At 45.8% G+C, this 65,108-nt stretch overlaps 2 protein-coding genes and 1 long non-coding RNA gene across 3 annotated transcripts; all 3 read left to right on the top strand.

Annotated features, from left to right (window-relative positions):
• The first annotated feature begins 12,201 nt into the window (after positions 1-12,201).
• On the top strand, positions 12,202-15,919 carry LOC140726851 (uncharacterized). The gene is made up of 4 exons (XM_073043807.1): positions 12,202-12,329; positions 14,066-14,142; positions 14,568-14,825; positions 15,731-15,919. Exons 1-4 carry the CDS (start codon positions 12,202-12,204, stop codon positions 15,907-15,909), a joined length of 642 nt encoding a protein of 213 aa, XP_072899908.1. The 3' UTR covers positions 15,910-15,919.
• A 5,197-nt stretch (positions 15,920-21,116) lies between these two features.
• Positions 21,117-33,952, top strand: LOC140726793 (uncharacterized). The gene is made up of 6 exons (XM_073043670.1): positions 21,117-21,128; positions 26,539-26,743; positions 30,650-30,898; positions 31,073-31,216; positions 32,114-32,159; positions 32,343-33,952. The coding sequence occupies exons 1-6, from the start codon at positions 21,117-21,119 to the stop codon at positions 32,362-32,364; spliced, it is 678 nt and encodes a 225-aa protein (XP_072899771.1). The 3' UTR covers positions 32,365-33,952.
• A 22,066-nt stretch (positions 33,953-56,018) lies between these two features.
• On the top strand, positions 56,019-57,155 carry LOC140737520 (uncharacterized). The gene is made up of 2 exons (XR_012101192.1): positions 56,019-56,083; positions 56,334-57,155. It is a non-coding gene; the product is annotated as an uncharacterized lncRNA (long non-coding RNA).
• Positions 57,156-65,108: the final 7,953 nt, after the last annotated feature.

The raw sequence follows: 65,108 nt of genomic DNA, 5'->3' as shown, positions 1-65,108 counted from the left end.
CAAGGATGTTGCATAAAGGGAGCATAATGGTGAGGTAGTGTTCATGGGTTCACAGAATGTTCAAAAATCTCTTTTTCAATGTTTTATTGAATTTTTCAAAGACAAATACATAGTAGTCATAATAGTACAAAGGGAGTGGGATCACATTGATGGCAATTAACACTTGTGAGTAGAAACTATAGGTATCGCCAATATAATTGACCTCCCAAACTCTTAATATAGACAAGATAAAAGGAAATAAAAAGATGGAAAAAAATCCAAATTGAAAAATCAAAACCAAAGTAAACTAAACTGAACAAAGCTGGGCTATTCTATTATATCGGATAAAATTATCGATGTCGTCAACTCTGCTCCTCTACTCAAATTAATAAATAATACAAAGGAATCAGAAAAGGTCAAATTACATTCTGTGAAAGTATTGAATAAATGGCCTCCAAGTTTCTTCAAATTTAACCGAGGGATCAAAGGTACCACTTCTAAGTTTTTCTAAGTTTAAACAGGATATGGTTTGGGAAAACAATTGAGATGTAGTTGGGGGATTTATCTCTTTCCAATTCAATCAAATAGATCTCCTCGCCATTAAAGTAGCAAATGCAATCGTCCGCTGAGCTGAAGAGGGCAGATCAATCATTGGTAAACCAAAAATTGCAGTGATAGGGTGAGGTTGTAAATCAATGTGCAAAACTCTTTCCTATACTTTTCCAAAAGAGGGCAAGACCAAATCATATGAGTCAGAGAGGCTACCTCAGAATGACATCTATCACAGATCGGATTTATATGAGTGAAAACGAGCTAATTGATCTTTAGACATATGATCCCTATGCACCACATTAAATTGAACCAACGTATGTTTAGCACAAATAGAAGTTAACCAATTGAAAAATTTTCTCCCATTTCTCTATAGGTAAAGAAAGTTGAAGTTCCTTCTCCAATTCATTTTTAATTTTATCGGATATATCTGACTGTATTTTCATAATCATATCATAAATGATTGCTATTAAACCCTTTTGATAAGGGTTTAAGCCTAAAATTTTTTCCTTGATATCAGTTGGATATGAAATCAGAAAAGTAGGTAACATCAGGGGCACATGGTCAGAGATGGCAATGGAATCATAATTGCAGTCAGTAACAGAGGGAATTAAATGAGAGTCAATAAAAAAGTAGTAAATTCTATAATAACTGTGGTATACATGGGAAAAGAATGAAAACTCTTTATCCTGTGGATGTAAAAACCTCCAAATTTCTGAAATTTCCAAAATCAAGCATAAAGGAATTAATAAAGGTAGCCGATTTATTCAGAAGTGCCTGATTAGACTTAGATCTATCCATTGAAGGATTTAAACAGTAATTAAAATCTCCACCCATTATCAACATATAGTCATTTCAATTGGGAAGGGATATAAATAAGTGTTTAAAAATTCAGGGTGGTCAACATTTGGAGCACAAACATTAACCATGACCACTTTGTTGTTACAGAGTAGGCCAGTAATTAACAAAAATCTACCATTCAAATCCAAAATTGTTTCATAGCGAACAAATGAAATTGAAGAATCTATAAAAATAGAAACTCCTTTCCCTATAACCTGAGAATTCAAATGGTATTGTTGGTTTTCCAAAACCTAAAAAAATGCTGATTATCCTCTTTCCTCACATGAGTTGCTTGTGCAAAGATAATATGGGCATAAAAACAACAGCAATTTTTAAACAACAACACACACACAAAATGAAATATTAAAAATACCTACAGTACAAACCAAAAAAGAGAACCCTTGCATTCTAACTGACCAGATCAGTAAGCTGGTAAATAGCTTATAAATTTAAGTAGAAGCCAAAAACAAAAGCGGAACCTTAATTAGGCCGTAGCAGAAGAAGTTTGTTGGTTGAAAATTTTTTGAGCTTCATTTAATGACAAAGAGACAATTGGAAGTATCAGAGAGGTCAATTCTCAATTGGGCAGGAAACAACAGGAATGGTCTGAGACCCATTCGAAAGAATTCTGACATCAGTGGCTGAAACACCATTCGTTCCTTCAGAACCTCAGGGCTGAAATCTTCAACGAAGCGGAATTTGAAACCTTTAAATTCAAACATGCCATTCCGCTGAGCAAAGCGTATGAAACGATCCTTAATATGAACATTATGGAGACGAACAATAACTGGTCTTGGTTTAGAAGATTTTGGACGTGGTGTGCGATGAACGCGGTCGATTAATGGAGGGGCGTCCAGAACTTCTGTGCCAAACACATCGAATAAAAATTGAGAAAAGAACTTGATAGGATCAGCCTCCTCAACATCTTCAGGGAGACCAATTATCCATAGATTCTATCTTCGAGATCGATTTTCAAGGTCGGTAACTTTGAATTTATAATGATCCAGCTGTTGAGACATGGAAGCTAAATTTTGTTCCAGAGTTGTAATCCTTCAATCTCTCTGCCAAGCTCTTTCATCAAGTTCTGAAATTGTTGCTTGCTGTAGTTCAAATTCACGTTTAAGGGATCTAAAATTGTCCTCAACTGTCTTTAAAACTCCTTCGAACATGGCAAATTTTTGAGGAAGTTTATCATCTAGAAGTTTCCACATCGTTTCAAAAGTTAAAGGAGGTTGCTTAGATGGTTTCGGATCACTATCTTTTTTTCCATTAGGATTAGAATCTTTCCCGTTTTTAGCTTCTCGTATCTGGTATTCATTTCCAGCGACTTAAAGTCAAATTCCAAAAATATGTCTATAACATAAGCCTTTTAGTGTAGGTATAAAACAAAGTAAATAAGGGTGGCTACAGGTAATAGAAGTAAAGGGAATGGAGCCAAGCCAAATTTAACCTCACGCCATGAGCACCACAAGGAGACCTCAAATGTTCAGAAATCTGATGGTGAAGAGTACAAAGCTGTTCTGAAACATTCTAAATTTTTATTTAAAAATAAAGCACAGTAACAGGCCCTTCCAAACCAACGAACCTGCTCTGCTCAATTACACCATGTGAACTATTAATTGGAACTTGGGAGGAAACTGGACAATCCAGAGGAAACTCAAGCAGTGACAGGGAGACCGTACCTACCTACCTACGTGGCTGGGGAACTGGAATGGGTGCTGAATGTTCCAGGGATTCAATGTTTTAGAAAAGGCAGAAGGAGATTAAAGGTGTGAAGGGAAGGGAGTTGCACTGTTAATCGGAGACTCTATCACAGCGTCACTCAGTGAACAGAATGGTGGCCTCATCCACTGAGTCTGTATGGGTAGAACCCAAATTAATCAAGGTGCAACCATTCTAATTGTATCAGGGCTGTTGTCGTGGGTGATTTCAATTGCTCCAGTATAGACCATGACCTGCTTCGTATAGGAGATTAGACAGGTTGGAATTTCTTAGGTGCATCCAGGAGGGTCGGTACTGGACCTGGTGTTGTGTAATAAGCCTGGCCAGGTGACTGACATTCCCATGGGAGAACTATCAGGGAACAGTAACCACAAATTTTAAAGTAGCCATAGACAAGGGCAAGTACAGATCATGCAAGAGTATTAGATTAGAGGTCAGCAAGTACAAGACAATGAGGCAGGAACTAGGGTGAATTAACTGGGAACAGTAGTTTTTAGGCAAGTCCACATCTGACCTGTAGAGGGTTTAAAGACCAACTTCACAGAGTACAGGACAGGTACGCTCCATGTCAGGAGGACACGGATGGCAAGGTCAGGGAACCTTGGACGTTGTGAGAGACCCGTGTGGTAAGTACAGTTCCAACACCATATACAAGTTTGCCGATGACACCAGTGTTGTGGGCTCTATCAAAGGGAGTGATGAATCAGCATACAGGAAAACTTGACTGAGTGGTGTAGTAACAACTCTCACTCAATTTCAACAAGACCAAGGAACTGACTGTAGACTTTAGGAGAGAGAAATAAGAGGTCCATGATCCAGTCATCATCAGAGGATCAGAGGTGGAGAGGGTTAGTAATTTTAAATTCCTGGGTGTTTCTGTGAGATGTAGATCAGTTGCAGATATGGGCAGAGAAATGGCAAATGGAGTTTAATTTGGTCAAGTGTGAGGTGTTGCTCTTTGGGAGGTCAAATGTAAAGTGACGGTACACCATTAATGGTGAGACCCTCAGGAACGGGAAAAGGAATCTTCAGGTCCACGTCCGTTGCTCTCTCCACTTTCCACACGGATTGATAGGGTGGTAAAGAAGGCAAAGTAAAACAAGCTCAATAAAATGTGTCAGTGACTGAAAACTAACGAGCAGAGTAAAGTCAGAATCAAAATCAGTTTTAAAATCACCCACGTACGTCATGAAATTTGTTAAGATAGCAGAAGTACAATGCAATACACAATAGAGAAAAATAAATAAATGAATTAAGGCAATTATATATGTATATTAAATAGATAAATTTTTAAAAAGCACAAAAACAGGATAAAATAAAACTGAGGTTGTGTTCACGGGTTCAATGTCCCTTTGGAAATCGGATGGCAGAGTGAGAAAAGCTGTTCCTGAGTTGCTGAGTGTGTGCCTTCAAGCTTTTGTACATCCTGCCTGATGGTAGCAATGAGGAGGACATGTCCTGGGTGATGGGGGTCCTTAATAATGGACACTGCCTTTCTGAGGCACTGCCCCGTGAAGATGTCTTGCATACTGTGGAGGCTAGTTCCCAAGATGGAGCTGATTAATTTTACAACTTTCGGTAGCTTATTTCAATCCTGTGCAGAACCACCCCTATACCAGACAGTGATATCCTTGTATGAAGCTTAGTTCGTGTTCCCTCTTCTTACCCTTTCTAAAGTCCACTGTCAGCTCTTTGCCCTTACTGATGTTGAGTGCATGTTTGTTGTTGCAATGCCACTGAACATCACGCTCCTGTACACCCCCTTAACTTCATCTGATATTCAGCCAACAACGGTATCATCAGCAAATTTATAGATGGCATTGAACTGATCATGGACTATAGCTCAGCATTTACACCATCGTTCCCTCAATCCTGATTGAGAAATTACAGAACCTGGGCCTCTGTACCTCCCTCGGCAATTGCATCCTCGACTTCCTAACCGGAAGACCACAATCTGTGTGGACTGGTGATAATGTCTCCTCCTCGCTGATGATCAACACTGGTGCACCTCAGGGGTGTGTGCTCAGCCCACTGCTCTACTCTGTCTGTACCCATGACTGTGTGGCTAGGCATAGATCAAATACCATCTAAAATTTGCTGATGAAACGACCACTGTTTGTAGAATCTCAGACGGAGACAAGAGGGTGTACAGGAGCAAGGTATGCCAACTAGTGGAGTGGGGTCGCATCAACAACCTGGCACTCAACATCAGTTAGATGAAAGAGCTGATTGTGGACTTCAGGAAGGGTAAGACGAAGGAAGACATACCAATCCTCATAGAGGGCTCAGAAGTGGAGAGAGTGAGCAGTTTAAAGGGTATGAAGATATGAGTACCTAACCTGGTCCCAACACATCAATACAGATATAAAAGAAGGCAAGACAGTGACTATACTTCATTAGGAGTTTGAAGAGATTTGGTTATGTCAACAGATACACCCAAAAACTTCTATAGATGAACAGTGGGCTAAGCACACATCCCTGTGGTGTGCCAGTGTTGATTGTCAATGAGGTGGAGATGGTATCACCAATCTGCACAGATTGTGGTCTTCCATTAGCAAGTCGAGGATCCAGTTGCAGAAGGGATACAGAGACCAAGGTTCTGTATCTTACCAATCAGAACTGTAGGAATGATGGTGTTAAACAGCGAACTATAGTCAATGAACAGCATCCTGATGTAGGTGTTAGTATTGTCCAGATGACCTCAGGCTGCGTGATGAGCCATCGAGATTGCATCTGCCACGGACCTATTGTGGTGATAGGCAAACTGCTGAGAGTCCAGGTCCTTGCTGAGACAGCGGGTAATCTGAGGCATGATCAACCTCTCAATGCATTTCATCACTGTGGATGTCACTGCTACAGAGTAATAGTCATTAAGGCAGCCTACTGGAGAATTACAGGATTCCACAGCTCACAGTAAACAGACTCCCAGTACACCGCCACCTACTGGAGAATTACAGGATTTCACAGCACACAGTAAACAGACTCCCAGTACACCGCCACCTACTGGAGAATTACAGGACTCCGAGTACAGCAAAACTATCTGAACTCTGAGGAATCACATAATGGACATGACATGCACTGCACAGCGGCCCCTAGTGACTCTTATGAGAATGACACTGAAGAAACAATGATGTCAGATCAACCAGCTATTTCTCAACCGCTAACAATCTGCTGAAGGAGAAGTGCTCGGATGATCCAGTGACTCTAAGTGAAGAACTGAAAGTGTTATCAACTTTAAAGGTGACTTTGTGTTCTGCAACTTCATTAACAATCTCTGAAGCAGCTGGACAATTCACACTGTATGTCAAACAGAAACACTCAGAAACATTAACAGTCTTAATCCAAGAACATGGAGACTGACAGACCCCTGTTGGTTATTACACTGCCAAAGATTTGATTCTATACTTTTGATTCAAATGGCTGTTTCTGCAACCAAAGTGCTGACATCAGGTGTTGTTATGAAATGACAAAAAAGGAGACGATATGGAAATATTCTGTACTTTCCTTGTCATAACAAAATGGAACCTCCATTGTACCAGAGAGCTTTCCTGATAGTGTTCGGGCATATGGATCCTGAGTCTGAAAGACGAGGAAGTATTCTAAAACAAGGACGAGGGGACCGTGGCTGAGAAGTCAAAGACAGCATAAAAGCTGAAAAGACGGCACTTAATAGAACAAAAATTAGTGGGAAATTAGATGGTTTAGAAACTTTAAAAACCAACAGAAGGTATCAAAAAAACCATGGAGCGGGAGGGGGAGGAACATGAAATATGAATGTAAGCTAGCCCATAATATATAGGAGGGTACTAAATGTTTTTCCTGATATACAGGAGAGGCAAGAGTTAACATCAGACTGTTGGAAAATATCTCTGGAGAGGTAGTAATGGGGACAACGATACGGTGGATGAGCTAAATAGATTTTTCCATCAGTCTTCGCTTTAGAAGACAACAGCAGAATGCCAGAAATGCGAGTGTCAGGGCAGAAGTGAATGAAGTTGCCATTACTAGGGAGAAGGTGTTTGGGGAACTGAAAGGTCGAATGTAGAAAAGTCAGCTGGACCCAGATGGACTACCAACAATCCAGGATTCCAAACAAGGTTGCTGAAGAGACTATGGAGGCATTTCAAGAATCCTTACATTCTGGAATGGGTCCTTGGGACAGGAAAAATGCAGATGTCACTCCGGGATTTAAGATGGGATAGAGGCAGAAGAAAGGAAATTGTAGGCCATTTAGCCTGCTTTAGTAGTTGGGAAGATGTTGGACTCCATTACTAAGGACGAGCTTCAGGGTACTTGGATCCACATGATTAAATAGGCCAAAATCTGCATCACTTCCATCAGAGGAAACCTTGCCTACAAATCCATTGGAATTCCTTGAGGAGATGACTGGCAGGATAGATAAAGGAGAGCCAAAGCATATTGTTTATTTGGATTTTCAGAAGGCCTTTGACAAGATGTTGCATATGAGATAGTTTAACAAATTAAGAGCCCATGGTATTACAGGAAGGATACTTGCATGGATAGAAGATTGGATACTTGGCAGAAAGGAAAGAGTGGGAATAAAGGGGTCCGTTCTGGTTGGCTGACTGTCTAGTGGTGTGCCACAGGGGTTGGTGTTGGGTCCACTTCATTTCACGTTCAATGTCAATGATTTGGATGAAGGAATTGATGGCTTTGTAGCCAAGTACATGGACGATATGGAGAGAGGTGGATAAACAGGTAAAAGCTGAGGAAGCAGAAGGACGTAGACAGATAGGGGAAATGGTAAAGAAGTGCTAGATGGCATTAACTGTAACAGGGAGAAGGCAGAAGAATGGGGCAGAGAGGGATAATACATCGGCTATGATGGAATAGCAGACAAGACTCTGAGGGCCAAATAGCCTAATTATGACATTAGTGTCACTTGGTTGCAAGAAAGTCAGGACACTGTTCTGTAATTCTGTTGTTTTAGAAAGGGATTAAAGTGGGAGTGGTAACATTAATAGTGAGTGAAAATGTCTCGTCCACTGATGCTGAATGTGTGGAACTGAGGAATAAGAAAGGGATGCCCAGGTGAATGGGATCATGGAGTAAATTTGGAGAAAGATTGTGCACAATTGCAAAATAAGGTTATGACAGTAGGTGATTTTAACTTTCCCAGAATTGGCTGGGGTTCTTATATGGTTGTGGCTGTACAGGAGGGGATGGCATTTTTCCATGTAAAGATGGTGGGAAGAGGTAGCTGTGAGAATCGGTGATATCAGATAGAGACAGGGAGTCTGAGAAAGGGAGGAAGGTGTCAGAAATGGCCCAGGTACACTTGAGGGCACGGTGGAATTTGGAGGCAAAGTTGATGAAGTTGATGACATCTGCATTGGTGTAGGAAGCATCACCAATGAAGTCGTGGATCTAGCAAAGTGGAAGTTGGAGAGTGATACCAGTGTCAGCTTGGAACATGGACTGTTCCACATAGTCGACAAAAAGGCAGGCAAAGCTGGGGCTCTTCCGAGTACCCATGGCTAAACCTTTTGTTTGAAGGAAGTGGGAGGAGCCAAAGGAGAAATTATTGAGAGCAAGGACCAGTTCTGCCAGATGGAAGAGACTGGTGGTGGAGTGGAGCTGGTTGGGTCTGGTGTCCAGAAAGAAACGGAGAGCTTTGAGGCTTTCCTGATGGGGGAATGAAGATTTATAGGGACTGGGCATCCAGAGTGAAAATAAGATGATCAGCGAAGTTTTGAAAAAGCAATAGCTTGTAAAGAGTCACGGATGTAGGTAAGAACAGGGGTATGCAGATACACATTTGGTGGGGCAGGAACGAGTGCAAACAATGGGTCTACCTGTACAGGTGGGTTTGTGCATTTTGGGTAGGAGGTTGAAACGGGACATGCGATGTAAGGGAACTATGGGTTTGGTGGCAGATCCTGATAGTTGATAAGGTCAACTATAAGGAGACCATGCCTGGAGCTCCTCAGTGGGTCCTGTTCGAGTGATAAGTAAGAGGAAGTAAGGGACATCAGTAGGATGCAAAACTGGGCTGTGAATTGGCAGGGGCAGATGGAGTGCAACTCGGGTAAGTGTGAGGTGGTTCATTTGGTAGGTCAAATATGATGACAGAAAATAGTATTAATGGTAAGACTCTGGGCAGTGTGGAGGATCAGAGGGATCTTGGAGTCCGAGTCCATTGGACACTCAAAGCTGCTGTCCGGGTTGACTCTGTGGTTAAGAAGGCATACAGTTAACTAATGTTTTTCCATTTTTCAAGAAAACCTGTCAGAATGAACAGGGAATTGTAGAGCCAGTGACCCTGAGAGCAGTGGGTAAGTTATTGGAAGGTATTCTAAGGGTTAGGATATACAAGAATGAGTCTGACAGGAGCCTATAGTCAACATGAGTCTGACCAATTTATAGACATTTGAAGAAGTTCCCAGAAAAGTTGATGAATGCAAAGCAATGGATTTTGTCTGCACAAACGTTAGTAAAACCATTGACAAGCCATTGACCTCCACAGGGTCGATCAAGAAAGTTCAATTGATTGGCATTCAAGGTGAGGGAGTAAATTCAGTTCGATATTGGCTCTGTGGGAGATATCAGAATGTAGTAGTAAATGGTTGTCTCTCTGACTGAAAGTCTGTGATTAGTGGTGCGCCTCAGGGATCGGTTCCTGGCCTGCTGTTGTTTGTCATCTGTACCATTGATCTGGATGATAATGTGGCAAACTGGACTGGGAATTTTGCGGATAATACCAAAATTAGAGGAGCAGCAACATCCGGACCAGCTGGAAAAATGGCCTGAAACATGGCAGATGGAATTTGATGCAGAAGAATTTGAAGTGTTGCACCTTGGGAGATCAAACCTGTGTGGGACCTGCACAGTGAACAGTACAGCACTGAGGGTGTGGCAGGGGCTTCTGGGAAAACTGATCCCTGGGAAGTATTACCTACAGGAGTTAGGATGATATGTTGACGCAGTATAAGACACTGATGAGCATAATTTGGAGTATTGTGTGCAGTTCTGATCATCTACCTATGGGAAGGATATCACTAAGCACAGACAAAATTTACCAGGATCTATCAGGACTTGAGCTATTGTAGAAGATTGAAAAGGTTAGGATTTTAATCTCTAGTGCATGAGTGAATGAGGGGATATTTGATCGAGGAATACAAAATTATGAGAGCTATAGTTAGGGTAAATGGAAGCAGGCATTTCCACTGAGGTTTGGTGAGACTAGAATTAGAGGCCATGGGTTAAGAGTGAAAAGTGAAATGTTCAAGGGGAACATGAGAGGGAACTTCTTCACTCAGATGGTGGTGAGAGTGTGGAACGAGCTGCCAGAGGAATTGGTGGATGCAGGTTTGATTTCAGCGTTCCAGAAGTATGGATATGTACATGGATAGGAGGGGTATGGGGGCGCAGGGGGTGGACAGATGCAGATCACTGCAACTAGGTAGAAGGTTTGGCAAGGACTAGATGGGCTGAAGAACCTGTTTCGGTGTTATATTGTTCTATTATGCTGATTCTATAAAAGGTGTTAAAGACATGTTTACCACATGGGGTGGCACAGTAGTGTAGTGGTCAGCATAACGGTTATTAGTACCAGAGATCCTTGATTCAATTCTCACCACTGCCAGTAAGAAGTTTGCACTCTCTCCCCATGACCATGTGGGTTTCATCCGGGTGATCCAGTTTCCTCCCACAGACAGTTGGTAGATTAATTGTATACTGTCCCGTGATTAAATCAGGGTATTACTGGGTGCTGTGTCTCCAAGCACCAGAAGGGCCCGTTCCATGCTGTATCTCAATAAATAAACAAACTCATTAGTTACACGTAGAGTTGTCAACTGTAAACATCGTTAAAGCTATGAGGAGATTTCACATTGACTTTGTCAATAGTAAAAGTTCTTCAAGATACATGTATAATCATACGCTCAGATCCTTAACAATCATGTATGCAATTCCAATCAACAAACTCAAAAAGCAAACTGTACCTCCCTCTGCAACTGGACCCTTGACTCCCTCATCGGGGCACCGCAGTCAGTGTGGATCAGAAAGAACATCTCTACCTCGTTGACACCCAACACTGTCACACCTCAGGGGTGTGTGCTTAGTCCACTGCTCTGCTCTCTCTACACCCATGACTGTGTAGCTAGGCACAGCTCAAATGCCAGCCAGAAATTTGTTGATGACACAACTATTATTGGCTGAGTATCAGATGGTGAGGAGGAGACATTCAGGAGTGAGATAAATCAGCTGGATAAGTGGTGTCACAACAACAACCTTCATTGCTACCATCAAGGAGGATGTTCAGAGCCTAAGGGCAAACACCTAAATTTCAGGAACAGCTCCCCCTTCACCATCAGATTTCTGATTGGACAATCAACCCACGTACACCGCCTCACTGTTGCAATGCTCTCTTTTAGCACTTTCTTAATACAAATATTTAATATGTTTTTATGTATTTTTTGTCTATACTGCACCACTGGGCTATAAACGTGCAGGAGCAGTGTGTGGTTAAGCCCCGGCTGCGTGTGTGGTTAAGCCCCGGCTGCGTGTGTGGTTAAGCCTCGGCTGCGTGTGTGGTTAAGCCCCGGCTGCGTGTGTGGTTAAGCCTCGGCTGTCTGTGTGGTTAAGCCTCGGCTGCTTGTGTGGTTAAGCCTCGGCTGCGTGTGTGCCTTCAGATCGCCAGTTCAACGCTTTAACTACTTGGCCACGCGCCACACAAAGTACCACAAAACAGGGTAAGAGGGGAGAGGTTCGACAGAATCTGAGGGGCAATTTTTTCACATAAAGTGTGGCCATATAGGGATCGAGGAAATGAGTGAAACAGGTACAATGCTGCATTTAAAGTCACTTGGAGAGGAAACGTTCAGGGGGGCAGAGGCAAAAGGTGCGGAAATATGACAAACTTACCAAGTCCTGGAGCAAAAGACGTGAGGGGGAGGCTTACCTCCCACTCCCAATGGCTCAATCTCACCGACATTCCCCCCTCCCCCAACCACCCGACTGACATCCGTTGGAAGGAAGGAGCAGCTCTGCACTAAGATCTTTTGCGAAATAGTAACGCCTACCCAATAACCACAAGTCTGTTTCGATATGAGTCATTGTTGCAAACCGCGCATCATCAGTGTGGGCGTAATGAATGGACTATATAAGCAGCAGCAACCATCCGTGCAGTCAGTGTGTTCTCGCATAGCGGTGATAATGAAGTTTCAAGTGATTGTCCGACCGGAGAACGGCATCGTCCCACAGCCGAATACCCTCAGGTAAAGATCCCGGGATCGTAATGGTGAGGTTATATTTTTTTTCCGGCAACAGCGGCGGTGATTGCCGAAGTTGGGGTCCTGGAGAGGGAGTCGCGTTGGGGTGAGCTGAGGTGATACGTGGGAGAGGAGTCAGCGTAGCGAAGCTTGGTGAGCCGAGACTGGGGTTTCTACCTATCACTGCGGAAGGAAGCGGGAGATTGAGTTGGACCGTCGGGAAGAATAATGACAGAAAACGTCAGGGCAAAGCACACAAAATGCTGGAGGAACTCAGTAGGACAGTCAGCGTATATGGAATGAATAAAAAGTCGAGGTTTCGGGCCGAGACCCTTCAGCAGGACTGGAGAGTAAGGGTTTCGACCCCAAACATCGGATATTTAATCTTTTCCACGGATGCTGCCTGGCCTGCTGAGTTCCTCCAGCATTTTGTGTGGTTGCTTGGAGTTCCAGTTTCTGCAGATTTTCTCGACTCAGTAAAACGTGTGAGCGACTGAAAGTTAACGAGGGGAGTAAAGTCTTCTGCTATTCGAAAGAATCGCCAAACATGCGATAAACTACTAAAACATGATAGTAAAAAGATCTAAAGAGCAAATCTTTGTATGAACCGAAAAGTGCTCCAGAAAGATGTGCGTTGTATGAAGTTTTGCTTGGGCGGTCCATGGTATCGCTCAGATGGCGCTCTGAGCAGGCAATCACGTGCAAGATAAGCCCATGTGGGTGTGGAAAGTTTTCAGGCTGAACTGTCTTGAAGAACAGCGCCACCATCCGAGCTCAGGAGAATTACAAGACTCCGGGAACAGCGACACCATCGGTATTCCGAAATGGACGCGACATGGCCTCTACAGGAACCCCTAGCGGCTCGCGTGAGAATGACAGCGATGAAACACAAAGATTGACAACTATGTCAGATGAAACTATTGCTAATTAATGTATTGATAAGCTAGTGGCAGATCGATCAACTATTGCTCAACCATCTGCTGAAGAATGAACCTGTGATTCTCAAAGAACAACTGAAAGTTAACATTGCTCTGTACCTCCATTATCTGATACAGCTGCACTGAATTCTCAATGAGAAACAACTGTTAACAGTCTTAATTCAAGAACAGGGAGATTGATGGCATCCTGTTAGTTGTTACTCTGCCAAAGATTTGATTCTATGCACTGAAGGTTGCTCAGCAATTGAGAGGTTTTCCAATGTCCGTTTCTTGAACAAAGGTGATTGATCAGGTTACATGAAGGGTGAATGCCCATACCTGGGGAACAGTAAAGCTGTATGTATGGAACTGATCGATTTCAGTTCTCCGTCTGCTGAACATCACTTATGAGGTATGTGGTTACCAGACCTACCCCTGCCTTCGGGCATGTTCCCCTACTACGAGGGGAGGAGGAGAGAGCCTTGACCCTGGAGGGCCTGCAGTTATCTTGCCTACGAAGTGCCACATGTCCACATGTGATATTTGGTAAAACTACCTCCCCAGCCTCTGTTCCAGCACCAGAGATCAATACGATACTCGTCACCTCATCAAAAAATTCAATCAAGTCCCAATAATCACACCACTTACTACACACAATGGCAGGCTGACTGACCCCAATTCGGCCATGGTTTTCCGATGAAGACCAACCCAAAGGAACATTAAGAACAGACGGCTGACTGGACAGGTTCAGCTGTTCATGACTGTCTGAGATGGGATCAGATTCTGCAGAGTTCACTCCTCACCTCAACCTATCTTTCTCCTCAGGTTCATCGCAGTCTGTGTGTGGCTGTTTACGGTCATATCTGCCGCTCATAAGTACAACGGGAGATTACATACAACGGGTAAGAACAAGAGGCAGATTCTGTGTGCAGGATGGAGTCAGATTCATTCTGTGTCTGATGCTTCTGATGGGACAGTGTGCAGGCAACTGTATTTCATCTGACCCATGGAGTGAGCCATAGGATATTGAACATAGAACAAATCAGCACAGTACAGTACAGGCCCTTCGGCCCACAGCTGTGCCGACTCTTAAACCCTGCCTCCCATATAACCCTCCACCTTAAATTCCTCCATATCCCTGTCTAGTAGAGGGAGTTTCATGTCCTATCTGGTTCCAGTATGGTATTTTGGGACGGTAGGGAGAGGGAGAGATTCATTGTTTGTCTGACCCTGGGGCTGTGATGGGGCAGTGTATAGGGAACCACTCTATGAAGGGGAGGATGACATCCCTCTGAACCCACTGACCCTGATACTGCTCTCCCGGCAGGTGATCACGGCCCCTGTAAGTTCATTCCAAACACTGGCTTCCTCAACTGTCCCTGCACAATGTCCAGGTCCCCGAATGCTGAGCAGATCCTGCGGCTTCACAACCTCGAACATTTCCAGGATAACTGCACCAGAGGCAGAGGCAACGAACTCCGCTGTCAGATCGCCAGGGAAGCCAGGGTGGAAGCTGGTGGTGTCACCCTGAAGCTACAGGGTATCCCTGGCACCGTCTTCTGTGAGATCTCCAACAACACGTCAGGTAAGTGCCGATGGGAGAGGGAGGGTCTGATACTCCAGACTGCCGCCATTCTGATGTACATTCTCTCCGTGCCACTAGAGGGAGACTCTGGTTTCCAGACTCGGAACAGCTCAACACAGGACCAGGCTCTTCGGCCAAAAAATACATCGTCAAATCAATTAAACCAGTAATTAACCCGTAACTAAATAACTCTCTTCTGCCTGCCCGATTGTCCATATCCCCCCCAGTTTCTGCTCAATCGCATCAGCTTCTAAGAGGTTCCTGAATGCCTTCATCATATTAGAAATCAGAACTGATTCATTATGTCACGTGTACCGAGACAGTGAAAAGCTTGTCCTGCCCACTGTTCAAACAGATCAGATCATTACACAATAGAACAGGGTAAAATAATGACAGGAAGCAGAAAGAAGTGTCGCAGCAACAGAGAAAGTGGAGTGCAGGTAAACGATAAGGTGCATGATGATAATCTATCTGTCATCACAAGGGGCATGGATGGGGTGAATACACATAGCCTTTCTCCCGAGGTTATGCAGAGTTTTAAGCAGCATTTTCACCCGGCAGAAGATCCATAGCTGGAATGAGCAGCCAAAATAAGAGCTTGATGCAGCTTCATTAACAAGATTTAAGTCACTCGGAGAGGTACAGGGATGGGAAATGTTTCAGAGCGAATGCAAGCCAATAGGACTGGCTCTGTTGGTTTGTCCCCAAAGTGCATGTTTCTCCGGTGTGTGATTATGTCACTGGGTCCTGGGACAGACCAGCTCTGTGGAACACGCTCACCTTTTCCACCTCTTGCTCCTTTTGCACCGAGCTCACCGCTCCTCCCCACGGGACCCATCCGACCTCAGAAGCGTGGATCGAAGGTCAGTCGCTCGACTCTGAGATGTACCCACTGTGTTTTTCAGGCGGGGAGGGTTCCAGCCAGAGGACACAAGTAGACCAGCTGTCTATCCCACCACTGGTGACATCTGCGAACCCACTGTCCACCGAGACAGACGGAAGACGGGTGCAGGACACCACTACAAGTGCGCGTATGGAGATAGTAATTCCAGGTGAGGCTTCCCACTCCGTACCTGAAGGTTGAGTGAGCTGTTCTAGGATGTAGAAGCCGAATGAGGCCAATGTAATTTATAAGAGTTTTGCATCCGTCTTCACTGTGTAAGACACCAGCAGTATGCCAAAAATCTGAGTGTCAGGGCAGAAGTGAGTGTTCTTGCTATTACCAATGAGAATGTGACGGGGAAGCCGGAAGGTCTGCAGGTAGATACGTCACCTGGACCATGGATGATACACCAGGGTTCTGAAGACATTGAGGCATTGGAAATGATCATTCCGTTATCCCGACTTCATTGGTTGGGAAGGTTGAGGATGAGGTTTCTGGATACTTGCAGGCACATGATAAAATAGGCCAAAGTCATCATGGTTTCCTTCAGAGGAAATATTGCCTGACAAATCTTGATGGAACTCTTTGAGGAAATAACAGGCAGGTTGGACAAAGGAGAGTTAGTGGCTGCTATTTACTTGGATTTTCAGAAGGCATTTGATAAACCGCTCCACACAAGAGGCTGTTAAACATGGTAAGAGCCCATGGTATTAGAGGAAAGATACTGCTATGGGTAGAAGATTGGCTGACTGGCAGGAGGCAAAGAGTTGGGGTGGGGATAAAGGGAGACCTTTTCTGGTTGGCTGCCACTGAGTAGTGATGTTGCACAAGTTTTGGTATTGGGACCACTTCTTTTCTTGTTTATATATCATTCTTCGAGTCAATTGATTGCTTTGTGGATGATGTAAAGAGTAGTAGAGGGATAGGTGGTGTTGAGATAAGTGTGTGGAAGGACTTATACAGATTAGGAGAATGTGCAAAGAGGTTGCAGATGGAACACGGTGTAGGGAAGTGTACGGTCATGCACTTTGGTAGAAAGTGTGGACTGATTGTTGCCAGACAGGGTGTTTGAGTATCTCAGAAACTGCTGATCTCCTGGCATTTTCACACACAACAGTCTCAGAGTTGACACAGAATAGGTGAAAACAACACAAAACCCAAAAAATCCAGTCAGCAAAGTTCTGTGGGTGAAAATGAGAGAGGTCAGAAAAAAATGGCCAGACTGGTTCATGCCAACAGGAGGGTGACAGTAAGTCAAAGAACCAGACATTATGACAGTGGTGTGTAGAAGAACATCTCTGAATGCATAAGATGTCAAACCTTGAAGTGAATGGGCTACAGCAGCAGAGACCATGTACAAACACTCAGTGGCTACTTTGTCCATCTAATGACTTGGTCTCAATCTGCAGATTCAACACTTTCCACAAGTCCTCATCTTATTTCCAAAGTGAAGTCCCTTTATCCTGTCACAATTGAGAAAACCTGCAGATGCTGGAAATCCAAGCAATGCACACAAAATGTTGGAGGAACTCGGCAGGCCAGGCAGCATCTATGGAAAAGAGTAAACCATTCCCGATGAAGGATCTCGGCATGAAACATTGACTCTTTACTCTTTTCCATAAATGTTGCCTGGCTTGCTGAGTTCCTCCAGTATTTTGTATATGTTCCTTTATCCTGTTACTGTTTCCTCAGATCCTGATAGAAAGATCCCCCGTTCCCTCATCGTTCAGAACTCCAGTGAACACAGGCCCAGAAACATCAAACACTTCCCAGTAGTTTTTGTGAACTTCTGGACTGACCCCCGGAGTGGCACTTTTCATTCAAAGTAACTAGAAACACACTGACCAACACAATATTCCAAATGAGCCCCACCAGTGTCTTGTACAACTGCAACGTAATGTTCCAGCTTCTGTACTCTGTGCCTTGACTGATGAAGGCCAGTGTGCCAAACACCTTCTTCACCATCCCATCTACCGGTGACATCATGTTTACAGAACCCTGTACTTGTGATTTAGAGACGGGATGGAGAGATACAAAAGGCAGTGAAGATGGGGAGTATGTGGGACTATGGGATGGATGGAGGTATGGCTGAGATGGATGTGGATGCTGATGCAGCCATGGGAGTGGGGAGGAGGATGGGTATCAGACTTTCCCATATCGATCGAGTATGTTTCTGGTGAAACCAGTCTAATTGTAACATTTCCATTCTACAGTGGTGCTGCTGGGAGTCTTTATACTTGGTGTCCTGATTCTCATTCTGTGGTAAGTGACCTTGTTGCTTCCTGGGGAATCCTAGTGTTCAGTTCTCTCAACTGCGGCATCCTCGCTCACCATCCGTCTGGTGTCCCATCTCGCTCACCGCCTCTGACCCATCTCTGTCACCCGGTGAACTGACGCTCGGTGACCTTCCCCTCTGTTGTACCTCCAGGAGACAATGTCGGAAAAAGTGTCAGAGAATGTCGGTCTAGATGGAGACGCACAGTGAGATCCCACAATCAGCAGCGTCGATACCTCAAGCAGCACGTCCATCAAGTCTGCACTCAGCCTCCGACACTCCAGAGGAATCTGCTCCAGCCTGTCCAATCACTCCACATGACTAAACCCCCACCACCCGATCCCGACAACATCATAGTGTATCTCCTCGGCTCTCCCTCCAATGTGACCCCAGCCTTCCTGTAGTGGAGTCAGCTGATCTGTACACAGTGACCCCAGTGCAGTCTGACCAGTATCTTGTCAAGTGCATGTGCATCCCTGGGTCATCTGTGTAAACCCTGGCATTGGACAGAGTATACCACGCAGTAGTATTCCACACAGTTCAAAATCTCATGCGACCAATCCTACCTCTCGGAATGATGAATTTGGTGTGCTGGGATGTGAACACCAAATACCCTGACTGCTGTGAGAGGGGTCAGTGTTGTACGTATTTATTGTACTTGTCTTGTAGTTGTGACAATATGTTATTGTTATATTAAAGTGTTCACCCCAGAGTTAGGGAGTGGGGGATGGAGATTGGAAATGAAATCAGGAAATGATGGAAACTCTCAGCAGGTCAGACAGCATCTGTGGGGGGGGGGGGGGGGGTAGACACAGAATTAAAATTTCCATTTGAAAACACTCTGTCTACACTCCCCCTGCCTCAGGGAAGCTGCCAGCATAATGAAAGACACCTTTCATCCTTGTAATTCTCTTCTACGATGAAGTTGAATTCTTGACAAACTTCCTCACCTTCCACAACGCCACCAACTTGTCTTAGCCACAACCCTGCCAATCATACCTGCACCCTTTACAAATCAGTTGGTAACAAAATCACACATTTGGTACCCTGTGGTAAACAACAGGTCAGACATCAATCAGAAAAGTATCCTCCCATCACTACCATCGAACTCTGATCACCAGCCGATGTTGGATCCAATTATCTGGCTCACTTTGGACTCCAAATGCCTTCCAGACCAGTCCTCCATATCAAAGATCTTAATAAAGTGTATGTAGATAACATCTACCTCACTGCCCTTATCAATACTTTTATTTACCACCTTGAAAAAACCCAGGCAAATTAGATGTACAGGAATTAACTCTACAAAGATGAGCTGAAGTGCCTGTATTCGGAAAATTCTGTGACTTTCCCAGTGTTATAAGTGTTTATCAGTGTTGTAAGTATGAATTTTAGTATTTATGGTTATAAATTATTCTTGTATTTATGACAATACATTATTAAATTAAAGTATTCAATCTGGATTGAGGGACTGTGAAAGAGATTAGGAATAATATCTTTCATAATTTTTTGATCACGTGTGCCCAAATGGGCAACAATCTTCCAAAGCGAACTCTCTCATCTGCGATTGTAATTTTGAGCAGAGTTTATGATTAATTTGTAACAATAAATATGTCGATTTTCCTTAATGAACGTGTTTATTATTGACATGTATTCACTGTTTTACTATTAATAAAAGCATAACAGGCAGATTGCCATCGACATTCTGTCCCGTCTCGAAATCAGAAGGATGTCGTCCCAATGCTGTTCGTGCACTGCTGCCGGTTTAGAATAAATCAGAGTGTGACACAGCACCGTGCACTTTCAGTTCCAACAATTCTTGAAGTACAACAGGAGGAATGCATGAAGTGTCAGGCAGTGAACAAGAGGAGCATCTACAAAACAGGGAAGGAGATTGACCAAACAGTTGTATCACACATGCACACACACACTCTACTTTCTTACATTTGGACCATAACAGATAGGGACAGGATTAGGACATTCGGCCCATTGAGTCCACTCTACCATTCCATCACGGCAGAACACATCACCTTGCCCTCCTTTGAATTAAACTCCATCTGCCTCTCCCTGCACAACTTTCCATCCAGTCTGTATCCAAGCCAACTTTCCTCCCATCCACAATACTATCAACTTGTCTTTGCCACAAACCTACCAATTATTTCTTCAACATTCACAACTCAGTTGTTATCATATCACACGAGTTACCCTTTGATACATCACAGAGTAACAGACATCAATCAGAGAAGCAACCTCCCAACTCCACCTTCAGCTTCTCATCACCAGTTAATGTTGGAACCGATTCACCAGCTTGCCTTGGATCTCAGGAGCCCCTGGACCAGCTCTCCCTATCAAAGATCGAACCAAAGTGTAGGGCGATAACATCTACCTCACTGTTGTTGCCAATCATTATAGTCACCGCCTTAAAAAAATTCATGGGAGGGTGTTGAATTCTCCTGTGCAAGGAGGATCTGAAGGGCCTGTATAGTTCTGTGACATTCCAGGCCAACCAATTCCCATTTGGAATTGATGGTTGTTTGTCTACCAGGCGTCCAATGTATGGGGGAAACTCTGGACCCCTGGGTCAGTTATGTAAAACCTGGCATCCCGGCATTCAACTGCAGATACCAAGGCTAGGCTTTTCACGCAATCCACAATCTCATGGGAGTAATTCCTGCCTTTCCACACATCTCTCAAAGGATTGGATGTGGGAATGACAAAGTCTGCTTTCTGGGATGTGAACACCAACTATCCCTCCCTGCTGTGAGAGGGATCAGTGTTGTAAATATTTATTGTAGTTATCTTGTATTTATGGCAATATATTATTGTTATATTGAAGTGTTCGGCCAAGAGTGAGGGAGTGGGGGATGGAGATTGGAAATGTAATCCGGAAATAATGGAAACATTCAGCAGGTCAGGCAACAATTGTGGGAGCTGTTGTACGTCCAATGAGCACATTGTGGCCCTGATTGTTTACCTGCACCTGATTTTCTCTGTAACTCTAACAGTATTGTGTATTCTGTTTCCCATTTGCACTGCACTGAGGTGCTGATGTAGGCATGATCTTTCAGGACAGGACACAAATTAAAGCTCCTCACTGTTCCTCAGTACAAGTGAGAATAATAAAGCAATTATCAAAATGGAGAAGCAGGTAAATTGTAAATTCTGCTTGTGAAACTGCAGGGGGAGTGGGGGTGGAGGATGTCTCTGATGGGCTAAATCCGGGGTAACCACGGGGAGAAGGTGCAGACCAGCTCACTGAGTGATTGGGAGCAGTTAGGGAGTGAGAACATTTCTGTCGTGCTTTTCCCTGAGAACAGGTATCTGACCTATTTATAGAGATTTGAAGACGTTGCCAGGAAAGTTGATGAATGTAAAGCAATGGATGTTGTCCACATGGACATTAGTAAAACCATTGACAAGCCATTTGCCTCCACATGGTCGATCAAGAAAGTTCAATAGCTTGGCATTCAAGGTAAGGTCCTAAATTCAATGAGATATTGGCTCTGTGGGAGAAGCCAGACATGGTTGTCTCTCTGACTGAAGGCATATGACTGGTGGTGTGCCACAGGGATAGGTTCCTGGCTTGCTGTTGCTTGTCCTCTACACCAACATTTTGGATCATAATGTGGTTAACTGGAATAGCAACTTTGCAGATAATGCCAAAATTAGAGGTGCAGTGGACTGCACAATCATCTGGAGCAGCTGGAAAAACGGCCTGAAACATGGCAGATGGAAATTGATGAAGACAAGTACAAGGTGTTGCACCTCGGGAGGTCAAACCTGGGTAGGACCTGCACGGTGAAAGGTACGACACTGAGGGTGTGGCAGAGGCTTCTGGCAATACTGACCCATAAATCCAACGTATTAAGTACAGGAGTTAGGATGTTATGTTGAAGCTAGGTAAGAGATTGATGATGCTGAATTTGGAGTATTGTGTGCAGTTCTACCTACAGGAAAGATGCCAATAAATACAGTTAAAATTTACAAACATCTACCAGTACTTGAGGACCTGCGAAAGATTGAAACGGTTAGGATTTTAGTCCCTCGTGCATAAGAGAATGAGGGGATATTTGATAGAAAAATATAAAATGATGAGGGCTATAGTTGGGGTAAGTGCAAGCAGGCTATTCCACTGAGGTTTGGTGAGACTAGAATTAGAGGCCATGAGGTAAGGGTGAAAGGTGAAATGTTTAAGAGGAACATGAGACGGTGGTGAGAATGTGGAACGAGCTGCCAGAGGAATTGGTGGATGCAGGTTCAATTTCAACGTTCCAGAAGTATGGATATGTACATGGATAGCAGGGGTATGGGGTGGGGAGGAGTGGGCAGGTGCAGATCAATGCAATCGGGCAAGTTTGGCATGGACTAGATAGGCCAAAGGACCTGTTTCTGTGCTGAAGTACCTATTACTCTGATTCTATAAAAGACACGTGTACCACTTGGGGTCGCAAGATAGTGTAGTGATTGGCATAACGCTTTGTAGTAACAGCGATCCAGGTTCAATTCCTACCACTGCCAATAAGGAGTTTGCATGCTCTCCCCATGACCATGTGGGTTTCATCCGAGTGATCCAGTTTCTTCCCACAGACAGTTGGTAGGTTAATTGGTGATTGTAAACAGTCCCGTTATTAGGCTAGGATTAAATCGGGGTATTACTGGGAGGGGTGATTCAAAGCGCCAGAATGGCCCGTTCTGTATCTCAATAAATAAACAAACTCATCAACATTAAAAGTTACACGTAGAGTTGTCAACTGTAAACATCGTTAAAGCTACAAGGAGATTACACATTGACTTTGTCAACCATAAAAGTTGTTCAAGAAACATGTATAATCATACGCTCAGATCCTTAACAATCATGTCTGCAATTCCAATCAACAAACACAAAAAGCAAACTGTACCTCCCTCTGCAACTGGACCCTTGACTCCCTCATCGGGGCACCACAGTCAGTGTGGATCAGAAAGAACATCTCTACCTCGTTGACACCCAACACTGTCACACCTCAGGGGTGTGTGCTTAGTCCACTGCTCTGCTCTCTCTACACCCATGACTGTGTAGCTAGGCACAGCTCAAATGCCAGCCATAAATTTGATGATTTCACAACTATTATTGGCAGAGTATCAGATGGTGACAAGGAGGCATTCAGGAGTGAGATAGATCGGCTAGATAAGTGGTGTCACAACAACAACCTTCATTGCTACCATCAAGGAGGATGTTCAGAGCCTAAGGGCACACACCTAAATTTCAGGAACAGCTCCCCCTTCCCCATCAGATTTCTGAATGGACAATCAACCCATGTACACTTCCTCATCATTGCTTTGCTCTCTGTTTGCGCTATTTTTATATATATATTCTTATTGCAATTTATAATATTTTTATTTTTATGTATTGTAATGGACAGCTGCCACAAAATAAGGTCAGATAGGGGCAGATCAACAGAAACTAAGGGGCAGGTTCTCATTCTGAAGTGAACTACTGGAGGAGTTGGGTTCAGAAGGGGTTAAGTGACACCAGCAGTGAGTGGGTCTCTCCCCTATTCACTGGATCGCATCTACTCTCCCAACCTTTACCCCTATCCCCATGTACAAGACACAAATCAACATGTTACAGGTCAATTTTGCTTGTGCATTGTGGCGCCAAAATTTTCTTCGCGCCCTGAAGTTTGTTGATCACCCTGATGTTTCGATGACCTGAATCGTGAGTGACAACAAGCTGTACTCGGGGCGGAGTCTGCTAGGAAGCCTCAAATGTGGCTGAGTCTAGCAGTAGAGCTGGTGCTTCCCCACAGGCAGTGATGGAGATTGGAGGATCTGCCCCCTCCCCCAGGTGCACGGCATCATCCCACAGCTGAATACCCTCAGGTAAAGTTCTGGGATCATGACAGTGGGGTTGTACTGTCGGACCCTACCGGACCGTTATTGCCGAAACAGGGATGTTGTGATGAGTTGGGTTGGCGAAGGGGGTCAGATATCAGTACTGGTGACACATCCCGCGAAGGGAGCCAGGCCCAAACAAAACCCACACGGTCATGGGGAGGATGTACAGACCTCGGTGGGAATTGAACCCATGAGCCTGTACTGTAAAGCGTTGTGCCACCACTACACTACGGTACCACCCCTGTGTCTTACACTCTTGTCTCACAGCCTCCCCAGTGGCTACATCTGTGAGAAGTGCACCCAGTAGTTACTTGGGACAGTAGTTTGGAAGGGACTGGGGAATCTACTCAAAATAATGAAGGTACAATGATTCTGTTGTCGTGGGTAATTTCAATAGCTCCAATATAGACTGAGAGCTCCTTAGTGGAAGAGATTAAAGAGGACAGCGTTTGTTAGTTGCATCCAGAAGGATTGATACTGGACCTGGGGTTGTGTAATAAGCCTGGCCAGGTGACAGACTTCCCATTGGAGAATTGTCAGGGAACAGTAACCATGTGTTTTAAGATAGCTATAGATAAAGGCAAGTACAGATCGTGCTATAGTATTAAATTACAACACAGCCAATTACAAGACATTGAGGAAGGAACTAGGGAGAGTCAACTGGGAACAGTAGTCTTTAGGTGAACACATCTGAGGACAGGTATGTGTGGAGGGTGTGTAAAGACCAACTCCACAGAGTACAGGACAGGTACGCTCCATGTACAGAGGACAAGGATACCCAAGTCAGGGAACCTGGGACGTTGTGAAAGACCCGTGTGGTAAGTACAGTTCCAACACCATATACAAGTTTGCTGATGACACCAGTGTTGTAGGATCTATCAAAGGGATTGATGAATCTGCATACAGGGAGGAAGCTTGGCTGAGTGGTGTTATAACTACAAGCTCTCACTGAATGTGAACAATGTCAAGGAACTGATTGTAGACTGTTGGAGAGGGAAACCAGAGGTCCATGAACCAGTAATCATCGGAGGATCAGAGTTGGAGAGGGTCAGTAATTTTACATTCCCTGGGTGTCACTATCTCAGAGGACTTGTCCAGGACCCATCATATAAATTTTATTGGGAAAGCACGGAAGTGCTTCTAGTTCCTCGGGAATCTGTGGATGATTGACAAGTCACCTTAGCAAGCTTCTATAGATGTGTGGTGGAAAGTGTGTTAACTGCCTGTTATGGGGGGAAAGTGAACCCAACACACTCTTCACATACAGTAAGAGCAAGAGGGTAGTGACACTGACGGATTAAGGATGCAAACCATGTTTGGAGCTGGAGGCTGTGGGCAAGGTCCTACATGAGAAATTTCCATCAGTATTCAAGAAGCTGCTGTTGTTCGGAACAATCCTGGAAACTATGGACCAATGAGTCTCACGTCAGTGGTAGGCAAACTGCTGGAGGGGGTGCTCAGGCCTCAGCACCCTGACTTTGTGCGACAAATCGTGTCATGCTCTCTTGGTTCAGCTTTTTGATGAGGTGACAAGGGTGATTGAAGGTGGAACTGTGGATATTGTCTGCGTGACTGTTAGTCATGCATTTGACAAGATCCCCCACAAGATTCTTGTCCAGAAGATTAAGATGCATGGGATCCACAGCGAATTGGCCATTTGCTTTCATAGAAGTCAGAGTGGTGGCAGGAGACCCATGTGTACTGGTATTCCGTAGGGATCTGTCTGGGTCACACACTGTTGGTGATAATAGAAATATCTTGGAGGAGAATATAACTGGGTGGTTTGTAGACAGCTGACTGGTGTTGTGAACAGTGTACAAGTCTGGTAAAGGGTAGAGCGGGATGTAGATCAGTTACAGATACGGGCAATGGATCTACAAATGGTATTTGGAGTTTAATTTGGTCAAGTGTGAGATGCTGCTCTTTGGGAGATCAAAGTGTCCATTCACCATTAATGGTGGGACCCTTGCATTTGGGAAGATGAATCCCGAGTCCAAGTCAGTTGTTCTCTCCACTTTCCACGCAGACTGACAGGGCGGTAAAGTAAAACAAGCTCAGTAACATGTGTCAGTGATTGACAGTTAACCAGGCGAGTAAAGGCAGAATCAGTTTTTAAATCACCCACATATGTCGTGAAATCTGTTAACTTAGCAGCAGCAGTACAAATCAGAATAGAGAAAAATTAAAAAATGAATTACAGTAAGTATATATGATATTAAATAGTTAAATTAAAAATAGCTCCAAAGCAGAAATAATAAATGTGAGATAGTATTCATGAGTTCAATGTCCATTCAGAAATCAGAAGGCAGAGGGGAAGACGCTAAGTCTGTGCTTTCAGGCTTCTGTACCTCTAACTGTAGTAGCAATGAGAAGAGGGCACGTCCTGGGTCAGGGGGTGGGTCCTTAATAATGGGCACTGCCTTTTTTTAACTACTGCCCCGCCCATCCCACTTCCTAAATCTGATGCTGGCCTGGCTCTGTCCCGGTATCTGCCTTCTGTCCATTCGCTGAAAATGCAGTCAGTTACAGGTAAATTTTGTTTGTATATTCTGGCGCCAATTATTTCGCGCGCTGAATGCAAATTACGATGACGTAACCGGATGACAATGACGCACTTACGGTATTGCAATTCTCACCAATCAGCGCTCGGCGGAGCTTCATTTAAGAAGCCGCATATATAAAAGTCCCGGGAGTCGGAGTCGGAGGAGAAGGAGGAGGAGGAAGAGTTGGAGAAGGAGAAGGAGAAGGAGAAGGAGAAGGAGAAGGAGAAGGAGAAGGAGAAGGAGAAGGAGAAGGAGAAGGAGAAGGAGAAGGAGAAGGAGAAGGAGAAGGAGTGTTTGAAATGGCTGTCTGCAGCATCCTACAGTCAAATGAGTCAAGTGCCCTCAGGTAGAGGTCCCGGGATCGTGACGGTGGGATTGTTCTTTCATACAACACCAGGCGGCGATTGCAGAAGTGGGGTTCTGGACGGTGACGGGAGCCGCAAATGTCCGTTCCTTAGCGGGAGGGAGAGGGGGAGAGCGACCGGAACGGGGGCAGGGAGAGAGAGGGGGCCGAGGAGAGCATTCTCTGCAAAGTTTGTTGATTACCCACGTTGGTGGGTTGTCAGGCTGCACCGATCAGCGCTCGGTTCCAAGTTGGGAAGTGGGATCACAGGAGTCGTATCAAACAGTTGGTGTTCAAACTCGTGTTTGGAAGTCGCATTCAATGTTGAGAAGGCGCAGCTAAAATCAGAAAGCCGGTGATGCAAGCGTCATTGCGTACAGAGAGAATGGGCGTGGGCACGGGCAGGGAGATTCTGTTCGAAGTGCCTGTTTGCCCCTTTTGGGAGTGGGTGGAGGACAGGGAGAGAGCGGCGGCTGTAGAAAGTTCTACCAATCAGTGGGTCACAGGAACTTTCACTGAATTTTGACTAGAAGCGGAAAGGCGGTGTTCTGCACAGCGAGATCGTGTTTGAAATGCCTGTGAGAGCGCGCGGATGTTGCCGTCATGGATTTTAGCAAGGTCTGGCCATTAGCATGCACTGCCCCTTTAAATATAATCTCACTAACACCCAATACCGCAGACTTGCCTGCACTGGTTTCCACCGGCCATCGTCTCCAAGCATATTTGCATCCATCTGAGTTCCCAGTACGGATCCCTGGTCAAATACTTCCAGTCAGAACACTTCCCCTCAACCATTACCTTCTGTCTGATGTAGGCAAGCCAGTTCTAAGTCCAAACAGCCGATTCACTCTCCATCCCACAGACCTTAAACTGGATGAGCTTCCATATTACCATATAACAATTACAGCACGGAAACAGGCCATCTCGGCCCTTCTAGTCCGGGCCGAATGCTTACTCTCACCTAGTCCCACTGGCCTGCACTCAGCCCATAGCCCTCCATTCCTTTCCTGTCCATATACCTATCCAATTTTACTTTAAATGACAATACCGAACCTGCCTTTACCACTTCTACTGGAAGCTGATTCCACACAGCTACCACTCTCTGAGTAAAGAAATTCCCCCTCGTGTTACCCTTAAACATTTGCCCCCTAACTCAACTCATGTCCTCTTGTTTGAATCTCCCCTACTCTCAATGGAAAAAGCCTATCCATGTCAACTCTATCTATCCCCCTCATTATTTTAAACACCTCTATCAAGTCCCCCCTCAACCTTCTACACTCCAAAGAATAAGGACCTAACTTGTTTAATCTTTCCCTGTAACTTAGGTGCTAAAATCCAGGTATCATACTAGTAAATCTTCTCTGTACTCTCTCTATTTTGTTGACATCTTTCCTATAATTTGGTGACCAGAACTGTACACAATACTCCAAATTTGGCCTTACCAATGCCTTGTACAATTTTAACATTACAACCCAACTCCTAAACTCAGTGCTCTGATTTATAAAGGCCAGCATACCAAAAGCTTTCTTCACCACCCTATTCACATGAGATTCCACCTTTAGGGAACTATGCACCATTATTCCTAGATCACTCTCTTCTACTGCATTCCTCAATGCCCTACCATTTACCATGTATGTCCTATTTTGATTATTCCTACCAAAATGTAGCACCTCACACTTATCAGCATTAAACTCCATCTGCCATCATTCAGCCCACTCTTCTAAATCTCTCTGCAAGCTTTGAAAACCTACTTCATTATCCACAGCGCCACCTACTTAGTATCATCTGCATACTTACTAATCCAATTTATCCAGATCATTAATGTGTATGACAAACAACATTGGACCCAATACAGATCCCTGAGGCACACTACTAGTCACTGGCCTCCAACCTAACGAACAGTTATCCACCACTACTCTCTGGCATATCCCATCCAGCCACTGTTGAATCCATTTTACTACTTCAATATTGATACCTAATGATTGAACCTTCCTGACTAACCTTCTGTGCGTAACCTTGTCAAAGGCTTTACTGAAGTCCATATAGAGAACATCCGCTGCTTTACCCTCGTCAACTTTCCTCATAACCTCTTCAAAAAATTCAATAAGATTTGTCAAACATGACCTTCCACGCACAAATCCATGCTGACTATTCCTAATCAGACCCCGTCTATCTAGATAATTATATATATCATCTCTAACAATACTTTCCACTAATTTACCCACCACTGACGTCAAACTGACAGGCCTATAATTGCTAGATTTACTCTTAGAACCCTTTTTAAACAATGGAACCACATGAGCAATACGCCAATCCTCCGGTACCATCCCCATTTCTAGTGACATTTGAAATATTTCTGTCAGAGCCCCTGCTATTTCTACACTAACTTCCCTCAAGGTCCTAGGGAATATCCTGTCAGGATCCAGAGATTAATCCACTTTTATATTCCTTAAAAGCAGCAGTACTTCCTCCTCTTTAATTGTCATAGTTTCCATAACTTCCCTACTTGTTTCCCTTACCTTACACAATTCAATATCCTTCTCCTTAGTGAATACCGAAGAAAAGAAATTGTTCAAAATCTCCCCCATCTCTTCCGGCTCCACACATTGCTGTCCACTCTGATTCTCTAAGGGAACAATTTTATCCCTCACTATCCTTTTGCTATTAATATAACTGTAGAAACCCTTTGGATTTATTTTCACCTTACTTGTCAAAGCAACCTCATATCTTCTTTTAGCTTTTCTAATTTCTTAAGATTCTTCTTGCATTCTTTATGTTCCTCGAGCACCTCATTTACTCCATGCTGCCAATATTTATTGTAGATATCTCTCTTTTTCCTAACCAAGTTTCCAATATCCCTTGAAAACCATGGCTCTCTCAAACTTTTAACCTTTCCTTTCAACCTAACAGGAAGACAAAGATTCCGTACCCTCAAAATTTAACCTTTAAATGACCTCTGTTTCTCTATTACATCCTTCCCATAAAACAAATTGTCCCAATCCACTCCTTCTAAATCCTTTCGCATCTCCTCAAAGTTAGCCTTTCACCAATCAAAAATCTCAACCCTGGGTCCAGTCCTATCCTTCTCCATAATTATATTGAAACTAATGGCATTGTGATCACTGGACCCGGTGCTCCCCAACACATACCTCCGTCACCTCACCTATTTCATTCCCTAACAGAAGATCCAACACTGCCCCTTCTCTAGTCAGTTACTTTCCCATCAGGTACTTTGTCCGAGGCCTTGCTAACATCCATGTCGGCAATATTCGCTGTCCAGGCTTCATCAATAACCCTCCACCTCGTCAAAAAACACAACAGAGTCAAAAACACACAACTGGCCCCACATAAGAACAGCCTGACTGACCCCGATTTGGCCATGGTTTTCCATTAAATCCAATCCCAAAGAAACATTTAAAATCAGGCTACTGGCTGGACAGTTTCAGCTGTTCATGACTAAACTCTGACTGCTATTGACAATTCTAGTCTGAGGTGGGATCAGATTCTGCAGAGTTCACTCCTCACCTCAACCTATCTGTCTCCTCAGGTTCATCGCAATCTGTCTGTTGTTGTTCACGGTCGGATCTGCTGCTCGTAAGTACAACGTAGCATAGAGGGAGACTCTGTGTCCAGGGTTGAGTGAGAGTCATTCTGTGTCTGATCTCTGTGATGGGACAGTCTGCAGGGAACTGCATTTCATCTGACCCATGGAGTGGGCAATGGGACATTGTAGAGGGAATTTCACCCTGTATCTGGTTCCAGTTTGGTATTATGAGGTGGTAGGGGGAGGGAGAGATTCATTGTTGGGCTGACCCTGGGGCTGTGATGGGGCAGTGTATAGGGAACCACTATGAAGGGGGGGTTGACATCCCTCTGAACCCACTGACCCTGATACTCCTCTCCCGGCAGGTGATCACGGCCCTTGTAAGTTCATTCGAAAACCCATCTCCCTCAGCTGTCCCTGTACAATGTCCTGGTCCCAGATCCTGCGGCTTCACAACCTCGGACAGTTCCAGGATAACTGCACCAGAGGCACAGGCAACGAACTCCGCTGTCAGATCGCCAGGGAAGCCAGGGTGGAAGCTGGTGGTGTCACCCTGAACTACACCCGGGGTATCCCTGGCACCGTCTTCTGTGAGATCTCCAACAACACATCGGGTAAGTGCGGATGGGAGAGGAAGGGTCTGATACTCCAGACTGCCATCATACTGATGTACATTCTCTCCGTGCCACGAGGGAGACTCTAGACTTGGAACAGGCACTTTGGCCCAAAAGACTTGGGGAACTGGGGAGAGCAGCTCAGCACTGAGGTGTACCCATCATGTTCGACAGGTTCGGAGAGTCCCAGACAGGAGACAGTGGCAGACGAAACGCCCACCTCCCCACCGGTGACGAATTCTGAGATTGTGTCCACTAGGACGGACAGTTCCAAAAGAGCAGAAATGTGGGACATTAATGTGCTGATGGGAATTCGAGGTGAGGTTTAAATGATTCTCAGAAGTGTGTGGGTCTCTCCCCTCCTCCTGCTCTTTTCCCCGTTGCCGTGCTGGGCAGTTTGACAACAGAGGGCAGAGGAGCAGAATAAGGCCATTCAGCCCATTGAGTCTGTGCTGCCATTTGAACAGTGGCTGATTTTTCTCAACCCTGGGCTCCATTTTAAATGTTTCCTCTCATCTTAAACCCCTGTCTCCTTGATTCCACAACTCAGGGTTGGGAAGAATGTATTCACCTTATTTACATCCCTCAAATTTAATGCCCCTCTCTCAGTCTCCAACACTACTGTGAATAAAACCCTAACGAGTTCAGACTCTCTCAATAACTCAGTCCCTTGAGTCTGGGCAACATCGTCAAATCCCCTCGGCTCTCTCTACAGCTGAATGGCATCTGTCCAATAGCAGGGTGATCAATATTGTAAATCTCCTGATTGCTGAAGGCCAGCGGTCCTGTCTACCTGTGCCACTGCGTACAAAACATGTACTTGACATATAAGGGATGGGTATATTTCTTGACACAAAATGCAGTTGGATAGGGTGGGAGAATTTGTATTCTGTGTTTGTTCCATGTACATTGAAACATACAGTGAAATGCATCATTTGTGTTAATGACTAACAGCCGAAGGAGGTGCAAGGGGCAGCCTGTGATTGTCAGCACACATTCTGGTGTCTGCAGTAAATATACAAATCAGTACAGAAGGAGCAACAAACAACATCAGCAAGGACCCCCCCCCCACCCCCGTTCCATAGATCCCAATCCCCAGTGCACAATGGAATAGATGGAACCGCGCAGTGAGGTGTGGGTGTAAACAGACTATTCCACATCTATACTGTACGTTTCTGGTCGATTTGCTCTGATTACAGTATTTCTCTTCCCCAGTGACGGTGGGACTCTGTGTGCCTGTGGCTGTGCTTCTCTTTCTCTGGTAAGTGACCACATCCATTCCTGGAGAATCTCTATGCCAGAGCTCCCCATTGGTGGCTTCACTGTACCCCTTCCGTTCTTCAGTTCCCCTCCAGCTGTGAATCCCCTCCCCATCTCAGCTCCACTCCCTGCCTGTGTCACCCTGTGATCAGACTCTCCTTATGGCCTTCTGTTCTACATGCAGGTGCAGAATGTGTGGCTCATGATAAGGTTGGACCAGACAGAACTTTGTGGGGTGTCTATGCACAGTGAGATCCCACTATCAGCAGAATTGAGGACCCTTGGCACTTGTACATTCTCCGCTCTTCCACTGTCCGTCAGCGGAAGATACAAACAGTTGAAACTGGTCCAACCAGACTCAACGACAACATCTGTCCCGCCATCACCAAACGTCTCGGACCCAAGAAGATGAACGCGTGATCTGTGTCTTGGTATTTGTGACAATCGTAAACCAGTTACCAACACTCCGGAAATAGGCAGCAGATACGAGGTGCTCCTTAAATGGCAAGGGGAGTTGTGTGATAAATTTGCACTTAGTGGCCACTTCTCCCTACACCTGATTAATGCAAATATCCAATCTATCTAACTGATTCCTAAGCTCCGGAACCTGGGTCTTAGCACTCAGATCTGCAGCTGGATCTTCAACTTCCTCACAGACAGGACCCAGGCTGTAAAAATAGGGGACAAGCTCTCCTCTACAATCACTCTGAGCACCGGTGCCCCACAAGGCTATTTACTCAGCCCCCTGCTGTACTCACTGTACACCCACGATTGTGTAGCCAAGTTTCCATCGAACTCAATATATAAGTTTGCTGATGACACCGCAATTGTAGGCCGTATCTTGGGTAATGATGAGTCTGAGTACAAAGAGGAAGTTAAGAACCTGGTGGCATGGTGCGAAGACAATAACCTATCCCTCAATGTCAGCAAGACAAAGGAATTGGTTGTTGACTTCAGAAGGAGTAGCGGACTGCACAACCCCATCTACATCGGTGGTGCTCAGGTGGAACAGGTCAAAAGCTTTAAGTTCCTCGGGGTGAATATCACAAATGACCTGACTTGGTCTAACCAAGCAGAGTCCACTGCCAAGAAGGCCCACCAGTGCCTTTACTTCCTGAGAAAGCTGAAGAAATTTGGCCTGTCCCCTGAAACCCTCACTAATTTTTATAGATGCACCGTAGAAAGCATTCTTCTAGGGTGCATCACAACCTGGTATGGAAGTTGTCCTGTCCAAGACCAGAAGAAGCTTCAGAAGATCGTGAACATAGCCCAGCACATCACACAAACCAATCTTCCATCCTTGCACTCACTTTACACCGCACGCTGTTGGAGCAGTGCTGCCCGGATAATCAAGGACACGGCCCACCCAGCCAACACATTTTTTGTCCCACTTCCCTCCGGGAGAAAGTTCAGGAGCTTGAAGATTCATACGGCCAGATTTGGGAACAGCTTCTTTCCAACTGTGATAAGACTGCTGAATGGATCCTGACCCGGATCTGGGCCGTACCTTCCAAATATCCGGACCTGACTTGCACTACCTTACTTTCCCTTTTCTATTTTTAAATTATGATTTATAATTTAAATTTGTGTTATATTTACTTCGATTTGTACTTCAGTGAGTGATGAATTTGCACTCAGTGGCCACGTTTACCTACACCTGATGAATGCAAATATCTAATCAGACAATCATTTGGCTGCAACTCAATGCATTAAAGCCCGCAAAATCGATGTTCACACGTTGATCAGAATAAAGTGGCTGCTGTGGCCTTGTTTGCATTTGGACAAAATAAACATTACAACACCAAGTGTATAATTTCATATTAATTTTAAAGAGAAAATGGTTCTTCAGAGCAACATAGACAAAATGCTGCAGGAACTCGACAGGACAGGCAGGATCTATGGAAAAAAGTACAGTCGGCAGTTTGGGCTGAACATTTGGTAGAACTGGAGGAAAAAATGATGAGTAGATTTAATAGGTGGAGGAGGAGGAGAGGGAAGCTCACGGTGATAGCTGAAACCAGGATGGGGAGGGATCAAGTAAAGAGCTGGGAAGTTGATTGGGAAAAGAGACACAGGGCTCGAGAAGGGGGAGTCCAACTGGAGAGAACAGAAGGCCCTGGAAGAAAGAAAAAGGGGGTGAAGCACCAGAGACAGGCGATGGTAGGTAAGGAGATGAGGTGAGAAAGGGAAAAGGGGATGACTGGTGTTGTTCCTCCAACCTGAGTGTGGCCTCATCATGACAGTAGAGGAGGCCATGGATTAACATATCGGAATGGGATGGCGACTGGGAGATCACGTTGGTGGACAGAGCGTAGGTGCTTAGCGAAGTGGTCTACCAATCAATGTTCCCGTGTTGACTGAAACCCCGCTCTGAAGACTGACTGCTCTCCTTGCACAGGGAGCCGAAGGCACTCTTGCTCACTGACTGTTCGGGGCCCTGAATGCTAGTGAAGGAGGAGGTGTAGGGACAGGTGTTGTACTAGTTCTGCTTGCACGGATATCACTGGGGAGGGACAAATGCACTAGGGAGCTGCTTGGGGAACAATCCCGACAGAAATCCGAAAGTGGCATGGCCGAGAAGCTGGTGCAGGGGGCAGGGCTTCAGGTTCTTGGATATTTGGGATCTCTTCTAGGGGAGGCATGACCTGTTCAAAAGTGAAGGGGCTGCACCTGAACCCGAGGGGAACCAATGTTCTCGCAGTCAGGTGTGTTGGAGTTGCTGCTGAGGATGAAACTAATTTTGGCAGGGGGTTGGAAACCAGTGTAAAGGGCTGCAGGATAGAACAGAAAAACAAAGTTAACGTGCTGTCAGATTGTCAGGAAGGGCAGGCAGGTGATGGGACTTAGTTGCAGCCAACAAGTTGAGTATCAAATAATTGGGGATACAGAGTTGGAAAATACAGTAAATACGGTCTCAAGGTGTTTAATCTAAATGCGTGTAGTATAAGAAATAAGGTGAATCATCTTGTTGCAGTATTACAGATTATCGGATATGACGTTGTGGCCATCACTGAATCATGGCTGAATGATTATTGTAGTTGGGAGCTGAATGTCCAAGGTCACATGTTGCATCGGAGGGATAGGAAATTAGGCATCAAATTCATAGAAAGATGAGAGGTAGGATTGGAAGAAGTTGAATTTTTGTAGGTTGAGTTAAGAAACTGGAACGGTAAAAGAACCCTGGTGCCAGGCCTCCCAAAAGCAGCGAGGTTGTGGATTACAACGGGAAATAGAGAAGGCATCTCAAAGTGGCAATGTTCCGTCAGTCATGCGAGATTTCAACATGCAGGTCAATTAGGAAAATCAGGTTGGAAATGGATCCCAGGAGAGTGTGTTTGTTGAATGCCTATGAGATGGCTTTTTAAACCAGTTTGTCATTGAGCCTACTAGGGGATCAGCTCTCCTGGATTGAGTGTTATGTAACCAACCGGAGGTGATAAGGGAGCTTAAGATATAAGAGCCCTGAGGAGCACAATATCATTGAGTTAAACTTGAAACTTGACAGTGAGAAAGTAAGGTCTGACATAGCAGTATTACTGTGGATTAAGGGAAATCACAGGGGCATGAGAGAGGAGTTGGCCAGAGTAAACTGGAAGATGCTGGCGGGGATGACAGCAGAGCAGCAATGGTGCTAGTTTCTAGGGAAAATCAGGAAGGTGTGGGATAGATGTATTCCAAATACTAAGATATACTCAAATGGCAAAATTGTACAACCGTGGCTGACAAGCGAAGTCAAAGTTAATGTAAAAGCAAAAGAAAGCAAGGGCAGACAACAAAGCAAAAATTAGTGGGAAGATAAAAGATGAGAAAGCTTTCAAAACCGTACAGAGAGCAACTAAAATAATCACTAGGAGGGAAAAGATGAAATATGAAAGCAAGCTAGCAAACTACATCAAGGTGGATAGTAAAAGCTGCTTCAATTAGGTAAAAATGGGAGATGAGAGTGAATATAGGACCACTAGAATATGAGGCTGGAGAAATAATACCGGGGGCTAATGAGATGACAGATGAACTAAATGAGTATTTTCTATTAGTCTTCACTGAAAGACACTAGCGGTGTGCAAATATTGAAGGGTGTGAGGGAAGAGAATTGAGGGCAATTAAAAGGTGCTCAAAAAGCTGAAACACCGAAAGGAACACAAGTCATCTGGACCAGATGAACTGTACCCTGGGGTTCTGAAAGAGGTAACAGTATAGATTGTGGAGGCATCATTGGAGCCTCCCTGCCCTCTATTGTGGACCTGTACTCTTCCAGGTTGAAGAAGAGGGCGGGGAACATCATAAAGGACTCCTCCCATCCTGCACACGGACTGTCTGATCTGCTTTTGTCTGGTAGGTGCTTCAGATCCCTCCAGACTAAGACTAATAGGCACTGGAGAAGTTTTTTCCCTACTGCGGTCACTTTGCTGAACAGTTAACTGTCGGCTAACTATTACTTGGATTGCACTACCTATATGTATAATCTATATTTTCATTTATATTTATCGTTATTATTGTTATGAGCAGAGAGACAACATCTGCCGGAAGTAAATTCCTTGTATGTGCATAGGTACTTGGCGATTAAAGTCTGATTCTGATTAGTAATGATCTTTTAAGAATCATTAGCCTCTGGCATGGTGCCAGGGGACAGGAATGTTGCAAATGTTACTCCATTCTTCACTGAAAGGAGGAAGCTGCAGAAAGGAAATTATAGACCAGTTACTCCGACCTGAGTGATTGGGAAGATGTTGGAATCAATTTTTAAGGGTAAGGTTATGGAGTACTTGGTGAAACGGGGCAAGATCGGACAAATTCAGCATGGTTTCCTTAAGGGAAAATCTTGCCTAACAAACCTGCTTGTACTCTTTGAGGAGATTACACATAGGCTAGATAAAGGGGATAGAGTGGATGCTGCATATTTGGAATTTCAGAAGGGTTTTGACAAGCTGCCTCACATGAGGCTGCAAGTTAGGAGCATGTAGCATTACAGGAAAGTTTCTGGCATAGTTAGAGCATTGGCCGAATGGTAGGACGCAGTGACTGGGAATAAAAAGGTCCTTTTCTGGTTGGATGCCAGGGACTGGTGGTGTTTCACAGGGATCAGTGATTGGACAGCTTTTTATGCTGTATATCCATGATTTAGAATGTGGAATAGATGGCTTTGTTGCCAAGTTTGCAGATGATATGATGATTGGTGGAGGGGCAGAGAGTGTTGAGAAAACAAATGAAATCCAATGTTGGAAAATACATGGTCGCGCACTTTGTTAGTGAAAATAAATGTGAAGCCTATTTTCTGAACAGGGAGAAAATCAAATACCAGAGATGCTAAGGGTCTTGGGAGTCCTTGTGCAGAACACTCTAGAAGTTAACTTGCAGGTGGAGTCAGTGGTGAGGAAGGCAAATGCAATGTTAACATTCATTTCAAGAGGTCGGGAATACAAGAGCAGGGATGTAATGCTGAGGATTTTTGAGGTCTCACTGGTGACTGCTCTGGGTCTGTACTCGCTGGATTTGGATGGGAAATAGGAGAACATAGAATACAAGAAACAGGAGCAGGAGTAGGCCATCCGGCCCATCGACAAGGCTCTGGAAGTTTGCAGACGATATCGAAACAGGAACTGTACAAAGGGAGCTGGATGTTGTAGGCCGAGCATTGACAAATGGCTTTTAAACCAGATAAACGCAAGGTTACATTTTGGGAGACCAGACAAGGGTAGAACTTGTATAGTGAATGGTACGGCCCCTGGGGAGTGCAATGGAGCAGAGGGACCTCCAAGTACGAGTATACTTCACTGAAGGCGGCGTCACACGTAGACAGGGTGGGGAAGGACGCTGCTCTGCATTAGCCAGGGCGCTGAGTATAGGAGTTGGGAGGTTATAATGCAGTTTACATATGACGTTGGTGAGGCCGCTGTTACAGGATTGAGTAGTTTTGCCTCCTGTGTTATCGGACAAATATTTCTTCCCCAACGAAGGGGGTGAAGTAAAGATGCCATAGGGGCGCAGAGAAAGGAGAGGCACGAATAGTCGCGCGAACTGTCAACAAAACCTCGTTCTGCATTGTTATTTAGAGATTTGAAGCCTTTGCATTGCACTGTTCCGCAAAACAACAAATTTCACCTTCATACAGAAACCTGATTCTGATCCGCAGGCAACAAGCAAAACCCTGCGCCTCATACCATCTCTCTGTCTCTCTCACAACCCCCTTCACCCCCACCCCCTGCCGGCCACCGGGGTCCAGTCTATCTTTCTCACTCACACACGGACATCTCTCCCACACCCACACATGTCGTTCAGTCTCGCAATCCTTCATACTGACTCACTGGAAGTGTCCGACTTGGAACATAAGACAGTCCAATCTGCCTCCACAGACATCGCAGTACCTGCTGATTTCCCGCAGCCTCTCCGCAATCCCTGGATACAGATTCCATCTGTTGTCTCCATTCAGCGAGGGGCTGCGGTCCCGTGTCTTCTCTTCCTGACATCAGATGAACTTTTCCCGCGCTCAGAGTTATTTTCGCGCCATAGCAATCCCCGCCCCCCCCTACTCGGACATCCTATTGGTTCCCCACATAATCCCCGCCCATCTAGATATATCACTCCTACCAATGTTTGCGGAGGGAGGGGTTAGCTCGGTCGCAGAATCGAATTTGTTCGTCTCCCCAACGCAGTTCCCAGTCCTTTACTCGGGCAATGGGATGGGGATGGTAGCGGGACAGAGATGGATTTGAGGGAGGGAGAGGAGACTGGAAAGCAGCAGGGGGAAGGGATGGCGAACGGGGACTGGAAGTGGTGGATAGAATGAGGGAGGGTAAGAGCGGACGGGGGATAAGGAATATGTTGTTTACTCTGCCTGTCTCTCTCAACGCCATCTCTAATCGTGACTGGTTTACTGATGATTCACAATGAAGCTTGAGAGATCAGCTACAATAAAGGTTCGAGGTCTCATCCAAACCTTGTAACTAACTCAGAATCTCCAGACACAAAAATACACCTGCAGATGCTGTGGATCAAACAATACGTACACAAGGCTGGAAGAACTCAGCAGGTCAGGCAGCATCCGTGAGAAAAGAGTAGCCAACGTTTCGGGCCGAGACCTAGCGTTCCTGATGAAGGGTCTCGGCCCGAAACGTTGGCTACTCTTTTCTCACGGATGCTGCCTGACCTGCTGAGTTCTTCCACCGTTGTGTACGTATTCTTCAAAATCTCCAGTCCCAGTAACATCCTAATCTGTCCTGCATCATCTCCAGATTAATTACATTCTTCCTATTGCTGGGTCACCAGAACTCACGGAATTCTCCCAGTACGGTCTCAGCAATGTCTTGGACACTGTAACATGACGTCCCAACTCCTGTACTCAGTTCCCTGACACATGATTGCCGGTGGGCCAAACACCTTCTTCACCGCCCTGTTTATCTGTGTGACCACTGTTAGTGAGTTACATTCCTCTACCGCTAGATGGCTCTGTTCTACAACTTTCACCAGCGCCGCACAGTTCACGTTATAATTCAGAATCAGGTTTATTTTAATCGGGATGTGTCGTGAAATTTGTTAACTTAGCAGCATCCGTTCAATGCACTACGTAACTTAGAAGAGGAAGAAAGAATAATTAAAACATTATTAAATAAATAAGAAAATCAGTTACAATATACGTATATTAAATATTCTGCAAAAACTGAAATAATATATATTTAAAAAGTGAGGTCGTGTTCACGGGTCCAATTTAGGAATCGGATAGAGGGAAAGAAGCTGTTCCTGAATCGCTGAGTTTGTGCCTTCTCGCTTCTGTACCTGATGGTAAAAGTGAGAGAAGAACATGCCCTGGGTGCTAAAGGTCCTTGATAATGGTCACTGACACTGCTCCTTGAAGATGTCCTGGGTACTTTGTAGGATAGTACCCAAGATGGAGCCGACTAAATGTACAACACTCTGCAGATTCTTTCGGTCCTGTGCAGTAGCTCACCCCCCTGTCATGGTCCGGTCCGTGAAATCCGAATTCCGGTTCGCGGTCCAGTCCAGATCCCTAATTCCAGGATTTCCCGGTTTCCCCAGATTCTGTTGAGGCAGCTGATTCTTGTTTGGGTTGGCCTCATAAATAGCTTCAGGATTCAGCCTCTGGCTGCTGGATTGTTCCTGTCCAAACCCCTTGTCTGTATCCCTTCTCTTCATCTTCCTGCCTGGAGCCTTGCCTCAAGTTGCCTGTGTCTGGAGCCTCGCCTCGTCTTTTCCCCCCCCCCTATATATATATTAATTAAATTTCAGAAAATTACAAAGAATAAATGTGATGATAAATAGTGAGAAAAATAATATTAACCCTCCCCCCTCCCCTTAACCCTTATCTAAATAAAGAAAGAAAAAGAGAAAGATTGCCTGGATATCAGAGGATCCCCACATGCTCCATGGAGTTCAAAATAATTTTAATATTTATTTTTACTTTCCCCAATTACTTTATAATTTTATCTTCAAAGGACCTGTGTGTTTAATCCTATCTTTTGTAGGTATGGGAGCCAAATTTTCAAAAATATATCATATTCATTTCTTAGATTGTATGTAATTTTTTCAAGTGGAATACAACTATGTATTTCATTATTCCAACAATCTATAGTTAAATATAAATCAGATTTCCAAGTAACTGCGATAACTTTTTTGACTACTGCCAATGCAATTTTTATAAATTTTTTCTGATACTTATTCAATTTAAGTTTCGGTATTGTCCCTTCAATGTCTCCTAATAAAAATAATACTGAACTATGTGGGAGTTGTACTCCAGTAATTTGTTCCAATAAAAGTCTTAGATTTATCCAAAATGGTTGGATTTTAAAACAAGACCAAGTAGAATGTAAAAAAGTACCAATTTCTTGATTACATCGAAAACATTGGTCAGACATATTTGAATTTAATCTATTTATTTTCTGTGGTGTTATATATAATTGATGTAAAAAATTATATTGTATTAATCTAAGTCGAACATTTATTGTATTTCTCATACTATCAGAACATAATCTTGACCAGTTTTTTCCATCAATTTTAACATTCAAATCAAATTCCCATTTTTGTCTTGATTTATGAATTCCTGATTTAATTGTCTGTTTTTGAATCAAATTATACATACAAGATGTAATTTTTTTAATTTTTCCTTTTCGAATTAATATTTCTATTTCACTAGATTTTGCCATCAACATTGTTTGACCCAGCTTTTCTCGTAAATAGGCTTTTAATTGAAAATAACAATAGAGTATTATTTGATATTTGATATTTATTTTTTAATTGATCAAACGACATCAATATACCTCCTTCAAAACAATCACCTATATATTTAATCCCCTTTTGGAACCAATTATGTAGAAGTTTATTAACCATTGTAAAAGGAATAAGCCTATTTTGAATTAAAGTTCTTTTTGCTAATAAAGATTCTTTATCTCATCGTCCATATTTACCTTATTCCATAAATCAATCAAGTGTCTTAATATAGGAGATTCTTTTTTTTCCCGTATCCATTTAGATTCCCATTTATATATAAAATCTTCTGGTATATTTTCTCTTATCTTATCTAATTCTATTCTAATCCATGCCGGTTTTTCTTCATCAAAAAAAGACACAATAAATCTAAGTTGATTTGCTTTATAATAATTCTTAAAATTTGGAAGTTGTAACCCTCCTAAATCAAATTTACATGTCAATTTTTCCAATGATATTCTTGACATCTTTACTTTCCAAAGAAATTTCCTTACATATTTATTCAGTTGTTGAAAAAACTTCTGAGGTAATTGTATTGGTAAAGTTTGAAATAAATATTGCAATCTAGGAAATATATTCATTTTTACAGCATTAACTCTACCTATTAATGGTATTGGTAACATAATCCATTTATCAAGATCCTCTTTTATTTTTTTTTTAATAATGGCAAATAATTTTGTTTATATTTATCCCGTTTATTGACCATCGAAATTGAGTTACTAATCGACATTGATTATAATTTCCTTTGGTAAGGGGTAAAATTTCACTTTTACCCCAATGGGGGGGGGGTAATGTTGTGTTCTTTTTATTCGCAACATAAGTGGGGGGGTACTCTGTTTTTTTTTCTTATATATTAGTTATCTTTCTTCTATATTTCTTCTTTTTTGCCTGGATGGTTGGGGAGAAACTCATAGCAACATGGAGAATTTTAAAGAGTTCCCAAGGTATTATGAATGATTAATTTACTTAACTTTTTAAGTTTTAATGTTAATGGAATTAATGGACCTGTGAAAAGAAAAAGAGTTTTAACATATATTAAGAAAATGAAAGGAGATATAGCTTTTTTACAAGAAACACATTTAACAGAAACAGAACATAAGAAATTAAAGAGGGATTGGGTTGGAAATGTCATTGCAGCTTCATTTAATTCAAAATCGAGAGGAGTTGCAATTTTGGTTAATAAATCTTTACCAATTAAAATACAAAATGTAATAATTGATTCTGTGGGGAGATATGTGATTATACATTGTCAAATTTTTTTCAGAATTATGGACTTTTATGAACATTTATGCACCAAATGAAAATAATGCAAAATTCATACAAGAAGTTTTTTTGAACTTGCCTGATACACATGATAAAATATTAATAGGTGGAGATTTTAATTTTTGTTTAGATCCAGTTTTCGATAGGTCAACTAAAATTGCTACAAAATCAAAAGTAATAAAACTAACTATCATTAATGAAAGATTTAAACCTGATTGATATATGGAGGAAAATTAATCCAAGAGAAAGAGATTATTCATTTTATTCAAATAGACATAAAACTTACTCAAGGATTGATTTTTTTATTATCAAAAAATATTCAAGATAGAGTGAAAAGTGTGGAATATAAAGCAAGAATACTGTCAGATCATTCCCCCTTGATAATGACAATGATAATGATGGATAAGGAGGAATCGATTTATAGATGGAGATTTAATTCAATTTTATTAAAACGTCAAGATTTTTGTGATTTTATGAAAAAACAGATTCAATTTTTTTGGGATACAAATTTACATTCAGTTGAGGATAAAATTGTATTATGGGAAGCGATGAAAGCATATTTAAGGGGTCAGATTATAAGTTATACATCTAAAATTAAGAAGGAATACATGGCAGAAATAGATCAATTGGAAAAAAGTTATTATAAAGTTAGAAAAAGAATCTCAAAGATATATGACAGAAGAAAAACGAAGAGAAGTTGTTAATAAAAAACTACAATATAATACACTCCAGACATATCGTACAGAAAAAGTAATTATGAGAACTAAACAGAAATATTACGAATTAGGTGAAAGATCACATAAAATTCTTGCTTGGCAGTTGAGACTTGCCTCGCCTTGCAAGTGTCTGGAGCCTCTCCCTGTTTGGAACTGCCTCTCCATGTCCATGACTTCGCTAGGTAGGACCCGCCATCTTGCCGCTACCTAGCGTTGGGAACTGTCTCGTCGTGTCCACGCCTTCGCTAGGAAGGTCCGGCCATCTTGCCGCTACCTGGCGTTGCGCACTGTCTCGTCGTGTTCAGCGTTCTGTGTAATGAGTCCCGGCCCTACCTCCTGTACCCAAGGAGGGGTCCCGGCTCTGTGTACTGTGTAATGAGTCCTGGCCCTACGTCCTGTACCCAAGGAGGGGTCCCGGCTTGGTGTTCCATGTTCCTGTCCTCTCTCGACCAAGGCCCTGTGCTCCCGTCATGTCCATGTGACTCACCCAGCCCAGGAGTACCTTGCCCAGACCAGTGCTGGGATTCCCTCGTACTGTGCTGGGGTTCCCTTGTCCCGTCCAGGAGTCTTTCATCCCGTCCTGTGCCTCTCCTCGTCCTGTAGCCACGTCTTGTCCTCGCCGGGTTCTGGAGTCCGAGCCCGCGTCAAGACCCAGGTTCTGGGTCCTTGTCCAGTCTCTGGCTCGGAGTCCAAGCCCAGACTCCTAGTTCCCAGTTCTATGTCCTGGTTCCGCTATCCTCATCAAGTCCTAGCCCAGGCCTGGAACCCTTGTCTGTGTCATGTCCAGCGTCATTTCTTCCCCACTTTCCTTGCTTCCTTCTCACGCCTAGTCCTGTTCCAGGTAGTTCAGTGTCTGTGTCTTGCTTTTGGGTCCACTCCCAATGCCCTCCCTATGAAACAACACCCCATACCAGACAGTGATGCAGCCTGTCAGAATGCTCTCCACTGTACATTTATTGAAGCTTTTGAGTGTATTTGTTGACATACCAAATCTCTTAAAACTCTTACTGAAGTATAGTCGCTGTCTTGCCTTCTTTATAACTACATCGGTATTGGGATCAGATTGCGTACTCAGATCTTGACACCCTGAAACTTATAACTGCTCACTCTCTCCACTTCTCATCCATCTATGAGGATTGGTTTGTGTTTCTTCGTCTTACCCTTCCTGATGTCCACAATCAGCTCTTTCGTCTTACTGATGTTGAGTGCCAGGTTGTTGCTGTGACACCACTCCACTAGTTGGCATTTCTCACTCCTGTACGCCCTCTCATCACCACCTGAGATTCTACCAACAATGGTTGTATCATCAGCGAATCTATAGACGGTATTTGAGGCCGTCTCCATGTGTCGCCCTGGGAACAGCCCGGAGATGGGAGAGTCCTCTATCGTGCATCTGCTCGGGATGCACAATGAAACACGACTTTTCACCTTTCTCCAAACCCTCTTCGCAAACCCACGGTCCTCAAAGAGCTGAGCTACCGTCTCTCCCCCATGACAGCCGCACAGTGTGGGAGTGACCCCGGGCTGCCAGCCAGAAGCACAACATTGTACATTTCCAGCGAGTCTCGGCTCATCCAGGCCCGCAGAGCCGACGACAACGCAGCTGGTCAGCCGTCGTTTCCCGGAGTTTCATTCCAGTCAAAGGAACAGATAAAATCGTCAGACCCCCAGCTTGCTGTTGTCTAACACCTCTGTGACAGACGACAGGAAGTTCTGGGAGGTTCTGGTGTTCTGGAACTTCCTTTTTGGTGTGTTCCTTCCATCTCACCGGGTCCTGTTTCCCTTTAAATTCCCAGCGCCCAGTTTTATGTTTCCTCAAGGCATTTTGGCTTCGCAGGGTCCCCAACCTCACAGACTTCTCCACATCAATCACTGCAGACCCTGCCGCCACAAGCACCTCCTGTCAATCCGGATCTTGAACTCTGATTGGCAGCGGCTGGTGGTTTCTACAGAATTACAGTTACCCGCGAGCAGGTAAAAGTGGGAGTGACACGCAGATTCAGCGGATCAGATGGAGCTCAGTTTGACTGTGGAGAGTCCGCTGATGAGGAAGCGCCTCTGGAACAGGATGGAGCGGCACTGGGAGTGGAGAGAGAGTCCGTTGGTAAGGGAACGCGTCTGGGCCGTGGTGGGACAGCTCAGTGGCGAGGAGCGGGGAGGGAGTGGGGCTGGACCACGTAGTAAGTGGCTCTGGGCCTGGGGAGGTCGTGACGGACCGGGAAGAAAGTGACTCTTAGACAGACAGAGCATCTGCTGGTGAGGAAGCGCCTCTGTTCAAAGGGGAAGAAGCTGGAAGGTTGAGGAATGGGTCTTCAGGCTTGTGCACCTCCTTCCTGACAGCAGCATCGAGAAGGGAGCACGGCCTGCATGGTGGGAGCGCCCTGATGATGGATATTGCCTTCCTTTGGCAAACCTTCTGAGGATGTCCGCTGGTGGAAGACTTGTACCTGTGATGAAACTGGCTGAGTACCACCGCTCTCTGTAGCCTCTTGTGTTCCTGTGCACTGGCGTGTCCATACCAGGCCGTGATACAACCAGTCAGAATGCTTTCCAACATGCATACAGTTGCAAGAAAATGTGTGCGCCCTTTGCAATTGCCTGGTTTTCTGCATTAATTACTCATAAAATGTGGTCTGATCTTCATCTGGGTCACAATAATAGACAAACACAATCTGCCTAAACTATTAACACACAAACAATTGTACTTTCCATGTCTTTATTGAACACATTTTTAAATCATTCACAGTCCAGGCTGGGAAATGTATGAACCCTTGTATTTAATAACTGGAAAAACCTGCTTCAGCAGCAATAACCTCCACCAGTTGTTTCCTGTAGCTGCTGATCAGACTTGCACAATGAGGAACAGGTGTTTTAGACCATTGCTCCATACAAAACTGTTTCAGTTCATCAATATTTCTGGGAAGCTTTGTGTGATCAGCCCTCTTCAGGTCGTGCCACAGCACCCCAATTGGGTTAAGGTCTGGACTCTGACTTGGCCCTTCCAAAACACAATTTTTCTTCTTTTTAAACCATTTATTCCTGTGTTTTGGATCATTGTCTTGTTGCATTGTCCAACTTTAAACCTTTCCTCATTATTTAAAAAAAGCACTACGAGGTACACCCTCCACCCCTCTTCGCTCCAAAGAAAACACTCCCATTCTGTTATAGGTAACTCAACCCCTCCAGTCCCGGTAACACCCTCATGAATATTTCCTACATCATCTCCAGATTAATAATATCCTTCCTATTGCTGGGTCACCAGAACTCACGCAATTCTCCCAGTACGGTCTCAGCAATGTCTTGTACAACTGTAACATGACGTCCCAACTCCTGTACTCAGTTCCCTGACACATGAGGGCCAAACACCTTCTTCACCGCCCTGTTTATCTGTGTGACCACTGTCAGTGAATTACATTCCTCTACCGCTAGGTGTACCTGTCTGCAACACTTCACAGTTCACACTTTAATATATAACCATATAAACATATAACAATTATAGCACGGAAACAGGCCATCTCGGCCCTTCTAGTCCGTGCCGAACGCTTACTCTCACCTAGTCCCACCTACCTGCACTCAGCCCATAACCCTCCATTCCTTTTCTGATCAAATACCTATTCAAATTTTTTAATGACAAAATCGAATCTGCCTCTACCATTTCTACCTGAAACCCATTCCACACAGCCACCACTCCCCGAGCATGAAGTTCCTCCTCGTGCTACCCCTAAACTTTTTCCCCTCTTGCCATATCCTTCGATGCCCTGACCGATCATGAACTGATCAACTTCCACCTTAAATACACAGACTTGGCTTCCACCGCAGTCTGTGGCAAAGCATTCCACAGATTTACTACTCTGGCTAAAAAAAAAATCCTCTGTTCTAAAGGGTCACCCTTCAGTTTTGAAGCTGTGCCCTCTCGTTCTGGATACCGTCACCACAGGAAACATCCTCTCCACATCCACCCAATCTAGTCCTTTCAACATTCGATAGGTTTCAATGAGATCCCCCGCATTCTTCTAAATTCCAGTGAGCACAGGCCCAAAGATGACAAACGCTCCTCATATGTTAACCCCTTCAGTCATGGAATAATCCTTGTGAACCTCCTCTGGAGTCTCGCCAATGACAACTCATCCCTTCCGAGATCAGGGGACTGAAACTGTCGACAATACAGCAAGTGCGGCCTGACTAGCGTCTTATAAAGGCTCAGCATTGTCTACTTGATATTTGGCCTTGTTTCAAACTCCAATTCTCCAGCTGTGTGTGGAACGATTTAAATTTCAAAAATAAACCTTATTTACAATAAAATGTATATTAAACAAATTTCGTGTCATTTGGTCAATCCAGTAGTTTGAACCATAGCACCATTACCTCTGACGATGAGCGGCCACTTTATCAGGAACCTCCTGTACCTAATAAAGTGGCCGCTGACTGTCTGCTCGTGACCTGCGTCACCCACTGCAAGTTTCGATGTGCCGGGCATTTAGCACACACTGTTGTATCGCGTGATTATCTGAGTTACTGTCCCCAACCCGTCAGCATGAACCAGTCTGCCCTCTCATTAACAAGGCGATTTCTCCAATAGAACCGCCATTTACTGGATGTTTTGTGTTTCTCGCACCATTGTCTGTGTGGGTGGGGCAGAATGGGGAGGGTGGAAGAAGTCGGGAGGGGTGAAGGAAGGCTTTGGAGCGATGAGGAATTGGGGGAAGAGGGTCGATGAAAGGGAAGCCGTGTCCGTTGTGCCCCGTCCCTTTCTCACTCCTTGCCGCTCATTCCGTGACTTTGCCTCTTCAAGGCTGCTCCCTCGGTTCGCTTCAGGGCGGCCATTCCACCCACCCCCCGCTTCCGATGGAACAGTGTTATGAGTTTCCGGATGGTCAGATTCAGTCCGGCCCCCGGACTGGAAGTCAGACGCGATAGGAGAACTGACTTTCGCTGCCGCTGCTCCTCTCGTGTCGGGCGTCCGGGGCGCCAGCGCTCGACCCCAACGGGGAAGCAGTTACAATGGGATCGGCTGCTCCCAAACGAAGAGGAGAGCGCGCCTGGCGGGGAAGGGAGCAACAGGTCGGAGGCGGTGACTGAACTCAGTGGCCAGCCTATGAGAAGGGGGCAGGTGAGGAGGTGATGGCGGCCTGGATCTCTATGAGTATCTGCTTGTCTCTCTGTCTCCATTAACCCTAACCACTTCTTTCTGTCTCCCTACATCTCCATGCTCCCATCTCCCTCCCTCTTTCTCCTCATAGCTCTCGCTCTTGCTCTTCCGCTCTCTCCGTTTCTTGTCTCCCTCATCTGAATCACAAAGATGGCGATTCTCGGTGGAAATCAGTTTGAAGTCCTCGGCTGATGAACCACTGCGGGAGGGGCGGTGAGGAGATAGGGCAAGTGAGGGATCGCACGACCAGTGAGGTAACTGGTCCAGAAAGAGGATCCAGTTCCCGTTTGTATAATTGGCCAGACATCTGCCGCTGCCCGGGATCAATAAGTGCCGGTGAGACCCCGGTAGCGGTGAAGCAATTCGGGTGGGAGTGTTGTCAGAGTCCGTACCACACAGAGTTACAGCGGAACGGAACTGGCCTGCCAGTGCGTCTGTGAATTAGTTAAAGCGAAACAGAGGAGAGCTGAACAAGAGGTGAACAGGATGTGGTGTACATGATACCAGGCGGAGGTGGGGGATGTGAGCAGTGAATAGGGGTTCAGGGAAATCGAGGGAGCAGAGAGAGAGGGGCAGTGTGAGGAGGAGAGAAGTGAAGAGGAGGGGGAATGGGGTGAGGAATAAACAGGGAGAGACATAAGGAGGGAGTGTGGGCTGGAAAAATATCTTGGGGTATTAGGAGGGAGAATGCCCGGGATGGGAAACGAAAGAGAAGAACAGGGGGCAGAAAAATGAGAGAAAGAGAGAGAGAGAGAGAAAAGAAACGTAGATTGGAAAGGGACAAGTTAAGGAAGGTCTACGGAGGATGCGATCTCAAAGACTCTTCACACGGCCTCAGATCACGTGGACAATAAACATAGCCATGACAGGGTGCTTTTTCTTGACCACAGCTCAGCTTTGAATACAATCTTTCCTCAGTTCTGATCAAAAAGCTCCAGAACCGGGGCCTCTGTACCTCCCTCTGCAACTGGATCCTCGACTTACCAAGCTGGAGACCACAGCCTGTGTGGATCGGAAATAACATCTCCACTTCGCTGACAACACCGGCGCCCCTCCGGGATGTGTGCTTAGCCCACTGCTCTACTCCCTCTACACCCTCGACTGTGTGGCCAGGCACAGCTGAAATGCCATCTATACATTTGCAGATTATTATACAACTGGTGTTAGCAGAATCGCAGATGGTGACGCGAGGGCGTACAGGAGCGAGATGTATCAGCTAGTTGTGTCGCGTCACAGCAACAACCTTGCACTCAATCTCAGAACTGATTGTAGACTTCAGAAAAGGTAAGACGAGGGGACACACATCAGTCCTGACAGAGGGATCAGAAGTAGAAAGAGTAAACAATTTCAAGTTCCTGGGTGTCAATATCTCTGAGGATCTAGACTGGGCCCAGCATATCGATGCAACGGCAAAGAAGACGCGGCGGTCTGAATATTTCATTCGGAGTTTGATGAGATTTGGTAAGTCACCAAAGACAGGGAAATTTGTTCAGATATACGTGGAGAACATTCTCACTGGCTGCATCACCGTCTGGTATGGGGGTGGGGTTGCTACTGCACAGGAACGACACAAGCAGCAGAGAGTTGTTCAGTTAGTCAGCTCCATCATGAGCCCAGCCTCTGTAGTATCCAGGACACCTTCACGGAGTGATGATTCAAAAGTTGTCATCTATCATTAAGCTGAAGCCTAGTTCTCATTGCCGCCACGATGAAGAAAGTACAGAAGCGTTAAGACGCACACTGAACGTCAATGTCGGCGATATCGGTATCGTATTTACTGCCTTGCATTTAACCTGTCGTATTGAGACTAGCCCATTGGACGCAGTTAGAGAGAGGGTGTGTGTGTATAAACGGATAGGGATGAAATGGTGGAGGTGTGAGGGGAAGAGCGAGCTGGGAGGACTGTGTGGTAAATGGAGCCGGCGTGTTTGGGGGTGATGCACCATCAATAACTCTCTGAGACGTGAGACGAGATATAGGCTTTTATTTACTGGAAGAAAGAACAAGCAGCAATTGACCACCATGCTACATCCTGGAGACTGAGGGCAGGGCTCAGGCCACAATCGCCTTTATACCGGGGTCTGTGGGAGGAGCCACGGTCAGTGGGAGGAGCCACAGGAGCAGTTAGCGGGGGGGCGTGTCCAGACAGGTATATGTAGTTCACCACAGGGGGTGAGTGTAATGTCATGGCTATGGATGGAAGGTTTGGGTGGGGGATCACGGGGAGAGTTGGGGACGGGTACTGGGCAGAGTTTGCCAGTCTTTGGGCTGTGTCCACAGCTCCCTGAATGAGACAACGTGTGCATATTGTAGTTGAAACATGTAACTGGTAACTTGGTTTATTATTGTCACAGTGAAAAACTTTGTTCTGCACGTCCATCCAGATCATTTCACTACAGCAAGGTACTGCGTCCCTTCGGCCCAGCAAAACTGTGCTAAATTTCTTTTTGCGCCCTCAGAGCTGTTTTCATTGAAAATACTTTGACTGGGCGATGAGGGCGCAGCTTCGTAAACTGATCTTGCTCCTGCTACTGGGTAAGAACTTCTCTTACTTCTCGGAACATGTGTGTGTGTGTGTGTGTGTGTGTGTGTGTGTGTGTGTGTGTGTGTGTGTGTGTGTGTGTGTGTGTGTGTGTGTGTGTGTGTGTGTGTGTGTGTGTGTGTGTGTGTGTGAGAGAGAGAGAGAGAGAGAGAGAGAGAGAGAGAGAGAGAGAGAGTAAAAGATGCAGCAAATGACAGAAAGAATCTGTGTCTGTGGGGCCCCGTTCCCCATTGAGTGATAGTACCCATGAAGGGGCGGAGTGTTGGGAAGAAATTCCGTCGTTTTGGGGTGAATGAGTTAGGATGTCAATGTAAGGGTGAAGGAGAAGGGGCGCGTGTTGTTGACAGGGGAATGTCATGGATTCGGGAAAGGTCAGGGGTCGTGGGGAGAGGTGCTGGTTGATATTGGGCAGAGGTTGCCTGGCTTTCAAGCTGTTCTGGACACTGCATCCGGGTCACTCTCTGCCCCGCTCCGCTCCCTCACCGGTGTTACAGACGCTCCCTCACCGCTATCTTCCCCAACTCTTACCGTTATCACTGGTCATAACGTGGTCTGATGGAAAATTCTCCCCATTTACACAAAGGTTTACCCATATTTATACCCTTCAATATCCCTTTAAAACTCTAACATAACTCTTACCCGAGAACTCTCCCTGAGGGGTCACTATTTGGGACCTGGACAAAGTCCTCGCCTTCCCGACACAAACTTTTATTAATCATGATCTACGCTCCATGCTGGAGACTTGTACTTAATCTACTTTCTCAAATCAGTTCCACTCCGGGTTAACAACATGTTGTCTGGCAGACTTCCTTTTTATTTTATCACATACCAAAGGACGAATAATGTTTAATTCTTGCCTTACAATCTGATATCACACCACGTTTAATTTCTGCCCCTCCATTCCTCTTTCCTGTGTACAGACAGTCCTTCACTAACACTCTCCTTCGCTCCCTGTGTTACAGACAGCTCCCTCGCCACCCTCTACGTGTCCCAGTAGCCTCAGAGGTTGGAGGTCCCGAGTGGCTCCAACGTGACGCTGCACTGCGAAGTTCTGGGGCTGACGGAGCCCCGGGTGATAATCTACCCCTACTGGGTGATCGGCGGGACGGGAGCGGGGGAAGAGGAACGTGTCGTCTACCCGCCCCTAGAGGAATCCCGGCAGGACGCCGCCCTACCTCAGAGTGAGATCGGCGCGGGACTCTCCCTCCAACTCCGACACCTCCGCCCGAGCCACTCCAACACCTACCGCTGCCTTGCGTCCGTTCACCTTCCCGACCGGCAGCTGCTGCTCCGAGGGAACGGGACCGTGCTCCTGGTACGAGGTGAGTCTCCGGTCCCACTGCCCTCGCTCACCGGTAGCTGCCCGCGGATTCCAGCTTCCCTACTGGGATACGATCTTATTTCCTGTCCAGTTTTAATATATAATTTTGCTGACTGCTGGGTTAGATCCCAGTCTCTAACCGGCTCATGGGCAGTACATCTGTGTATCTTTGGATGAATTGTGCAAGTCTGAGGGGATGAGGGAGCTGGAGAATCGCGGTGGGAGAGAGGGAGGGGGGACGCCTGAGGAGGGGAGGGAAGGGAAATGTCATGGACAAGGGTTTAATGGGAGGAAGGACATGGGGAGAAGTGGAAGGGTTAGGCAGAGTTTGCCCGATTTTGGGCTGTGTTTGCCTAACGATAATTGTTTAAAATTTCGTTCCGTGTTCTTTACTGATTCAGCAATAGGCATTCGGGTCCGTATTGACAAACAAAGGGGACAACTGTACACACGTTAAACTACAACAAATTGTTTTATTAGTGTTGTATAACCATGTAATACAAAAAGGAAAACGAAGGGTTAAGGATGTAGCGAAAACAAAACACTTCCCATCCACTGAACGAGCTGATCTGCAGATGCCAGAAGGAATCACAGATCCCACAAACTTCCATCTCTCTCACTGGACGTATTTGTCTCTATCTCCCCCATCTCTTATCATTATCACTGGTCGTAACGTGGTCTGATAGAAACTTCTCCCGACTTACACAAAGATTTACCCGTACTTACACCATTCGATAACCTTCAAAGCTCTAACACAACTCTCACGCTAGAACTCTCCCTAAGGGGTCACAATTTTGTACCTGGACAAAAGCCTCGCATTCCCGACACAAACTTGTATCAATCAGGATCTACTCTCCAGGCTGGAGACTTGTACTCATTCTACTTTCTCAAATCCGTTCCACTCCGGGTTAACACCATGTTGTCTGGCAGACTTCCTTTTTTATTTTAGCACATACCAAGAACGAATAATGTTTAACTCTTTCCTTACAGTCTGATAACACTCCACATTTAATCTCTGCCCTCCATTCCTCTTCCTGTGTACAGACAGTCCTTCACTATTTTCTCCCTCCCTCAAAGTGTTACAGCCGCACCCTATCTAATCTCTCTACCTACTTGCATGTGTTGCAGATGCTCCCTCATTATTCTCCCTCCCTCCTTGTATTACAGACCCTCCCTCACAACTCCCTCTCTACATGTGTTAGACGATTACTCGTCATTCTCCATCCCTCACTGTATTACAGAAACTCACTCTCCACCTCTCTCTCTCCTTCCCTCTATGTGTTACAGACGCACCCTCACCATTCTCCCTCCCTCACGGTGTTACAGACAGCTCCCTCGCCACCCTCTACGTGTCTCAGTGGCCTCAGAGGTTGGAGGTCCCGAGTGGCTCCAACGTGACGCTGCACTGCGAAGTTCTGGGGCTGACGGAACCCCGGGTGATAATCTACCCCTACTGGGTGATCGGCGGGACGGGGGAGGGGGAAGAGAAACGTGTCGTCTACCCGCCCCCAGAGGAATCCCGGCAGGACGCCGCCCTACCTCAGAGTGAGATCGGCGCGGGACTCTCCCTCCAACTCCGACACCTCCGCCCGAGCCACTCAAACACCTACCGCTTCCTGGCGTCCGTTCACCTTCCCGACCGGCAGCTGCTGCTCCGAGGGAACGGGACCGTGCTCCTGGTACGAGGTGAGTCTCCGGTCCCACTGCCCTCGCTCACCGGTAGCTGCCCGCGGATTCCAGCTTCCCTACTGGGATACGATCCCATATCCTGTCCAGTTTTAATATATAATTTTCCTGACTGCTGGGTTAGAACCCAGTCTCTAACCGGCTCATGGGCAGTACATCTGTGTATCTTTGGATGAATTGTGCATGTCTGAGGGGATGAGGGAGCTGGAGAATCGCGGTGGGAGAGAGGGAGGGGGGACGCCAGAGGAGGGGAGGGAAGGGAAATGTCATGGATACGGGTTTAATGGGAGGAAGGACATGGGGAGAAGTGGAAGGGTTAGGCAGAGTTTGCCCGATTTTGGGCTGTGTTTGCCTAACGATAATTGTTTGAAATTTCGTTCCGTGTTCTTTACTGATTCAGCAATAGGCATTCGGGTCCGTATTGACAAACAAAGGGGACAACTGTACACGTGTTAAACTACAACAAATTGTTTCATTAGTGTTGTATAACCATGCAATACAAAAACGAAAACAAAAGGTTAATGATGTAGCGAAAACAAAACACTTCCCGTCCACTGAACGAGCTGATCTGCAGATGCGGGAAGGAATCACAGACCCTCAATCTTTAAATTCTGTTCCTCTCTCACACGACGTCCTTGTCTCTATCTTCCCCAACTTCTACCATTATTACTGGTCGTAACGTGGTCTGCTGGAAATTTCTCCCGACTTACACAAAGTTTTACCCGTATTTATACCCTTCAATATCCCTTTAAAACTCTAACATAACTCTTACTCCAGAACTCTCCCTGATGGGTCACTCTTTGGTGCCTGGACAAAAGCCTCGCCTTCCCGACACAAACTTTTATTCATCATGATCTACGCTCCATGCTGGAGTCTTGTACTCAATCCACTTTCTCAAATCCGTTCCACTCTGGGTTCACACCATGTTGTCTGGCAGACTTCCTTTTTATTTTGACACAAACCAAGAACGAATCATGTTGAACTCTTCCTTTATAATTTAATGTCACGCTAAATTTAATCTCTGCCCCTCCCATCCTCTTCCTGTGTACAGACGTTCCTTCACTCCTCCCTCCCTCCCTGTGTTACAGTCGCTCCCTCACTACTCCCTCCCTCGCTGTGTTACAGACGCTCCCTCACTACTCTCTCCCTCCCTGTGTTACAGTTGCTCCCTCACTACTCCCTGCCTCGCTGTTACAGACGCTCCCTCACTACTCTCTCCCTCCCTGTATTACAGTCGCTCCCTCACTACTCCCTCCCTCGCTGTGTTACAGACGCTCCCTCACTACTCTCTCCCTCGCTGTGTTACAGACGCTCCCTCACTACTCTCTCCCTCCCTGTGTTACAGTCGCTCCCTCACTACTCCCTCCCTCGCTGTGTTACAGACGCTCCCTCACTACTCTCTCCCTCCCTGTGTTACAGTCGCTCCCTCACTACTCCCTCACTCGCTGTGTTACAGTCGCTCCCCCACTACTCCCTCCCTCGCTGTGTTACAGACGCTCCCTCACTACTCTCTCCCTCGCTGTGTTACAGACGCTCCCTCACTACTCTCTCTCCATGTGTTACAGACGCTGGCTCACCGTTCTCCCTCCCTCCCTGTGTTACAGAAACTCCCTCATCCACTTCACTCTCTCCATCGCTCTATGTGTTACAAACGCTCCCTCACCATGTTACAGACAGCTCCCTCGCCACCCTCTCCGTGTCCCAGTGGCCTCTGCGGTTGGAGGTCCCGAGTGGCTCCAACGTGACGCTGCACTGCCAAGTTCTGGGGCTGACGGAGCCCCGGGTGATAATCTACCCCTACTGGGTGATCGGCGGGACGGGAGCGGGGGAAGAGGAACGTGTCGTCTACCCGTCCCCAGAAGAATCCCGGCAGGACGCCGCCCTACCTGAGAGTGAGATCAGCGCGGGACTCTCCCTCCAACTCCGACACCTCCGCCCGAGCCACTCAAACACCTATCGCGCCTGGCGTCCGTTCAGCTTCCCGACCGGCAGCTGCTGCTCCGAGGGAACGGGACCGTGCTCCTGGTACGAGGTGAGTCTCCGGTATCTCTCCCCTCGTTCACTTTCCTCCGCCGCTTCGCTGATTCCTCCTGGGATTGGATCGCATGTCCAGTTCTGTTATTTCATATATATTATCCCGTTGAACGCTCGGATTAGATCCCAGCCTGTAACCCACTCCCAGCAATGTTATTCTATACATAAAACCCTGAACCCTCGGAATACATCCCATCCCTAGCTCGCCTCGGTGAACCGTCTCACTCTGAACTCCGATTTACTCTCAGGTTCTCCCCGGGAGCCATTGCCTCTTTACATCCTGCTCGGCCTGAAGGCGCTCGCACTGCTAGTCCTGACCACCGCGTACCGGCTCCCAAAGAGCAAGAGCGAACCAGCGCACCCAGTTTAGTTCCGTAAAGTGCGGACTCTGAAGCGACGGAGACAGTGGAGAAAAGGCCCCATCACTGCTGGCGGACCCAGGACTCTTCCTTAGTCCGTCCTCCTGCGGCCTGGACTGTGCCAATCACCAACTTTCTCCCACCGACATCTCACTGTCAGGAGAGACCAACAGATTCCCGACAGACCAAAGGACGGCCTTCATCGAGCCGATCATCTTCCAGCAGTACTTGTTGCCTGTCTGTGTGTGATCAGGAAATAGTCTGTTTCTCAGAGAATCCTTACCCTTACGGAAAACGAAGTTGTTGTTAAAATACTGGGTTAACTTGAGGGAGCAGAGGAATGATCACCCTGATAAAAGTTTGTTACAAGACTGTTGGGAACATCACGAGAAGAGTGTTTTTAGTTCTGGGTGGCTGGGTTCTCATCACGTTGGGAATACGGGTTTGCTAGATTATGTAATTTGTCCCACTGTTGCTGTTTCGTTAACCCACCATGATCTTTTCCAATGCATTTAGTTGATTTTAGGTTGCATGATTCAATGAAATCCAAGGATCCTGATATGCCCAAGAGTCTGCTGGTTCATCAGTATGTTAATGCAAATTATTGTGATACGTTAAACATTTTTACTGATGGATCAAAAGATAATTTAACAGGGAATGTCGGTGTGGCTGTGTTTGTGCCTGATTTACAATAAAGTAACAATAAAGAAATGCCTTACTAACTATTTATCAGTGTATAATGCAGAACTGATTGCCATCGTTTTGAGCTTATAGTGGATGGAGGAAATCTGTCCTTGCAAAGTTATAATTTGTTCAGATACTTTTAAAAAGCTTTAAAAACCAACAGAAGGCAGCAAAAAAAAAACGGGTTCTGAGCAAGATGAAATATGAAGGGAAGCTAGCCAATAATATGTAAGAGGGTACAAACTGTTTTCCCCAATATATGGTGGAAGAACTAAACAGTATTTTCCTTCATTCTTCTCTTTAGAAGACAATAGCAGAATGCCAGAAATGCGAGAGTGTCAGGGGGCAGAATGAGTGACGTTGCCATTACGAGGGAGGTGGTGTTTGGGGAACTGACAAGTCTGAAAGTAGAAAGGTCACCTACCAACACTCCAGGATTCTGAACGGGGCTGTGAAGAGACTGTGGAGGCATTTCAAGAATCACTACATTCTGGAACGGGTCCTCGGGACTGATGTCACTCCACTACTTAAGAAGGGATAGAGGCAGAAGAAAGGAAATTGTAGGCCATTTAGCCTGCTTTAGTAGTTGGGAAGATGTTGGACTCCATTACTAAGGACGAGCTTCAGGGTACTTGGATCCACATGATTAAATAGACCAAAATCTGCATCACTTCCATCAGAGGAAACCTTGCCTACAAATCCATTGGAATTCCTTGAGGAGATGACTGACGGTATAGATAAAGGAGAGTCAATCCATATTATTTATTTGGATTTTCAGAAGGCCTTTGACAAGGTGTTGTACATGAGACAGTTTAACAAGTTAAGAGCCCATGGTATTACAGGAAGGATACTTGCTTGGATAGGAGATTGGATACATGGCAGGAAGGAAAGAGTGGGAATAAAGGGGCTGACTGTCTAGATTGTCCGTCTGGCGAATGGCGTCATTCCACAGCGATATACACTTAGGTAACGATCCTGGGATCGGGATGGTGAGGTTTGTCTTTCCGACAACAGCGGCCGGTGACTGCCGAAGTGGGGGTCCTGGAGCGGGAGTCCCGTTGGGGCGAGGGTAGGCGTGGGCGAAGCGTCTGTGTCTTGAAATTGTGCTGAGTCGAGGCTGGAGTTGACTGTCCTCTCTCTCTCTCTCTCTCTCTCTCTCTCTCTCTCTGTCTCTCCCTCTCTCTCTCTGTCTCTCTCTCTCTCTCTCTCTCTCTCTCTCTCTCTCTCTCTCTCTCTCTCTCTCTCTCTCTCTCTCGCTCTCGCTCTCTCTCTCTCTCTCTCCCTCTCTCTCTCTCGAAGATTAAGATGCATGGGATCCACAGTGAATTTAGCCATTTGGTCTCATAGAAGTCAGAGTGGTGGCAGGAGACCCATGTATACTGGTATTCCGTAGGGATCTGTCAGGGTCACACACTGTTGGTGATAATAGAAATATCTTGGAGGAGAATATAGCTGGGTGGTTTGTAGACAGCTCACGGGATGTAGATACGGGTAGAGAAATGGCATATGGAGACCACTTTCCAGATGATTGATAGGGCGGTAAAGAAGGCAAAGTTAAACAAGCTCAGTAAAATGTGTCAGTGATTGAAAACTAACGAGGAGAGTAAAGTCAGAATCAGGATCAGTTTTAAATTCACCCGCATCCGTCGTGAAATCTGTTAACTTCGCAGCAGAAGTACAAAGTAATACATGTTAAAATATAGAAAAATTAATAAATTAAAGCAACTTCATATATGTATATTGAATATTTACATGAAAAAAACAGCACAAAAACAGAAATAATAAAATTGCATCGGTTCAAAGTCAATTTAGAAATCAGATGGCAGAGGTGAGAAGCAGTCCCCGGATTTGTTAAGTGCGGGTCATCAGTGCACAGTGAGAAACACGAAATACAGTTTTTCCGCCCAGTTGGTGACGTTAAAGATCGGAATCAGGAATATAACAAGCTGTACCAATCAGCACTGTCGGTTGTGTTTCAGAGCCTCTTTAATTGGAGCAGATCAGCCGGCGCCTCTCCACAGCGGCAGTGATGGTGTTTGGAGCGGCTGCTCCCTTCGGGCCTGGCATCATCCCACAACTGAATACCCTCAGGTAAAGGTCCCGGGATCGTGACGGTGGGGCTGTGCTGGTGGACACTACCGGACCGTTGTTGCCAAGACGGGGACGTTGTGATGGGTCGGGTCGGGTCAGCGACGGGGACAGATACCAGTACCGGCGACGCTTCACACACAGGGATTGGGGGGGGGGGGGGGGGTCGGTGGGAGAGAAAGAGTCTGTGTGCCGGGAAACTGTGCTGAGCCAGGATCGGGTTTATACGAGAAACGGGACTGTCCACACTTTCTCTGAGAGTAAAGTCCTTTACTAATCGAAAAAAATCGGAAAGATTTGGCAACACAACCTCGCCACCCTCTGGTCCGGCAGCACCAGAGGTCGATAAGATGCGGAGAGATTCTGATCTATTACTCCGTTTCTCTGTTCATGTATACTGAACAGCGAACAGGGGACCCCGCGCACCCATCATACAAACTCTTCTCCCTCCTGCCGTCTGGGAAAAGGCACTGAAGCATTCGGGCTCTCACGACCAGACTATGTAACAGTTTCTTCCCCCAAGCTATCAGACTCCTCAATGCCCGAAGCCTGGATTGACACCTTGCCCTATTGTCCTGTTTATTATTTATTGTAATGCCTGCAATGTTTTGTGAACTTTATGCAGTCCTGGGTAGCTCTGTAGTCTAGTGTCGTATTTTTTTTTTACCCCTTATGTTGTTTTATTTACGTAGTTCAGTTTAGTTTGTGTACTGCGTCATGTAACATCATGGTCCTGCAAAAACGTTGTCTCATTTTTACTATGTATTTTTAAAAGTGTCTTGATTTGAAGTGCGTCTTGGACGCCTGACAGCTCAATGATAAAATACCTCACAGTTCGTGTATCAACCAGAGCGGCTGGGATGCGGGGAGGGGCTGGGGCGGGATTAAAGCGAGGTTCCTATCGGCTGTTCAGGTAATCCCGCCCATCTAGAGCCCACCTAGCAACACACACAAAATGCTGGTGGAACGCAGCAGGCCAGGCACCATCTATAGGGAGAAGCACTGTCGACGTTTCGGACCGAGACCCTTCGTCAGGACTAACTGAAAGGAAAGATAGTAAGGGATATGAAAGTGGGAGGGGGAGTCTGAAATGATAGGAGGAGACAGGAGGGGGAGGAATGAAGCTAAGAGCTGGAAAGGTGATTGATCAGCCTTCACCCTGATGGCATGAACATTGATTTCTCTAACTTCCGGTAATGCCCCTCCTATCCTTCTTACCCCATCCCTGACATACTTATTTTCCTTTTTTCTCTCTCTCTCTGCCCCTCTCAAAATCAGTCCTTGCTGTTCTCCATCTCCCTCTGGTGCTCCCCTTCCCCTTTCTTTTTCCCTAAGCCTCCTGTCCCCTGAATTCTCCAATTTCAGGTAATTCCCTCCCTCTCTCTTTCTCCCATCCGTTTCACCCTGCCTCCTCCTCCTGCAGCTGCCTATTACCTCTCTCACGATTCTGCCATCGTCTACTACACGTAGTGCTTTCCCCTTACATTCCTTCTTCACCTTTCCTACCTATCCCCTCCCGCACCCCTTGATCTTTCCTCTTACTGGGTTTTCACACGGCACTTAACAGCTTCTCCTTCCCACACTCCCCCCACCTTCTTTATGGGGCCCCTGCCCCCTCCCCCTTCAGTCCTGACGAAGGGTCTCGGCCCGAAACGTTTCCATGGATAATGCCCAACCTGAGTTCCTCCAGCGTGTTGTGTGTTTTGCCATGATCCTTTCCCTCTCTAGCTCTGTATCCCATTTGCCAATCACCTTTCCAGCTCTCAGCTTCACCCTCCTCCTGTCTTCTCCTATCATTTTGTATTCCCCCTCCCCCTATCATATCCCTTACTATCTTTTCTTCTAGTTTGTCCTGACAAAGGGCCTCGGCCCGAAACGTCGACAGTGCTTCTCCCTATAGATGCTGCCTGGCCTGTTGTGTTCCACCAGCATTTTGTGTGTGTTGCTTGATTCGAACCATTATCTCTGGTCTTGAATTCTGGTGCTCATGCCACGAAACCAGTGAGGGGAGAGTGGGTGGTCAGAGACAAAGGAGAGGGAGGGAGAGAGGAGGAGAGGTGGTAGCATGGGGGGAGGCAGAGAGTGAGTAGACAAGGAGGGGAAAAGGGGCAGGAAGTCAGAGTGGTAAAATAAGTAAAGTAAGGGCAATGCAGGGAAAGGGTGGCAGATTTAAGAAGGACGTACAAACATCTTACAGACCACGTTGAATTGAACTCTGAATTCTTACACCCCGAGCTGGCCGCTACACTATGGTGATGCGTCGCCTTGTGAGGAGAACAGACATTGGCATCCTTGGCCACTGGGTGTATGTGGTTCGACCAGGACAAGTGGTGATGTTCATTTCTGGGAACCTAAAACTCTCAACAGGGACAGGAACATGTACTCTGCCCACTTCCTAGAGTCAATGGCCATCTCCTTCATCCCCTTCTCCCTGACTGGGCAGGGAGATCAGATCTTTACTGATGAATCACAGTAGTTATTTAATAAGCTGCGTAACCAGGTACAATAAAGGTAATCAGATTATATAGAGCAGAGAACAGGCCCGTCGGCCCAGCTGATCCATGTTGAGTGAATTGTGTACCTGGGTTGGTCCCATTTCTCTGCCTTGGGCCCATGTCCCTCTAACCCTTTCCTAACAATGTACGTGTCCAAGTGTCTCTTAAATATTGTTATTGTACCTGTCACTATCACTTCCTCTCATTCCATTTACTCACCACCCTCTGCATGAATTCTTTAACCATCAGTCTCTTTAAATCTTTCACTGGAGTCCCGTGCCCTCTAGTTTTAAACTTCTGTTACGTAACCTCTTAACCAGGTAACTTACCAGCAAAGATAGCGGGATCAGCTGAGTCGGAAGCTACTATTTTCAAACGTTTTATTCAACAAGGGGCACAAACGTATGGTTAATACAAAACATTCAGATCATATACATCGTCAAACTGAATCTAAAACACCGGTGTAATAATAATCATTCAAAACACAAGCACGATTGTTGTCTAGGGGTAATGTAGATTTTAGATCGTTTGCTGGATATCTAAAAGTCTTTTTAGATCACTGCAGTTCCACCCGCTGCCACCGGTGGTGTCGCGTTGGTGCACGTTTGTTAGAGAGAGAGGGACAAGAGGTATTAGACTGTTTCACCTGGTCGGATCCTTGCGGAACACCGCTGTGGGATCAGAAGCACCGGCGCTCCGGTTGCTAGTTCAAAGCGACTGTCCAATGGGTCCAGCCACAGACTCCCGGTCCGGAGTCTAACGCACGTGGCTTCCTTCAGAAGGGCGTCCCGCTCCGACGGGACGCACTTTCGTGTCGTCTCTGGGTGTCTCCTTGGTGCGTCTGAGGCCCCGCCTCGGCAGCCCACCTTTATACGTCCTCGCAGGATCGCTGGTGTCAATCTCCCTCTCAACCAGCCCACTTTGCCCGAGGGCTTTACACGTGGTCTCCATGAGACAATGGTCAGAGTCACTTTATTCTGCTTCTCGAGAGGACGTGGTCTCCTGCACGTCTCTCCCCCTCTCCCGGTCAGTTGACCCCCCCTTGACTAAGGCTCTTGCGATTCTCACAAAGGAGGGGGCTGAGCCCATAACACTTCTGAATCAGGTTTATTATCATCGGCACGTGTCGTGACATTTGGCAACTTAGCAGCAGCAGTTCAATGCCAATAATGAATAATAAGTAAATACGGTATACCTATGTTGAATTGATTAAAAATCATGCAAACAACAAAAGCAATATACATGTTAAAAAGTGAGGTACTGTAGTGCTCAAGGGTTCAATGTCCATTTAGGAATCGGATGGCGGAGGGGAAGAAGCTGTTCCTGAATCGCTGAGTGTGTGCCTTCAGGCTTCTGTATCTCCTACCTGAAGGTAACAGTGAGAAAAGGGCATGCCCTGGGTGCTGCACAGCCTTTACAATGGACACCACCTTTCTGAGACACCGCTCCCTGAAGACGTCCTGTGTAATTTGTAGACTAGTACCCAAGATGATGCCAACTAAATTTACAACCCTCTGCTTCTTACAGTCCTGTGCAGTAGCCCACCCGCCCCCCCCCCCCGATAGCAGACAGTGGTGCAACCCATCTTTCTCCCCACCCTGGAGAAAAGACTGTGGCTTAGCAACGCCCCTCATTATTTAAAAAAACTGAGGTACCTCAGCCCCTTGGCTCAAGAGAAAACACTCTCATCCTGTCCTTATCCATAACTAAAACCCTCCAGTCCCAGTAACAGCTTCATAAATCTTTCCTGTACCCTCTCCAGCTTAATGACATCCTTCCTATAACTGGGTAAACAGAACTTCATAGAATTCTCCCAGTGTGGTCTCAGCAATGTCTTGTACAACTGTAATATGACATCCCAACTCCTGTGCTCATTTCAGTCATACATGATGCCCAGTGTGCCAAACACCTTCTCACCACCCTGTTTACCTGTGTGACCCCATCAGTGAATTACTCTCCTATAACGCTGGGTATCTCTGTCTACAACTCTCAACTGACAGTGTGTCAGAGGGCGAAGATGTCCTCAGAGTGATCTCCAGGCCCATGAGACATCTTGTGAGGGCAGGGATCCGGATGACAGTCTAGACTGAGGCAGTGTGGCTGAGTGCTCGCCCGCATCACTGAGCCACTGTCTGACCAGCCACTGCCAGCCGAGCTGCCTCGCCGAACCGTTAGCTGACTGACTGTGTTCTCTCAAGAATTTTATGTCTTTTACTCCTATCTGTTTGCTGTGTCTGTTTCCTGTGTTTTCCACATGTGCTGTGGGTGAGGGACGGGAGCGTTCAAATATCCCAGGAGGGGTCCAGACTGGCACCTGTTGCCCTGTCCCTGCACCTGGACAGGTGTGGTCCAATTCCATAACTCACTCCTGACCTCAAACTTTCTCCCTCCTCAGATTCCTCGCAGTCTGTGTCTGGGTGATGACAGTCGGATCTGCTCTTGGTAAGTTTACCCCAGTGTGGAGGAAGCTTCATTTGGTCTGAGCCCGGGAGTATGTGATGGGATGGTGGGGAGCTTCACTCTGTGTCCCACCCTTGGAGTGTTATGGTCCGGTCCGGAGCCCGCATTCCAGGTCTTGATCCGGTCCGCGGACACTGGACTCCGGGTCTTGTAGCTGTCCTCTTTTCACCCTTGAGCGCAATTAGTCACACCTGTGGGTCATCGTGGCTTGTTGGGGCTCAAGGAGGTGCACCTGATGCCCATCATCTGGCAGTGTATATAGGGCTCTCCAGGACTGAGTGGAGTTGGGGGTTGTCCTGCCCCTCTGGTTGCCCTGGCTTGGAGGACCCCTCATTAAAGATGAGTTCTTTGAGTAAGTCTGGCAGTCCCCCTGGACCTAGTTCCCTTCCTATCTCTTGCCTCCGTTGGGCAACACCTGGCTGGACTGCTGTTGCCCGGCGGGGGACTCTGCCTCTTTCCAACCCTCGCTGCTGACAGGTTGTGCCCCACAACATACCCAGGTGCCCTGTGACCTGCTCAGAGCCCCATGTTCCTGCCTGGGAGGTCCAGGCCCTGCCTAGGAGTTATACAGCCTGCCCAGTAAACTCCTAGACTCTGCCTGTACTCCAAGATTGGCCTGCCTGAACTCTGGGATACTCCTTGCCTGAACTAAGACTTTCCCAGAACCCCAGAATCACATTGAACGTCACATCCCTCAGGCACACCATGGTCACCACATCTTGTCTATCGTTTAGTTGTTCCCGTCCTGCCTCTAGTACTTCAGTGCCTGCATCCTGCACTTGGGTCCAGCCACCTGTCCCCTTATGACAGGGAGTGGGCATTGGGACGGTGTGAAAGAGCCTCGCTCTGTGTCTGACCCCAGGAGTGTGTGATGGGAGTGTGTGAAAGGGGCTTCACTCTGTGTCTGACCCCGGGAGTGTGTTATGGGAGTGTGTAG

This window comes from Hemitrygon akajei, chromosome 1 (assembly GCF_048418815.1).
Source record: "Hemitrygon akajei chromosome 1, sHemAka1.3, whole genome shotgun sequence".
Lineage (NCBI taxonomy): Eukaryota > Metazoa > Chordata > Chondrichthyes > Myliobatiformes > Dasyatidae > Hemitrygon > Hemitrygon akajei.
Note: the sequence above shows the minus strand (reverse complement) of the source record. Positions and strands in the feature narration are given on the sequence as shown.

Bases quoted from the DNA above. Each gene is read 5' to 3' on its own strand.
- LOC140726851 (XM_073043807.1), top strand. From the start codon at position 12,202: ATGAATGGACTATATAAGCAGCAGCAACCATCCGTGCAGTCAGTGTGT. The intron at 14,143-14,567 runs GTAAGAACAAGA...CTCTCCCGGCAG, and splicing joins CGGGAGATTACATACAACGG to GTGATCACGGCCCCTGTAAG. The intron at 14,826-15,730 runs GTAAGTGCCGAT...TGTGTTTTTCAG, and splicing joins GATCTCCAACAACACGTCAG to GCGGGGAGGGTTCCAGCCAG.
- LOC140726793 (XM_073043670.1), top strand. The intron at 31,217-32,113 runs GTGAGGTTTAAA...TCTCTTCCCCAG, and splicing joins TGTGCTGATGGGAATTCGAG to TGACGGTGGGACTCTGTGTG. The intron at 32,160-32,342 runs GTAAGTGACCAC...TTCTACATGCAG, and splicing joins GCTGTGCTTCTCTTTCTCTG to GTGCAGAATGTGTGGCTCAT.